General features: G+C 43.6%; 1 protein-coding gene and 1 long non-coding RNA gene across 2 annotated transcripts; both read left to right on the forward strand.

Moving 5' to 3' along the window:
* Nucleotides 1-10,196: 10,196 nt before the first annotated feature.
* LOC136323547 (uncharacterized) lies at nucleotides 10,197-20,517 on the forward strand. The gene is made up of 3 exons (XR_010728985.1): nucleotides 10,197-10,379; nucleotides 19,118-19,218; nucleotides 20,321-20,517. It is a non-coding gene; the product is annotated as an uncharacterized lncRNA (long non-coding RNA).
* Nucleotides 20,518-22,388: 1,871 nt separating this feature from the next.
* On the forward strand, nucleotides 22,389-59,842 carry HEATR6 (HEAT repeat containing 6). Its single transcript, XM_066263385.1, has 20 exons — nucleotides 22,389-22,610; nucleotides 24,779-24,886; nucleotides 27,451-27,591; nucleotides 28,053-28,168; nucleotides 29,330-29,444; nucleotides 31,944-32,045; nucleotides 33,328-33,465; nucleotides 36,268-36,569; nucleotides 38,150-38,327; nucleotides 44,873-45,079; nucleotides 45,445-45,544; nucleotides 47,987-48,339; nucleotides 49,628-49,750; nucleotides 50,072-50,158; nucleotides 50,866-51,000; nucleotides 51,767-51,889; nucleotides 52,625-52,749; nucleotides 53,542-53,638; nucleotides 55,904-56,108; nucleotides 57,776-59,842. Exons 1-20 carry the CDS (start codon nucleotides 22,392-22,394, stop codon nucleotides 58,315-58,317), a joined length of 3,516 nt encoding a protein of 1,171 aa, XP_066119482.1. The 5' UTR covers nucleotides 22,389-22,391; the 3' UTR covers nucleotides 58,318-59,842.
* The last annotated feature ends 10,271 nt before the right edge of the window (nucleotides 59,843-70,113 follow it).

Consider the following 70,113-nt stretch of genomic DNA (forward strand, 5'->3'; position numbering starts at 1 on the left):
TAAACAGGAGGCTGTTTGGAAATGTAAAAGCCCTTAGCTTATTGCACTATTAAAATCTTTTGTCCTAATCACTTGACGCAACCCTTGAGCCAAGAAGGAGGGTTTTTTGTTAGTCAATATAAGGGCATTAGTCAGGGTGCCTGGGATTCCTGGTGCCCAGATGGGACCAGGTGCCCGGAGCTGTACCAGGAGCCGCCACTTGCCACCGCTCCTTGAAGTGTAAATAAGCACAGCATGGGCCCTGCAGGCGCTGAACACTATGGGGGTGGCATTACCCCAGCTGCCACTTTTCCCCTTTTTTTTGCTACTGCCTGCACTTGGCTGCAGCCTGGGCATGCTACCTGCTTGGGGGTAGATGCCCGGTGATAGTATCCTAGACTGCCCCTGCTTTCTTCGGGTCTAGCAAGTCTTGATTTGGCCAGTCTGCTCTAAAAGTTGGCCACTTTAATTCAGAGAGAGTTTTCAATGAACCTTTAGACAATTTTTACATTATAATTATTAGAAAATCTAATTTTGACATTTTTAAGCATATACTTTAGTGGGGTTTGGTTCTTACTTTGCCTGTTTCCTATTGTTACAAACAATATTAGGATAAATGAGCTTCCTAAGATTATCAAAGGGATTGAGAACTAAGGGTTGTGCCTGTTCTATAAAATGTCCCCTGTAAAGCCCTGGCCAGTTGGCTCAGTGGTAGAGCATCAGCCTGGCGTGCAGGAGTCCTGGGTTCGATTCCCGGCCAGGGCACACAGGATAAGTGCACATCTGCTTCTCCACCCCTCCCCCTCTCCTTCCTCTCTGTCTCTCTTCCCCTCCCGCAGCCAAGGCTCCATTGGAGCAAAGTTGGCCCAGGCGCTGAGGATGGCTCTATGGCCTCTGCCTCAGGCACTAGAATGGCTCTGGTTACAACAGAGCGGCACCCCAGATGGGCAGAGCATCACCCCCTGGTGGGCATGCTGGGTGGATCCCGGTCCGGTGCATGCAGGAGTCTGTCTGATTGCCTCCCCGTTTCCAACTTCAGAAAAATACAAAATAAAATAAAATGTCCCCTGTAAAACAGACTTTTAACGGGTCCAAAGAGAGTGTCCCGAACCAAAAGATGTCACAAGAGATTTTCTTGACAAATGAAGAGAACCAACAAAACAGACAATTTACTATGTATATTTATACTTGACTTTTCAACACAGTTTAACTAACAAGGGAAGGGGAGTACCCCGTGAGAAGCCACTCAGGTGCCCATCTGGCCAAGTCCCTCACAGGAGCTTAGGCACCTCTTAGCATTGGTGGGTCAACATAAAGCCCTGACTTGGATCAGAGAGTGTCAGATTCCACCCTAAGCCGTATAAAGATAGCCACGGAACCACAGGTTGGGCCCATTCGGATTCTGTGGTTATTCACTTTGGAGCCACAAACCGGAAACTCAGAGATCCCCATTCATACACCAGTCACTCAAGGGTTTTCAGACAGAACAGCCTTCACAGGTGAGCCTCTGCGCACTCCTCAGGTCACCCTGGCTCCTGCAGCCACACACCGCCACCACTGGCCGGCCCACCCCTGGCGAGTACTCAGCAGTAGGGGGGGCAGTATAGCTCAGACCCCAGCACTCACTACCAATGTCCCTAGCACGCTGCCTGCCTCTAAGCACCTCTTTGTTCTGACTGGCGCAGGAGAGCCTCCGGTGGGCTAGGTAATTTTTTCCCTTTGCTGGTTGCTGCTCCGAGGAAAAATGTTCACTTTAGATTTGGGGCATGATTCAGCCCAGGTATTAGGGTGTCCATCCCTCAAAGTGTCTCCCCGATTGCCTCCGAGACCACACTCTCCCCTGGCATTTTCAGTCCTCCCAGTGCTACCCAGTCCCAGAGCCCCGGTCCGGTGGCTGTGAGCAAGGTTCTTCCTGCGGTCCCTTTAATACAGAGCCTGGGTCTGAGAGTTCTGTCTTCTTCTCTCAGACAGTATTTAGGCTCCTTTCTCAGCCAAATACTGGCTGTTTGCCCCTTCTAGGCTCCAGGGCTCTAGGCTGGGACTCCAGTTCTGGGGTTGAGGATCCACAACCCACAACTCTCTGGGCAATCCTCCCCACCGCGAAAGTCCCTCTGGGCCACTGCTCGCTCCTGGGAGCGGCGCAGTCCTTTCTGCATCTCTGCCTTTCCTACCAGTCTTAGTATGGGTTCTTTGGTGGTCCTTGGCTGTAGAATCCTCTTAGTTTAGTTCAAAGTTGGTCTTTCAAGATGACTGTTCTCAAAATTAAGTTGTAATCCACTTTGGTTCTGGGATGTGGGAGTTGGAATGTCCGCTTACTCCGTGGCTATCTTGTTTCTCGAGATTAGTCTCCCCACACTCTTTTAAACCTTTCCCACAGTTATTAACCTTTCCCACACTCTTATAAACACTTCCTATGCTCTTAAACACTTTCTACACTCTTAAACCTATGTATCATAATTTTAACAACATATAAAATGCTATACGCAGGAGATGGAGGAGATATACTACGGTTGCTGAGCCAATACGCACCCAGGATATAGAAAACAGTGCTTTGGTTGGTTGCCTCCTATCCATCAGCCAATAGCATGATGGGTACAATCTCACGTGGGCAAACTAACTCAAGTGGAAGCCATTGCTGCGTACGTATGAGTCTTTGTCTACTCATCTGCTAAACACTACATATTTTATTGCAATTTAATATTCTTTTTATATGTTTTAATTAATATTTTTATACTTTTATATTTTCAACTTTTTAGGCTAGATAATGCTTATTTTACTGCAAAAATACTTAAAATAATAAATATGTAAAATATCTAAATACCGGAGATTCAAAGATGGCAATGGAGTAGGCAGATGTACTAACTTCCACCTCCCAGAACCAAAGTGGATTACAACTTAACTTTAAAAACCATCATCTGGAAAAACCACCTTTGGACTAAACTAAGAGGACTCTTTAACCAAGGAACACTGAAGAAGCCACACCGAGATTGATAGGAAAAGCAGAAATGCAGAGAGGGCTACCTGGCTCCCGGGAGCGATCGGCAGCTTATAGGGACTCACGCTGCAGGAAGTGAGTTTAGCAGAGAGGGGAGGATCTTAGGTCCCAGGAACAATGCCCCAGCCTGCAGTCCCAGAGCCTAGAAGAGGCATATGGACAGTATTTAGCTGAAAAACAAGCCAGGATACTATTTGTGAGAAAGAGATTTCTCAGACCCAGGATTCTTCTTAAAGAAACTGTGCAGAAAACCTCTTTTGCAACCACTCACCCGGAACTCTAGGGGGCGGGGAGAGATTAGAGGACCAAAGTAGCAGGACCAAAGAGAGTATAATCTAGGAGGCACAGGGAGAAACACTCTGAGGGACAGCCATCCTAACCCCTGGGCTGAATCACTCCCCAAATCTGAAGCGGATATTTTCCCTGGAACCAGCAATACCAGCAAAGGGAAGCAGGACACCACCTAAACAGAACATCTCCTGCTGCACCCAGAGCACAGTCACTTAGAAGGAGGGAGCCATAAGAGATAAAGTATGTATTGCTAGGGTCTGAGCTGCATCGCCCCCATCGACACTGCTGAGGGCTAGCCGGAGGGTGGGCGGCAGCGGGCATAGAACCATGGTCCCATCGGCGGGGGCAGAAGCTGAGCCGGCCACGACTGAGGACCGGCAGGAGCTCAGTCTTGCCCGGCAGGGGTGGAAGGAGTGCACAAAAGTGGTCAGACCCACGGCTGCGGGCCAGAGGAGCAAGAGAAGTCCAGCTAAAGTCCCACCGGCAGGTGCGGGGGAAAGCCAGGGAATGGGTGAATACCCATGGCTAAGCATGGGCATGCAACCCTGTCCTGGTGCCAAGGCTTGCAGCCCCAGAGGGCTGCACAGGTGCAGCACAGTCCACAGGGGTGGGGTGAAGGCCTAGGCCCACCAGGGCTTGTAGCCTGGTCATGTGAACACAGCCCTGCCCACAGAGGAGTGGTGAAAGCCACAGCAACCGCTGCAGTGGGCTGGTACCAGCAACACCCATACCCAAACACCCGAGGCAGTGGTAGAGGGGGTGGCGGGCCTGCAGACAGACCATACCAAGGGAACACAGAGGCCGCACCCATTGGACTCCTGTGGCCACAACCTTCTTATACACAGGCAAAATGGGAAGGCAAAGAAATGCAACCCAATTAAATCAAGAGAAATCCCCAGAAAAGGACTTGAATGAGTTGGATATAACCAAATTACTGGATGCAGAGTTTAAAATAATGATTGTTAGGATGCTCAAAGATCTTAGAACAACAATAGATGGACATAACGAGCCCCTAAATAAAGTGATAGCAAGTATAAAAAATGACATTGAAATAATAAAAATGAATCAGTCAGAAATGACAAATACAATATCAGAAATGAAGACCACAATAGAAGGAATTAACAGCAGAATCGATGAAGCTGAGGATCAAATCAGCGAGTTAGAGGACAAGATGCCCAATAGCAGAGCAACAAAAAGAAAAGAGACTCAAAAAGTCTGAGGAAACTCTAAGAGAGCTCTGTGACAACATGAAGGAAGAGAACTAACATCCGCATCATAGGGGTTCCTGAAGAAAAAAAGAAAGAACAAGGAATAGAGACTTTGTTCCAAGAAATCATAGCTGAAAACTTCCCTAAATTGATACAGGAAAAAGTCACATAGGTTCAAGAAGCACAGAGAATTCCATTAAAGAGAAACCCAAAGAAATCTACACCAAGACACATCATAATTAAAATTCCAAAACTAAGATATAAAGAATACTAAAAGAATACTAAGAGAAAAGCAGTCTATTACCTACAGAGGAGCCCCCATAAGGATGACATCTAACTACTCAACAGAAACACTTGAGGCCAGAAGGGAATGGCAAGAAATATTCAAAGTAAAGCAGAACAAGAGCCTACAATCAAGACTTCTTTATCCAGCAAGGGTATCATTTAAAATTGAAGGAGAAATATAAAGCTTCCCAGACACAAAAAAAACTCAAGGAATTCATTACAACCAAACCAATGCTGCAAGAAATGTAAGGGGCCTGTTGTAAACAGAACAAAGGGGGAAAAGAATATAGCAAAAGAGGAATGTAGCTTTAAAGAATAAAATGGCAATAAACAACTACATATTAATAAACTTAAATGTAAATGGATTAAATGAGCCAATCAAAAGACATAGGGTAGCTGCATGGATAAGAAAACAGGACCCATATATATGCTGTCTACAAGAGATCCACGTCAAAACAAAAGATACACATAGACTGAAAGTAAAAGGTTGGAAAAAATATTCCTTGCAAATTGAAATGAAAAAAGCTGGGGTAGCAATACTTATATCTGACAAAATAGACTTTAAAACAAAGACTCTAGTAAGAGATAAAGAAGGTCACTACATATTGATAAAGGGAGCAATCCAACAGGAAGATATAACCATTATAAATATCTATGCACCTAATATAGGAGCACCTAAATATATAAAGCAGACTTTGATGGATATAAGGGGCAAGATCAACAACAATACTATAATAGTAGGGGATGTCAATACCCCACTAACATCACTAGATAGATCCTCAAGAAAGAAAATTCACAAAGAAATAGACTTAAAGGACACACTAGATCAACTGGATTTAATAGAGATTTTTTAGAACCTTTCACCCTAAAGCAGCAGAATATACATTCTGTTCAAGTGCTCATGGTACATTCTCTAGGATTGACTACCTGTTAGGGCACAGAAGGGGTCTCAACAAATTTAAAAAGATTGAAATCATATCAAGCATCTTCTCTGATCACAATGACATGAAACTAGAAATCAACCACAACAGAAAAACTAAAAAATACTCAAATACTTGGAAACTAAATATTATGTTATTAAATAACAAATGGGTTAACAATGAGATCAAAGAAGAAATTTTAAAATTCCTAGAAACAAATGATAATGAGCATACAACAACTCAGAACCTATGGGACACAGCAAAACCAGCCCAGAGAGGGAAGTTCATAGCATTACAGGCATACCTTAAGAAGCTAGAAAAAGCTCAAATAAACAACTTAACCCTGCATCTAAAAGAACTAGAAAAAGAACAGCAAGTAAAGCCCAGAGGTAGTAAAAGGAAGGAAATGATAAAGATCAGAGTGGAAATAAATGACATAGAGGCTAAAAAAAAAGAATACAGAGGATCAATGAAACCAAGAGCTGGTTCTCTGAAAAGGTAAACTAGATTGATGAACCTTTAACCACACTAACCAAGAAAAAAAGAGGACTCAAATAAATAAAATTAGAAATGAGAATGGAGAAATAACTGACACAACAGAAATACAAAGGATTGTAAGAAAATACTATGAAGAACTGTATGCCGAAACATTAGACAACCTAGGTGAAATAGACAAATTCCTTGAAACATATAACCTTTCAAAAATCAATCTTGGCCCTGGCCAGTTGGCTCAGTGGTAGAGCATCGGCCTGGCATGCAGAAGTCCTGGATTCGATTCCCAGCCAGGGCACACAGGAGAAGCGCCCATCTGCTTCTCCACCCCTCTCCCTCTCCTTCCTCTCTGTCTCTCTCTTCCCCTCCCGCAGCCGAGGCTCCATTGGAGCAAAGATGGCCCGGGCGCTGGGGATGGCTCCTTGGCCTCTGCCCCAGGTGCTAGAGTGGCTGTGGTCGCAACAGAGTGATGCCCCAGAGGGGCAGAGCGTCGCCCCTGGTGGGTGTACCGGGTGGATCCCGGTCGGGCACATGCAGGAGTCTGTTTGACTGTCTCTCCCCATCTCCAGCCTCAGAAAAATACAAAAAAAAAATCAATCTTGAAGAATTAGAAAACCTAAACAGACTGAATACAACAAATGAGGTCGAAACAGTTATCAAAAAACTCCCAACAAACAAAAGCCCTGGGCCAGATTGCTTCACAGGTGAATTCTACCAAATATTCCAAAAACTAATTCCAATCCTTCTGAAGCTATTTCAAAAAACTCAAGAGGAAGGAAGACTTCCAAACTCCTTTTATGAGGCAAGCATAATTCTGATTCCAAAATCAGACAAAGACAACACAAAGAAAGAAAATTATAGTCCAATATCCCTGATGAATATAGATGTTAAAATCGTCAACAAAATATTAGCAAACCAGATCCAGCAATACATGAAAAAAATCATATATCATGATCAAGTGGGATTTATTCTGGGGAGGCAAGGCTGGTACAATATTTGCAAATCAATCAGTGTGATTCATCACATTTAAAAAAGGAGAAAAACCACATAACTTCAATAGATGCAGAAAAAGCATTTGATAAAGTCTAGCACCCATTTATTATCAAAACTCTCAGCAAAGTGGGAATACAGGGAACATGCCTCAACATGATAAAGACCATCTATGACAAACCCACAGCCAATATCATACTTAATGGGCAAAAATTAAAAGCTATTCCCTTAAGATCAGGAACAAGGCAGGGGAGCCCCCTTCTACCACTCTTATTCAACATATTTCTGGAGGTCCTAGCCACAGCAATCAGACAAGAAGAAGAAATAAAAGGCATCCCAATTGGAAAAGAAGAAGTAAAACTATCATTATTCACTGATGGTATGATACTGTACATAGAAAACCCTATGTCTCAGTCAAAAAACTACTGGATCTGATAAATGAATTCAGCAAGGTGGCAGGATATAAAATTAATACTCAGAAATTGGAGGCATTTTTAAACACTAACAAAAAATGGTCAGAAAGAGAAATTAAGGAAACAATCCCCTTTACTATTGCAAAAACAAAAAATTACCTAGAAGTAAATTTAACCAAGGAGATTAAAAACTTGTACTCAGAAAATTATAAAACATTGATAAAAGAAATTGAGAAAGATACAAACAAGTAGAAGCATATATCGTGTTCATGGGTAGGAAGAATAAACACTATTAAAATGTCTATATTACCTAAAGCCATTTATAAAAGCAATACCAATGAAAATACTAATGACATACTTCAAAGATACAGAACACATATTCCAAAAATTTATATGGAACCAAGAAATAACACGAATAGCCTCAGCAATCTTGAAAAAGAATAAGTGGGAGGTATCACACTTCCTGATATCAAGTTATACTACAAGGCCATTGTACTCAAAACAGCTTGGTACTGGCATAAGAACAGGCATATAGATCAATGGAACAGAACCGTGAACCCAGAAATAAACCCACACCTTTATAGACAATTAATTGACAAAGGAGGTAAGAGCATACAATGGAGTAAAGACAGCCTCTTTAACAATGGTGTTGGGAAAATTGGACAGCTACCTGCAAAATACTGAAACTAGACCACCAACTTACACCATTCAAAAAATAAAATGGATAGAAAGACTTAAATGTAAGTCATGAAACCATAAGCATCTTAGAAGAAAACAGGCAGTAAGTTTTCCAACATCTCTTGCAGCAATATATTTACTGATTTATCTCCATGGGGAAGTGAAATAAAAGACAGGATAAACAAATGGGACTATATCATACTAAAAAGCTTTTGCACAGCTAAAGACATTATGAACAGAATAAAAAGACAAACTACACAATGGGATAAGATATTCGACAATGCCTCTGGTAAGGGGTTAATAACCAAAATTTATAAAGAACTTGTAAAACTCAACACCAGGAAGATAAACAATCCAATCAAAAAAATGGGCGAAAGAAATGAATAGACACCTCTCCAAAGAGGACATACAGATGGCCAATAGGCATACGAAAAAAATGTTTAAAATCACTAATCATTAGAGAAATGCAAATTAAAACCACAATGAGATACCACCTTATACCAGTTGGAATGGTGCACATTAACAAAACAACACAGAATAAGTGCTGGCGAGGATGTGGAGAAAAGGGAACCCTCCTGCACTGCTGGTGGGAATGCAGACTGGTGCAGCCACTGTGGAAAACAGTATGGAGATTCCTCAAAAAATTAAAAATCGAATTGCCTTTTGACCCAGCCATCCCACTTTTAAGAATATATCTCAAGAACACCGTATCACTGATTCAAAAGGAGAAATGCACTCCCATGTTTATGGTAGCATTGTTCACAATAGCGAAGATCTAGAAAAAGCCCAAGTGTCTATCAGTGGGTGAGTGGATGAAAAAGCAGTGGTACATATATACAATGGAATACTATGGGGCCATGAAAAAGAAGGAAATCTTAACTTTTGTGACAACATGGATGGACCTGGAAACTATTTATATTATGTTAAGTGAAATAAGCCACGCAGAAAAAGAGGCATATTATATGATTTCACTCATTTGAGGAATCCAATGAACAAAGTGAACTGAGGAACGGAACTGAGACAGAGGAGGGATCAAAGAGACAAGAGGACAGAGGGAAAGGGGATGATAAAATGGGATAAACCTGAAGGGAAGGGGGGAGGGCCCTATGGAGAGGGGGCAAGGGGGATGTTGAGGGGAATACAGGGGGGGATGCATTTGGAGCAACACTAGAATCTATGTAAACACAATAAAAATTTTAAAAAATATCATGGACATGAGCAACAATGTGGTGATTGGTTGGGGGAGGTGGAGGAGGGTATAAGGGGAATAAATGGTGATGGGCAGAAACTTCACTTAGGGTGGTGAACACAGTATTGTGTACAGAAGGTGTGGTGTAGAATCGTGTACCTGAAACCTGCATAATCTTGTTAACCAATGTCACCCCCAATAAATTCTATTAAAAATAAATAAAGATAAATTTAGACAAGCAATATATGAATAAATAAATGTATGCCAGAAGGTGATAAAAGCTAAAAAAAAAAGAAAAGAAAAAGGAAAGAAAGAAAAAAGAATGAAAGTTTACACTTATAAAACAACAACAACAACAAAAAAGAACAGGGAGGAGGAAAAGTGCAAAAGCGGGCTGCACGCTCACTAGCTAGCATCCACTTCCTAGGCTGTGATTTCTATAAGGACATATTTCTCATGCCCAGCCTGTGTCTGGCCCAGAGAAGACATTTAATAATTGTGCTGAAGATGAATGTGTCAATGAAAGCACGTAATAAAAGTCAGTGCCCATCCTCCACTCGCTTTCTCAATCACTTGTGTCTTTTCTGGTTCAGAAATTTTATTTGTCAATCAGAGAAGGGTGTCCTGTTGGCTCTGAGACTTGTTTAGGGAACAGCGTGGCATAATCCAGGGTAGATGTGGTGTGTGTTCTGGAGGAATATCCGTTTCTGGGCAGGGTTTGGCTCCCACAGTTCCTAGTCCCACCCCTTGCCTTGCATTTCAGCCCAGTGGGTGGATGAGCATAAATTTCAACTGTTTTCAGCCCCGCAGCTGCATTCTTACCAAAGACTTCCAACAGCACCATGAAGGCGATGGGCTTCCTCCTCCTTGTGACCCTCATCACCCTCAACCTAGAGGTACAGGAGCATCAGGCTGCAGTGATACCATTCAGTCTCTTAGGTGAGTCCTGGAAAAAGGCAGCCTTGTCCTTCTTGAATAAGGAAGCCAGAAAATAGGACATCAGGGCCCAGTGTGTGCAGGAGGAGGGTGAGAAGAGGAGGATAAGTGTTCTAGTCAAAGAGTCATTGCAGGGAACCACCTTGACTACAGAATCTCTCTTCTTCTGCCTCCTCTTCCTTTCCCTGGGTCACCCCTCTATCAGCTCCTCCACTCCTCTCCTTCCCCTCATCAGCCATCTCCCTTCTTCCCAGCATCTCTACTACTAGTTTCTTTGTTTCTTGCTATAAATAAATTGGATTGTCTAGAGCAGGGGTAGTCAACCTTTTAATACCTACCACCCACTTTTGTATCTCTGTTAGAAGTAAAATTTTCTAACCGCCCACCAGTTCCACAGTAATGGTGATTTATAAAGTAGGGAAGTAACTTTACTTTATAAAATTTATAAAGCAGAGTTACAGCAAGTTAAAGCATATAATAATAATTACTTACCAAGAACTTTATGTCGGATTTTTGCTAAGTTTGGCAGAATAAATCTTTATAAAACAACTTACTATACTTAAATCTATCTTTTTATTTATACTTTGGTTGCTCCTCTACCACCCACCATGAAAGCTGGAACGCCCACTAGTGGGCAGTAGGGACCAGGTTGACTACCACTGCTCTAGAGAAAATATTTTCTTAATTATGTCAAACATTAATCACCCCAATCTCTTCTTTCCTTTCACCATCAACACTCTCAAAGAAGTAATCTTAATTCTGTGCCCTAAATTCTCCATACTTTATCCCTTATCCCTTTGAAAACTGACTATCATCTCCATTGCTGCCCCCATCCCTCTGCTGTAACGTCTCTCCTGGGTCCTGTTGACAAATCTATTGACTCTCCTCAATAGCCAAAGTCTTCAACCTCTGCAGCATCTGATATTTTTTGCCACTCCAGCAGTCCCCAAACTTTCTTCTTTCCTGGATTACCTTCACTCTTTCTTCCCCTAAAGACTGTTGGATTCAATGCTTACCCCTCTTTCTTCTTTGCTCTCCTCCCCCTACATTCAACTGGTTGCCAAATACCACCTGTTCTTTGAAATTGTTTCTTGTTGTGTTCCTTCCTTCCCACTTCCCCCCTATTTCCACACTGTACTTCCAGTCCTGATTACTCCATGCTTGAGCCAGTGCAAGAGCTTCTCAGCAGCTCTCCCTGCCCCCAGCCCCATCCCCCTGAAGTTGGATTGCTTGTTGAATCCTGCTTCCTTCTGTACTCTGACACTGGAATAACCTTCATAAGTAAACAGCAATCATGTCTCTCTCTTGGTCTGCCAGATGAAATCTAAACTCAGATACTCAAGATCTGCTCTCTGTAACTTTGTCCCCTGCCTACTTCTTCTGCTTAACTTTGACCTGTTTCCTAGTATTTACTTATCCAGCCTCCCATTTGCCACTCCTCTCATATTTCTTGTATTTCAGGGTGGAGAGTGAGAGATGAGGCGCCTAAGGCACAAAATTTAAGGAAGTACTCATTCTCAGGATTGTGCAAGTGCCTCCATAAATTTTGTACCCGAGGCACCTCACACACCCTTCCCTAGTCCAAATAGTGTTGCATTTTCTGTTTGTGAATTTCTGCTAGTGATTCTTTTCTCACAACACTCTGCTGTCTCCATCAATTCTGCCTTTAAAAAAAATTCCTGTATTTAAAAAAAAATTCCAGTACTTCAAGACTTACCTTTTCTGATTAATCAAATTGGATGTAATATCTTCTCTCTTCTGAGGCTTGTTAGTCCTTTGGATACACCTCTCAGGACACTTGTCACACTGCTTTTTTTAATTTTTCTTAGCACTTTAAACATGTCTTAGTTCCTTTGTTAGACTCTAAGCTGCTTGAAGGTCTTAATCTTATTTCACATCTTTGTATTTCCTGAATCACCTCTATGCTTTATACAGAGTAAGATATCAACAGATACAATGAGTGACCAAATTACCATAACAGGGACAAGAAGTCTTTAACCCTCTCATCATAAATCAACAACAGCTAATAGAAACACGGAGGGATAATACTGATTTTCCCTGAGATCTGCAAGTACATTGTACACATCCGACCACGCTCCCTTCTTACACAGCTTTGCTAAAGTAGGCCTTGCTTTATTGGGATTATGTGAATGTATTGTTTTTATCTGAAATATATAAGAGGTTAATATTATTCTGCAAGTCATTTAAATTACATTGTTTATTGAACTAAAAGAGAAAAAGTGAAACTGGCTCCTTAAACATGGACTGGCCTTGCTAGCACCTTGTAAAGACAGTTGCCACAGCCACCATCACACCTGCCTGGCCCATGCAGGTTCACATTTGAAACAACGGAGCCAAGAACTGGTGGGCCATCATCTTTATCCTAGCTTGCACCTGGCAGGGAAGAAATACACACAGTGGGAAAACACTTCCCTTTCCATTCTGGGCTCCCAAGCCACTGACTTATCCGAGTTTCCTTGAATCCAAGTTTTGTACCTCACCAGCCTTATTCACCTCTGTTCCCCATCTCCTTCTCTCTGCACAAACTAGCTTCTCCTTCAGCACTCCGCCATCTTGGCTACTTCTCCTCTCTTCCACGTGGCATTTTACCTGTCCTTAGTCTGCTTTCCTTTCTCTACTCTCTCCTCTAATGCAAATCTCAGGAACCGAGACAGAGCAAGCTCCTGGTCTGCCCCATTTTATAGTGTAGAAATTGTTGGAATCCATGGGAGTCCGAAAGACCAGAGTAACAGGCTTTATTGAAAGGAAGAAAGGAACCCTGCCGGGCACTTCTCCTGGGGGAGAAGAGCACCGGTTACAGACTAGGGGCGAATTATATAGTGTTTGGGAGAGCCTAAGGGGATACTGAGGCAAAAGTCCTGGTATGTCCGGAATGCTCTTCCTTGGGGGGCTTCGAGCATGTGGGTGTTGAATCAAAAGTCCTGGTGTGTCCGGAGCCCCTCCTTGGGGCGGGTTGTCAACTTTTTGGAATTCCTCTGTCTCAGGGTCAATAGTCCAGTAAGGGTGAGGTCTGACAGATAAGCGGAACATCAAGAGGGCAGTTTGGAATTCACGTATCTATCATTTCTCGACTCTGTGGTTACATATAAAAGAAAGGCAGTTATTAATTTTATAATATATGGTAAGGGGTGATGAGGAGAAAGAGGAGAAACAATATAAAATTATTTCTTCTTCTGGAGAGAACTCGAGAAGGGAACCTTGTCAAGCCAAGTCCCTCATCCAGTTAAAGAGGTCATCAATTTTCATGCTGTGAGGTCTGAACCAGGCGATGTTTCTGAAAACCTGAGTGAGGAAGTAAAAAAAAATTTTGCGAGGTAATAATTGTTAGTTGCTTGCTGCTAGTGCCGAGTGGACAGAGTGACATGGTGATGCATGGTCTCCTGGATGAGCCTCATGAGACGTGCTGGTCTGGTTCCTCTCAAATGGGAGGAAATGTGGAGATTTTAAGAGACAGGCCACTTGTTGGTGTAAGTTTTTAGAAGGACTGAATATGTGTGGTAAAGAGGAAGAGGGTTTGGAGAACATTCAGGAGGGAACTTCTTGGGCTGAGGGGCGGCTTCTTCCTGCTGTCATCCCTACCTATTTGATATTTCCCTCGTGAAGTTCTCCTTGGGGTACTGGGGAATAGGAGTGTAGGAGCATTTGATTGTAGGTAATCCTAGAGATTTCTCTCATCCCGGCCTGTAGAAACTTAATAAAGAAAGAGGCAGGTATTTGGAGATTAGCAATGCAGAGATAAGGAAGGTTGTATAGGGGTGTGTGTGTGAAAGTTTTTCCATGGTAAAGTTAGAGATAATTTTTCCTGGCAGACCTGGAGAGAGCAGTTAGCTTGAGTTAAAAGAAATGTTTCATGTCCGTTTGTAGGCTCCAAGAAGACCCAGCGGTCTTGTCCTTTTACTATGTGAAGGGTAAAAAGACTGAAACGCATTAAGAAGTGAATGCTATTCATTCTCCTAGTTCTTCAGGGATACAGGAGAGCTTTAGGGTTTGGGGACCTGTAGAGGTTGAAAGATAGAATATAGGAGGTTTGCTGATATAGGGTTTCAGATTTTTCTGTTTCATGAGGGCAGGTTTCAGGGTTGATGTGTAGGGTTAGGTAGATTTTCCAGTGGTCTGATTGGCGAAGGTCTGCATGCAGTTCTGTAAGAAACTAGTAAACAAATGTAAGAGGCAGGGTTTAAAAGTTAGAAAAGTAAATAGGAGAGTGAGTGAACTAATGAAAGGCAATAGTAAGATGCCCAGTTTGTGTGAAACCACTGATTCCATGTTTATGAATTCGCTGGGCTTCAGAGAGAGAGAGAGAGAGTAAATAGGAATAAGACAGGGCAGTGTGGCTAGTCCCCTTGTCCCTAGGTCTACTTTTGTAGAGATTTCTAAAGCAATAAGAAGAGAAATTACCTGTATAGCTTGTTTTGTCCTTACATTGATGGATAGTGTATTAGGAACTGGAAGAGGCTCATAGGGTGGGATTAGGTTGATATTTAGGGTGAGATAGATTAGGGTACAGGTTTTTGTCTAATTAGTATGGAGACGCAGATAGGTGTTGGTCCCACACAAGTAGAAAGTTCCTGATTTGGTGAGGCAGGCTGAGAGGTGAATAGAGAATAGAAGGACAAGAGGTCGGTTTTGTTTCTGTTTCTGAGCTCCAGATGGTCAGGGTGGAGGAAAGAGACATCCTAATAAGTGGGGAGGGTAGAGGATTGTTAGCTAGGGTGACTGATTAAACATTCTTTGAAAACCAGTTTTCTGACTGTACAAATTCTTTTTTTCTCGGTATTTAAAAAATTTTAACCTCTAGTGACAATCAAGTTGACTTTCTTTTTAACCTAGTTTCCCTTTTCCCAAAGCCTGACTAAAAGAGTCCGTAGTTTTTTCATATATTTGCCATACATAGACCAACCAGCTTCAGGTTTGTGATTGGAGTAAGGCATTCCGTTTTTCTATTTTAGCAGCAGTGGGAGTTGTCAGGATCATGGTGTGTGGACCTATCCATGTGAAAGTCAGTCCTTGGGTGATGTAATGCTGGAAGTGCCTCTTGGACAGTGTTTGAACAGTTTGCTGAGTGACCTATAAAACCTGCAGGTACTTAGGGAAAGGGTGTTACATTTCTACACTTTGTAGTTAGAGTTTAAGTCCTAGTGACCACTGCTTCTAGCTGGAATTACCAGCAGGTCCCAGCCTATAATAGGCATGGGGCATTGAGATAAGAGGAACAAAGGAGATACTAAACATTAAATAAAGCAATAAAATCAGACTGTCAATACCCACAGTAGAGATCTTTGAGGGATAAATAAAACTTAAATATTCAAGCAAGGCATAGTAGATGGCCCTTGTGTTTACAAGAAATGAGATCAGTTTATCTGCTACTTGGAAGAAATACCTTAGGCTCGTGAACGATGTCCTTGGGCCTTCAGTGGCAATTCCCAGCACGCTGTGCAAGGTCAGGTCACAGGTAGCTGGAGCAGGGCTAGAAGTGACTGAACCCTCCCTCCATGGAGCAAGGGGGCAGCTTACCTTCTCATGTCCCTCTTTCCACAGCACAGGTGTGTCAACCGGTGGGGCCGGGAAGCCTGGCAGGCTTCAGTTCAGTGACCTTTCTTTCCACTCTGGAGCAGGGCCCTGGTAGAATGCTGTGAAACCCCTTAGGGCGCTGGAGCCAAAAGTTGGTATTTCCTGACTTCTTTTGGGCCTTATTTGCCTTTTCTGTTACTTCCTTGGTCATTATAGACCTTAAAAGCCATGCTCAGAAGATCTCACTGAGGGGCTTGACTAAGAGAGCAAAATTGGGATTTCAGTGTTTAAAGAAGCCTATTAGACTGAGGAAAGAAAATATTTGATTTGTTGTGGTAGGTGGTTGGAGACTGTGGAGGGTCTGAGTTTGATCTAGGGTGAGACTTCAGGTGGTGGGGGTTAAAGTAATGCCTAGATAGTCTAGGGACTGAGAATAAAGTTGAGCCTTAGCAGAGAAGACAGGATAACACTTCATAGTGAGGAAGTTAAGAAGGGTGGTGGTGAGTCTCCTTGAGGCAGGCAGGGAGGGGCTGCAGAGGAGTAGGTTATCTACATATTGTAAGAAAGTACTAGTTTTGAGATTGCATGCTGCTAAATCCTGAGCTAGTGCCTGCCGAAACAGGTGTGGGCTGTTTTTGATTCCCTGGGGTAAGACAATCCAGGTAAATTGCTGGGCTGCATTAGTGTCTGGGTAAAGGCAAACAGAAAGTAAGAGTCAGGGTGTAGAGGAATGGTAAAAGAAGGCATTCTTGAGGTCTAGAACCCTGAAGTGAGTGGTGTTTGAGAAAATGTGTGACAGTAACTTGTAGAGATTAGGGACCACTGGATGGAGGGGAATTACTGCCTCATTGATTAGGTATAAGGCTTGTCAGAGGTGATAAGCTCCTGAAGGTTTTCGAACAGGAAAGATGGGGGTATTGCAGGGAGAGTCCGTGGGGATGAGAAAACCTGGTTTATGAGGTGGGTAATTACTGGTTTAAGGCCTTAGAAACAGACACAGTTACACATTAAACAAAGACTTCACATATTATGAATTAAGAAATTTAAATGAGCGCGCTTTAGTTGTTTCAATTCAAATTATACTAGAGATATTTTCTGACAAACAAAGAGACAAGACAGATTACGTACTCACATAGCTTAATATACAATTCTGTTTTTTAAGTTTTTCGAGATGGCCAGCAAAGGAGCCAGGGAGTTGCCAGCAAAGAGGGGAGGAAGAGAGAAAGCAGACGGATGGACAGTGTGAGCAGCTGGATGGAAAGAAGGAAAGTCAGAATCTGCAGGAGGAGAGAAGGAGGTTAAAGTATTGGTGTGGCGCCACGTGGTCAGAGGAGTCAAAAGGATTTAGAGCTCTGAGGAGAGAGGAGAGGGCAAGGAGGAAAGAGGCACAGTCACAGTTTGTAAGGAAGGAGGAGGGGTCGGAGAGGAGACAGAACTGCAGTTTGTAAGGAGGGAAGAGAGGTCAGAGATGAGACAGGCACTGCAGCCAGAGCCACAGCTTCTAAGGAGGGGGGAGGTGACGAAGAACACAGTGGAGAAGGGAGAGGCCCCTGGCCAGCAGGGGAGGGAAAGAGAGACTGATGAATGAGAAAACAGGATTTAGTGAAGGAAAGAGGCTTTCTGGAGGGAAGAGACTCCAGCAAAAAGATTTGCTGAGGGAGTAGAGAGGGGTCCCGAGAGAGGGGTGCCCCTGGGGTCAGGCAGGAGGAGAGAGTTTGGGAGTCCGCGGAGAAGGAAAGATTAGGAGCAGAGGTGTTAGGTGAGGTTTCTTTGGCCAAAAACGGCCTGCGTGTAGAACAGAAAGTACAGAAATTAAGGACAGGAGAGAAGAGAGAAGAAAGCCTGCACGTAAGGAACTTCTGATGCCCTCCCCGTCCGGTGGCAGAAATTGTCAAGATCTCTTAGGATATTATAATCGAATGTCCTGTTTTCAGGCCAATGGGAGTCATTGTCTAGTCTGTACTGAGGCCATGCCGTGTTAGAGAAGAAGATTAATTTCTTTGGTTTGAGGTCTGAGAGACCGAGTTTGGTGAGGTTTTTTATGAGACATCCTAGAGGTGTCTGGTCGGAAGGCTTAGACTCTGAAGAGCCCAAAGTGGAGACAGGTGAGCAAGAGGGGGTGTCCCCGCCTTTTGTCACTGTCTCAAGAGGAGAGAATCTCCGTGTGGGGGAGTTGTCCCTGATAGAGGTCGTCACCACCTGTCAGGGAGCTCCGAGGACGAGAAGTCCGAGAGAGTGGAGAGGTTTGGCTAGGAGCCTAGTCTTCCGTGCAGTCCACTGAGACTGAGTCAAACCCCTCAAAACGTGAGGCGTATCAGAGAAAACCGTCCGACCAGAAAGGGGTATTTTTAGAGAGAAATTTAGAGGCCAACCGGGGAAGGGGAAGGGAGAAACTCCTTACCTTTCTGGTCCAGCAGGGGTTCAGGACAGGGTTAGACTGCCGGCCAATCAACCCGCAATTACACGTCCAAACAGAATCAGGGAGTAAGCCCGGGACGAGCTGCCGCTGCCCATTGCTTCCCTGGTTGTAAGTTTGGACGGCAAAGAGGGATCGTCCAGGCAGTTAGTACCCTGTCCCGGGTTTCGGCACCAAATGTTGGAATCCATGGGAGTCCGAAAGACCAGAGTAACAGGCTTTATTGAAAGGAAGAAAGGAACCCTGCCGGGCACTTCTCCTGGGGGAGAAGAGCACCGGTTACAGACTAGGGGCGAGTTATATAGTGTTTGGGAGAGCCTGAGGGGATACTGAGGCAAAAGTCCTGGTATGTCCGGAATGCTCTTCCTTGGGGGGCTTCGAGCATGTGGGTATTGAATCAAAAGTCCTGGTGTGTCCGGAGCCCCTCCTTGGGGCGGGTTGTCAACTTTTTGGAATTCCTCTGTCTCAGGGTCAATAGTCCAGTAAGGGTGAGGTCTGACAGATAAGCGGAACATCAAGAGGGCAGTTTGGAATTCACGTATCTATCAGAAATCAATACCTTTAATCCAATATACAAACATGGAAGTCTCTGATACAAAGTCACTTAGGGTGGGAAAGGCTTAGTCATAAAACTAAGCCTTAGGTTCTAACAACCCTGCCTGCTTACAGCCTGTCCCCCACACCTAAAGCAAAGTGTAAGCGAGCAAACCTATATATCATATTTACAAACTTATTTGACCAACACACCTGACTTAAAGCACAATGGTACTCATCCTTGTCTGTTCTAATCTAGGCGCCTGCATTGAACTCTGCAGCGCCGACTGGGACTGTGATGCAGGGGAGCGCTGTGCCAGCAATGGGTGTGGCCACGTCTGTGCTGCAGACTAAGGACAGGTAAAAACAGCAAGACCTTTCTTGCTGCCTCAGACTTGTCCAGCCAGGCAGGCTGGACACTTAGTCTTGATGGGACTTTCCAGAAATGGATGGGACCAAAGGTTGTCTCTTTGTGGTCTCTCCCTCTTCACCCACCATTCCAAAAAGGGGGGCGGGGAGAAGCATCTGTCACAATACAGTGGTTTCAAAACAGCGACCTCAGCATTCCAGGTCAACGCCTTATCCACTGCGCCACCACAGGTCAGGCACAAGATAGTGGTTTCCAAATCTTTAAAATAATTTAAGTACCCAGCATATCCTGGAGAGAAATTAGACTATTTGATCAAAAAAAAGATAAATATCACCCACAATCCCAAAATGATGTCTACTTAATACTTTGGTGAATACTTTAAACACACAAAAAAATATATGATGCTTATATAAAAATAAGATAATCTTTTGATTTCTTGATTATTTCACTTTGCAATAGCTAGTAAACTTTTAGTATCAACATGGATGCTTCTATACCATCAACTTTAATAGCCTTACAGAAATTCATCATACATGTTCATATACCCAGCAACCTCCATTCATACAAATTAAATGTAGTTATTATTTATTTTACTAATATGGCTAAAGTGAGTATTAAATTAGTGCACATGCCTTTATTACTTTTAGTGATAAATTCTAAGAAGTATAATTAATGACCAAAGAATATGCACATCTTAAGCCTTTAATGCTCATTGCTATATTGACTTATAAAAACCCCTTTTCTCTAAAAATATTTCAGGGTCCTCACATAATTGATAGCTTCTTTATTTTCAGTAGCCATTAAATTTTTTAACTTATTAAAAGCTACTGATTTAGTTTTTATTTTAAATTAAGTTGTTGTTTTATTTTAAATTAAATACAACAGAAGATATACTTGAAAAATAACCCACTTGTGTCCAGAATGTACTATTTGTCCAACCCACCCACAATCCTTGGATGTTTTTGTCCTTACCAGTCCTTGCAAGTACTTAATGATTTCCAGAATTGGAAACTATCGCTTCTCAATTGTATTAAGTGCATTCAGATCCCCAAAACAGTAGGTCTCATGCATAATTTTTTGTCCATTTCTCAGATGAAGACTTATCTTAAGGGTCATCCTTCTCATAATTGCTCACCATTTCCTGGAGTTCCTGTCTTCAAAGATATGGCTGTTTGGATCTCCTTGACCAGGAAGATAGATGAAAATGGGGGCCTGTAAATGGAGATTACAAGGGATACGGCGGGGACAAAAAATCTGCTTCTTTAAATAAATCAGCATTGTTAAAAGTACTCACACTGCTTGAGTTATTTGGGCAGGGGTAATAAGGAGGAGCAGAAGGAGAAGGCAGGGGATAGATGACATTTGTTGAGTACTTGCTATACAACAAAGACTTTTTTCACAGTTTCCCCAAGCATTATCTAATTTATACTTAAAACAGCTTTGTCATTATGCTTCTTATCATTACCAATTTTACATATAAGGACACTGAGGTTTGGAGCAATTAAGTAATTTATTCAAAGTCATACAGCAGATAAGTGGCAGGGTCTTAACTATAATCCCAAACAAACTAAGATTAGCCATGCCAAATCAAATCCTTTCCACAGTCTTTCATGCCATCCCCACTATGGTTACAACTAGGCTTCACATTTTTCTAGCCCAATGTGTTGGAATCTCTTATGCACTGTTTCGAATATTCTTCATCGCACACTCCTATTGTAAGTATTGCTACAATCAGTTTATCTGAGGCATCTACTGGCTTAGCACAGGATAAACTTGTACCCTACCACTCCACACCTCTCACTTTTGCCTCGGGGCTTCTTGACTATACAATAAGCGACTCCTGCAGGAACCATCACATACTCATGCATGCTCAACTCAAAAGCACTAGAGAACTCATGCTTGATGGGGCAACACTTGACAATAGAAGTCAAAGACTTACAGATATGTGGTTACCCCTTCCATTCCTCAAGAGGGGCATTCTGAGAGCATTCGAATAGGCTTCTCAGAAAGTCCTAAGGATTGAGCAGTCACTCGCCCCTTGCAATAGCCAACTCAATAGCACATATTTGTATTGATTCTTCTCTCTTACCTGTTCATTCCTGAATAAAAACTCACATGCTGACCTCATCCGTGACTCTGGTTTAGGAGAACTTCAGACTAAAAAAATCAGTGACTGGGTTTCAGCTCCTGATTTTCTTTGGGCAAATGCTTAAATATCACAAATACATACACATACGTAACACAATCATGCACATATCCCCCAAATAAACAATCACCTACAAGCATGATATCTACAAACAAAAAATAAATATTTCTCCCTAAAGAAGCCCAAAGTTTTCAGAGAATTATCTCTTCTAGAGCATATGCCTAATTTTCATTGCTAAACAAAAGTGCTTTCTTCTCAGGATAAAACATATACATCTGGTGATTTTGAGGTTTTCCTTCAGAGCCATGGGTGAGAATTTGCTTTATATTTGCCTAACGCAAAGGTTTTCGGAGGCTGCCCAGATGTAAATTTCAAGGCTTCACCTCTTGGGTGACTGAAAACAGTTCAGTTTTTTAAATGGCAATTTTCTTTTCAAAGCATTTTACTTTTAAGATTTCAAGAAATCTTGGGGGTGTCCGATCTCAACCAGGTCACCACCCTTAAGCAGGTTGTATTTTACATAATTCTGTTTGAACTCCCAAATTACATTTCTTGTTAGTGAGGTGTCTCAAGACCCCCAGAATTCATAGACAGCTGCAAGGAATACTGGAGATTGCAACTTTTATTCAGGTTGCTTTTGTGCCTGGGGAAAAAAAATCAGGGGCTTTAATACGATGTACAGAGGAATGAAGAACTAGTAGTTTCTGCCACAGCCATCCACAACAGTCCCTCCCCAAATCTGGTACTAAACAGGAATGTCCACTCTGCTCAGGAACAAACTTTCTTGGAGGTCAGAGTCTCAGTTAGCCCTCAGGGAGAGATGGGCGAGGAAGAGTCTCCAAGCTAATTTCTGAAGGGTATCTACAGGGCACTAGTCTCAGGAATTGTTCCCCAATATATTGGAACCATATCTGATCGGATTCTGGGCCAAAGACAGTACGTATAGTATTTCCGGAGCAGGAGCGCGGAGTAAGAAATGCCCCGGAAGTATTTCCCTGGTTGCTTTACGTAAGAAAGATGGCGACCGTGCAAGTCGCTAGCTCCCCGCTGGGCGTTCCGCCACGAGAGGCACCCCCGGAGCTACCCCGAGAGCAAGGCACTGGGTTCCGCCGCCTGTCAGCCAAGCTCTGCGCCCTGCGCCCGGACGACAGCAGCTCCTCCCGCAGCGAAATCCACCTGATTTTAGACCAGCTCATCTCCGAGAACTACAGCGAGGTCGGCGGCGTGGCCCCGGAGGTAGGCGGGGTGCCGGGCGGAGACGGCTCCAAAAGCATCTTCTGGTCCCGACCCCACCCCTCAGGGACCCCCACTGGTATCTCCCACCTGCCTCTCCAGGCTTTTCTCAACCCGCTTCAAACTTTTTAATTTCAGGCTGGTTTGCGCCTTCCTGCCATGGCACATTCTCTGCGATCTGTTGAAGATCCTGCAGCACTTGACACACTTGCACCTTTCAAAATCCAACTTGATGACTTCTGCTCTGAGACAAAGGCAGATGTCATCTCAGATTCCACCTTTCCGTTCCCGCTTCTCTGCCGCTCCACCCCCTGCATCCAGAATTGTATATAAAATTCACTGCTGCTATTTATTGAGCACGGGGTACACGGATCGCTTTTCCGTGCATGGTTCCAGGAACTTTAGAGCATGAGTGTTATATTAGGTCGATTTTAGTAATAAAAACACTGAGGCTTATAAAAAGCCAGTGTTATATTGCTGGCAAAGGCAGAGCTAGAATTGGAACCTAAATCTGTCACAAAGTCCCTGCCTTTTTCTATTGAATATTTCTTCAAGCTAGCTCTGTCCTCTGCCACCTCTTTAGAAGTACTTTGAGTTATTCACACACATTGGGCCTGAACTCTTGACTCAATTATAGACTGCCTTCTGGTGCTCACAAGCACCTCAAATGTGACAGTTCCTAAAAATGAGTCGTTATGTCTAGACACACACTGTCCCCAACCTGTCGCACACAGACATGCACAGTCTTCCAAGTCACACAGGCACTAACTGGTTCTTGTACTTTATTTCCTTCCAGATCTTATCCAATCCGAATTCTTTGCAATCTATCTCATAAACATGTCTCCGTCCGTCCCCTCTGTATACCCATTGCTAAGCCCTCAGACCAAGTGACTCTTCCTTGAACTGTTACACTTCTCTGCTCTAATATATTGCCTGACTCCAGTCCAGCCCTTCTTCAAACCATTTCTTGCTCTGCTACCAGAGTTATCTTTTCTTTAGTGGGAAAAACAACAAGAACAACTGATAGGAAAAGTGAAACTTTGATTTGGGAAGATCTTCAATACATATTGGTAAATGGTCAAAGTAAGTTACAGAACAATCCATAGAGTATGAGACCAATAGAAGTTAGGGAGGTTTAAACATTTATATACATTTACAGATACAAAGAGTTTACAACAAAATAAAAGTTTGTATTACTAGGAAGTAGAGTGGAATTAAGGGAATAGTTGGGGACTTTTGTTTTATTTGTATAGTTTGATATTTTGCACCCAAAGTATGTGTGTTTCCAGTTTCCTGTACTATAATTCCTCCCTTGGTGCCCTGATTGCAGTCATTTACAACTTACTGTTCCTCAAGCACCTATTGGTGTTACTTCCACTAGTATTCCTAGTCTTTGCGCCCAATTCCCTTTGCTTGCAGTGTCTTTCCGCGCCTTGTCTGTCTGCAGATATTTACTCATCCTTCCAATCATTCTAGAGTCTACTTAAAAATCACTTCCACAGGACCTCCCTAGTTTCCATTTCCCTAGAGTTTGTATTTAGTTCTTCCAGCACTTAGTTTACTCTAAATATTTGTGAGTATTTCTTCCCCCTCATTAGATTGTGAGCCTCTGGGGTTCAGAAATATGTTTGTTTACCTGTGGAACACAAAGACCTAGCATACTACCTGGCACATAGTAGGTTCTCAGAACCTTTTTATTCAATATACATCAATGGATAAATGAATAGTTCATTTATTTTATTTATTTATTTTTAGAATTCCCTAATTTTACATTAAATTTATACAAGTGTAATTTCTGATTTTCCCAGTGGCATTGAAAATCTGGTTTGCTGCTTTTTGGTATTATCTTCAGTGTGTACTTTTATATCATGGAAGCCTTTCTTTGGTTATTTAGTTATACTGCCTCTGCATATGTAGAGACTCCGGAGTCTATAGCCTGACAAAAACTGTGTTGATTCTTTTTTCTCTTTTGTAGCACATCCTATTTTTGTGCTGTCACTTCCTACTTTCTGCCTCAAATATCATCTGTCCCCATTATGAGTGTTAACATTCACTTTTATTTTCCTATTTACCTGTTTTATTTTAGTTTAGATTTTGGTAGTGGGCCAGGGGAGCGGTCTTCACTTGACTAATCGGTCGTTGTGTTTTTTTTGTTTGTTTGTTTTTGGTAGGATGTCTGTGCTCTTCTTGTCCAAGCTTGCCGAATGGTGCCTCTTAATCAGAACCATCTTATCAGCAAAGTGTCTCAGCTTGTCCACCATTTACTAAACACATTACAGGTAACCATTTTGAAACTTCAGAATTCAGATGATGAACTTTGAGAATAAATAAGTACCTTTGAAATACTGTATCTGTGGAAGGTTTGATAGGCTGATCTTTTGAGAAAGAAAATGCCCACTAAGAATGATGTTAAAACAGTTTTGTTTTGTTTTTGTCAATTATATTTTATACAGTTCTAGAAATTTTTCCATTAGAGGTATTCTGAAGAAACCAATATCATTCAGGTCCCCAGGTTTTAGAATTTTTCTTAGGATATGTATTAGACCAAGATATATCTAAGAGTAAATTTAAATAACCCCCTATCCCTTTCCTACCAATATTTTTTTCTCTTTTGCAAAGCTACCATTTTGGTAGCCTACATTTGGTCTTTTTTTAATTTTTTTGTGTGACAGAGACAGAGAGAGGTGGTACAGATAGGGGCAGACAGACAGGAAGGGAGAGATATGAGAAGCATCAAGTCTTAGATGCAGCACCTTAGTTATTCATTGATTGCTTTCTCATATATGCCTTGACCAGGGATTACAGCAGAGCAAGTGACCCCTTGTTCAAGCCAGCAACCTTGGTCTCAAACCAGCGACCTTTGGCTTTAAGCCAGCAACCTTTGGGTTTTAAGCCAGCAACCTTTGGGCTCAAGTCTATGATCCCACATTCAAGCCAGTGACCCTGCACTCAAGCCAGATGAGCCCATGCTCAAGCGGTGATCTCAGGGTTTCAAAACTGGGTCCTCTGCATCCCAGTCCGACACTCTATCCACTGCGGCACTGCCTGGTCAGGCTACATTTGGTCTTTATAAAACATGGGAAGTAAGTAGCTTTAGGGCAAGGGAACACTAGATAAAAATACCCATTTTATTTCTATTAAGATCTGTACTATAAATAGCTCCCTTCTCTCCAGAACCCTTTCCAACTTGCTAAATAAATTGCTTATCTTTTTAGGAATAAACTATTAAGGCTGTTTCTATAAGATATTGCATGAGTATATGAATGTAGTTCACACAAAACTTGTCAATTACATTATGTCATTTAAGGTGCTGTTCACTGCAAGAAACAGAAAAGCCAACCCAGAGTAGACGGATTTCTTTGTGTGTGTGTGTGTTTTTAATTATGCCCCAAGGGAGGCAGCTCTAAGAGCACTTAAAATGAGGGGATTACTGGCATCTTTCCATTCTGTCACCCATGATATATGGCTTATCCTTAGCCTGCATCTCTCAGTCATAAGATGGCTGCTTCAATTCCAGGCATCCCATGCAAAATAAATAACACCCAGTAAAAGCAAAGGAACTTTGTGTCTTTTGTATTTAAGAATGAGGACATTTGTCCCACAGGCTCTGCAGCAGACCTTCCCTGATATTTGGCTGGGAAGACGTAAGTCATATGAGAACCTCTCTATACCAGTTTGACCAGGGAATAGAGTGACAGTGAGTGGCTTAAATTGGAAGTTTCAGCCTCCACTGCACATTAGAATCACCTGGAGGGCTTAATCTCCTTTGATTACAGTGTGCAGCTCAACCCTACCATCAGGGTTTCTCAACCTCGGCACTGTGAATATTTTTTATTGGATAATTCTTGGTTGTGAGGGGCTGTCCTGTGTATTGTAGAATGTTTAGCAGAATCCTTGGCCTCTTCCCACTAGATGCCAATAGCATTTCTCCAGTTGTGACAATCAAAAATGTCTACAGACATTGCCAAATGTTCCCTGGAGGACGTGATTGCCCCTAGTAGAGAACCACTGCCTTAGACTATTTAGGATTTACCCTCAGGTCTCATGTGGGAGAGGTGAGCACCCAAACAAAATCTACTCTGCCAGCCAAAAAGAAGGAAGTGGTAGGTTACCAACAATGTTTGCTGCATGTGGCTCCATAAATGGAATAAGGCTGTGTTCAAGTTTAGAAATTTTTCAGATTGATGTGATAGCTTCCAAATGTTGACTGTTCTCAGGGATGTCATTTTGTCACACTGGCCGTTAGAATAGTTTCTAATCACCTGTGGCATCTACAGACCTTAACCATCTCTCTAGCATTTGACAGCAGTTTATCTCAGTTGCCTGTGAGTTGATCTTTCGGTTAGCTCACTTAGTCCCAACAAGATTATAAACAAATTTGAGGATAAGGAAATGCCATCTCTTCCTGTTATATTTGACACGTTATGGTGGAGGAGACATAGTAGCCATTTAGTAGACATTTATTCACACTGTATTTGTTGAGCATTTACTATGTATAAGGCAGTTTAGTTGAATTAAGGAATTTGAGTGGATTGAGTCTTACATATCTGTATGTTTACAGCTGCGAATGTCTGATTAGTTCAAGGAAAAGTTGTAAGGACTTTGCCAGGTTCTTCTTTGAGTGGGGAGAGGAAAGGGGAAGAAGTGAACAAGGCCCCGGGGCGAGGAGAGGCCCTGTCTTGCTCAGACTTTCAAGGCCATTTAAAGCTATCTTTTTAATGCAAAAAAGATGGACACACCACTCTTTCTCTTATATAGCTTAATTCAGATGAGCATTCTTGTCTGAAAGTGACAAAAATATTTTTTTCAAAGTTGGATCATATGTGTTCTTTACTTTCTATAGGTGATTGTTGATGAACAGAACCTAGATTTCCTGTTGGCATATACGATTTCTGCTATTCACCAGTGCAGTTCCTGGACACACGTGAAAATTCTTCAAGCCCTGGCAGCTCTGCTTTATGGCAATGGTTCAAAATGTCAAAAGGTAGCTTAAACCGTGTTCTGGTTTGTTTTCTGAAAGGTTAGGAGCACAGATTCTGAACCAATAGGCCTTTGTTCAGGTTTCTGAGTGTTAATTAGAGGTGTCAGAGCAACCCTTACTCAACCACTGAGGCTCATTTCCTCATGGGTGAAATAGTTCCTCTGAGGATGAAGCCAGACAGACTTAGAAAGTGTGTGGCAGTTGGTAAGTAGTAACCGTTATTCTTTATTATCAATACTCAGCTATGCAGCCAAGACTCAATACTTTAGCAGCTACGCAGGCTGGCAGTGATGATCCTTACTGATGTCTCTTGGATATCTTTGCCTGCCCATTTGAAAGACTTTACCGAACACCCAGTCTTGTGGTACTTAACTGCCCTGTAGTTAAGAAAATGAAATCTGTCTGAAGAGTAGTATTTTCCAGAAGCTGTTCTTTGACCAACATTGGCTGTTATTTTGTTTTAGTACCTCCCCGACTTGTTAGGCAAGAATGGACTGTTGGTGAACTTGAGCGGCTTGGGTCAGTCTGACCCTGAAGTAAGGAGAGCTGCAGTGCATTGTATGGCAAACTTATGTCTCAGGTATGTGACTGCAGTGAGATTTGCCAGTTGTCATAGTGTGGGTCCTCTCGTGGGCCTTTCGTAGTGGGTTCAGTCTGTCTGAAGCCAGAGCCAATTTAGAAAAATAACCTACTTTGCATTTCCCATGTTCTTTGCTAATATCATTGTAAATTGTTTCTTTTTAATTTTCATATCGCTTGTAAAGAAATGAAGAGGGCCCTGGCCGGTTGGCTCAGCGGTAGAGCGTCGGCCTAGCGTGCGGAGGACCCGGGTTCGATTCCTGGCCAGGGCACACAGGAGAAGCACCCATTTGCTTCTCCACCCCTCCGCCGTGCTTTCCTCTCTCTCTCTTCCCCTCCTGCAGCCAAGGCTCCATTGGAGCAAAGATGGCCCAGGCGCTGGGGATGGCTCTGTGGCCTCTGCCTCAGGCGCTAGAGTGGCTCTGGTCGCAACATGGCGACACCCAGGATGGGCAGAGCATTGCCCCCTGGTGGGCAGAGCGTCGCCCCATGGTGGGCGTGCCAGGTGGATCCCGGTGGGGCGCATGCGGGAGTCTGACTGTCTCTCCCTGTTTCCAGCTTCAGAAAAATGAAAAAAGGAAAAAAAAAAAAAAAAAAAAAAGAAATGAAGGAAAAATAGGCTAGGACCTTATCCCTAAAATATAGTAAAAGTGATATATGTGCAGTATGTCGAGGTTTCGTTTTCTGCTGGTATAAATTCTAACCTTATTCAGTCTTTTAGGATATATTCATATGAATTTAAGCTTTCGTGAGATTTGTCTGTCAAGGCCAATTTCTTCTAAGAAAATGGAACCAATCCCAGACGCCCCATTCTAGATTCATGCAATAGAGAATGAGCAGCACAAACTTGAACTGATGTGGGATATCTTGTCTTTACGTTGCAGTATCGTCCAGTTACAAGGAAGGCAGGTTCAGCTATGTGATTCTGACTCAGTAAGACAGTCTGCATGATTTCCCTTGCGGAGCTAAATCCTACTCATTTCAGTCTTGTGCCTCCCACAGCAGTAATTAACCAAAGTGCACAGTTCTCCATAACACAGTTTCATTCAAGGGTATATTCCAACTCCATTAGTCTATATTATTGCTGCTTTTAATTCTTATTCTGTTGCAAGCCCCATTTCAAAGTAGACTGAGTTGGAGTTGCTTCCTCTCTGTGTTTTAGTGTGCCAGGACAGCCGTACTTGGAGGAGCCCTATCAGAGTATTTGCTTCCAAGCTTTCTTGACCGCTTTACAGTCTCCAAAATCACCGGATATGGATGATATCACGTTTTGCATGGTAAGTGGAACTACCACTGATCTGTGAATGTTACAGATGTGTCTAGGAGCAGCAGTGGAACAGAGGCCATTGCCAAAGAGTTTGATTTGGTTGCTGTATTAGTTTTGTCTAGAGATATGGGCATTAATGGAACATTGATAACCTAAAAAAGACTGAAATCATATCTTTCATATTTAAATTGTAAGAAACTGTTTTTGTTGTGCAATTCTAGGGTTTTTATTTTCTTCTTCCTCTTCTGTTCCAAATGATAGGACGGGAGATAGACTCCCACATGCACCCTGACTGGGATCCACCCAGCAACCCCCATCTGGGGCCAATGCTAGCAACTAAGCTTTTTTAGTGCCTGAGGCAGAGGCTCTATGGAGCCATCCTCAGCACCTGAGGCTGATGCCCTCGAACCAGTTGAGCTCTGGCTGCGGGACAGAAAGAGAGAGAGAAAGGGAGAGAAGGGAGAAGAAGAGGGGTGGAAAAGCAGATGGTCGCTTCTCTTGTGTGCCCTGAACTGGAATCAAACCCAGGAGATCAACATGCCAAGCTGACATTCTACCACTGAGCCAACTGGCTTGGGAAATTCTAGGTTTTGTTTGTTTGTTTGTTTGTTTATTGATTTTTTTTTTAGAGAGAGAGAGAGAGAAGGGGGAGGAGCAGGAAGCATCAGCTCCCATATGTGCCTTGACCAGGCAAGCCCAAGGTTTCGAACAGGCGACCTCAGTGTTCCAGGTCGACCCTTTATCCCACTGCGCCACCACAGGTCAGGCCTCTAGGTTTTTTTAAAATACTTTTTTCGGCCCTGGCCAGTTAGCTCAGTGGTAGAACGTCGGCCTGGCGTGCGGGAGTCCCGGGTTCGATTCCCGGCCAGGGCACACAGGAGAAGCGCCCATCTGCTTCTCCACTCCTCCCCCTCTCCTTCCTCTCTGTCTCTCTCTTCCCCTCCTGCAGCCAAGGCTCCATTGGAGCAAGGTTGGCCCAGGCACTGAGGATGGCTCTGTGGCCTCTGCCTCAGGCACTAGAATGGCTCTGATTGCGGCAGAGCACACCCCAGATGGTCAGAGCATCACCCCCTGGTGGGCATGCCGGGTGGATCCCTGTCGGGCACATGCAGGAGTCTGTCTAACTGCCTCCCTGTTTCCAACTTAAGAAAAATACAAAAAAAAAAAAATTAAAATATTTTTTTCCTCTTCTGATTGTAAAAGCAATATAATTTCAGACTAGTGACTGTCTTATAGATGGAAAGGAAAAGATTGGATTCCACAATATCTGCAATATTTTATTTCTTTTAAAAAATCTGATGCAAATATGACAATTTGTTAATATATTTTAAATTCTGAATGGCACATTTCAAAAATTACGTATCTAAGATGGTGAAGTTCCTTATAGTCCTCTGCTCAGGTATAACCACTGGGAACATTGTTCTACAGGCCCCCAGATTTTTTTTTATATACACATTTATATTAAATATGTTGTTTTGGCCTGACTTGTGGTGGCGCAGTGGATAAAGTGTCGACCTGGAACACTGAGGTCACCGGTTCAAAACCCTGGGCTTGCCTGGTCAAGGCACGTATGGGAGTTGATGCTTCCTGCTCTTCCCCCCTTCTCTCTCTGTCTCTGTCTCTGTTTCTCTCTCTGTCTCTTTTCTCTAAAATGAATAAATAAATTTAAATAAATAAGTATGTTTTGCCGCTTTCTCTTTTTTAAGCTTATATCTCTTGCACCTCTTTTCAGCACCTATTGCTGTACCTCATGCTTCTTAACTCCATAGTTGGAAAATTACTTAACTTCTTGAGCCTTCATGTTTCTCATCTGTAAAATGAGACTAAGGCTATATAACTACTTTGTAGGGATCTTACAAGGAGTAAATGAAATAAAGCATTTAAAGGGCTTGGCAGAATGCCTGCTCTTACTAGTGTTGAGTTTTACATACAGGAGAGGGTTAGCTTCTTATATAATCATTGTCATAATTGATGGAAATAGAAGTTTTTTTCAGTGTTTCCACTATTTTATGTTCTCTCCATGAGAGGAGTATTTCTTGAGAGCAGGATTCTGGAAATGAGATTACTGAGTCAAAAACTCGATCTTGATCGGCATTGCCCTCCAGAAGTGTGCTCCCAAATACATGTCTTTGCCTTTAAGAGCTGCTGAGATCAGTGCATATCGATTCCCCGCTTCTGATCTCTGCTGCCACCTTCCCGTTCCTATCTTATTCTTCCCGCTGAAGGGCTCTTCTTTTCCTTACTCACCATTTTTATGTGCCAGTTTATAAACATGTACGATAAGACCACTCTTATTCAATAAGAGCACTCTGTTCTTCTTGAAAATGACTAGCAGTTCATCAGCCCTCTTCTCTGGATCTTCATGTTATGTTGTTTTTTTCCCACCCTGTCTAAAGGCTTTTCATCCTCTGAAGACATTTTCTTCTTTATCCTAAGTGGTGCCAGAGAGTTGATTCCTGTGCAATCAAATTTCACTTACCTTTTACCTTGATTTCCTTTTTCCCCCTAGTTGTTACAAAATGCATTAAAAGGTATACAGTCCCTTCTAACTGGTGGGAAGATGAAACTGACACAGACTGAAGAACTTGGAGCTCTCCTAGCTGTGCTGAAGGTAAGGCATTGTCTGTTTAAACCCCACATACTCATTATGGTTAGTGTCTTTGCTATTTAAACCCCAGACTTAAGGACCACTTTACATTGTCACTCCAAGGCTAGCCTTAGAGTATTATATTTTAAGACAGAAAAATAAAATGTCCATATACAAACATACTTAAAATTAAGAGTTGAAAATAATAAACCTTGCTTTAGTAAAAGTATTAAAAATTCTAAAATTTCATCAGTGTATCTTAAACCAGGAAGAGAATAGGTATGATCTGTAGATAATTTACTTTTAGATTATCTTTTTTTTTTTTTAATTTTTCTGAAGCTGGAAACAGGGAGGCAGTCAGACAGACTCCCACATGCGCCCGACCGGATCCACCTGGCACGCCCACCAGGGGGCGATGCTCTGCCCCTCCGGGGTCGTCGCTCTGTTGCGACCAGAGCCACTCTAGCGCCTGGGGCAGAGGCCAAGGAGCCATCCCCAGCGCCCGGGCCATCTTTGCTCCAATGGAGCCTTGGCTGTGGGAGGGGAAGAGAGACAGAGAGGAAGGAGGGGGGAGGGGTGGAGAAGCAGATGGGCGCTTCTCCTGTGTGCCCTGGCCGGGAATCGAACCCGGGACTTCCGCACACCAGGCCAACGCTCTACCACTGAGCCAACCAGCCAGGGCCTAGATTATCTTGAAACTATTTAAAAGAACCTGGGCCTCTCCTTGGCTCTTGCCCCATAAGGTAGGAGGCCAATCATGGTGTGTGTCAGTCAGCTGCTGTCCTTTGAAACCTCTGAGCCTGCTAGTTGGTGGGAAAATCAGGTCAACCTCTCTGGGGGCCCAGCTGTCTTCGATTCAGTCAGAAAATGGTAAGAAACTCTGTGCTGGCCTCAGGTTAAGCTGTGTAAGATCAGTTAGCTTTCTCATGACTAAAATTTTAATTTTTCCCCTGTGCCATCTCTCCTACTCCCAAATAGAGAGGCAGACAGATATATAGGTGTGGACATAGATAACTTAAATTTTAAAATTATATTTAGATAAAATAATTAGATAAAACTGGATAAATTCTAAAAATTAATAAATAAAAAATAATAAAATAAAATAAAGCCAAATCTAACCTGATCTGACCAAATCAGATCTAGATGACATTAAACTCTTCTTCGAGCCTTACGTGCTATCTTCTGTTCCTTTTTTATTTCCTGAATAAGCTTCTAAACGTTAATCTATTTTCTGTGTGATCCAGAACATTATGAACAATTTTTGATTTATTTTTTTTGTGCGTGTTTTCTTAATCATCATCCTTAGAAATCCATGTTTCATGGACTCCCCGGAATAAACATAGAGATGCCCACGGTGTTATACCCCACTCTGCTCCCTCAGTATGATGGGCGGCCGCCCGTCAAGTTGCAGCAGTCAGAATCCAGCGCTTCTCGACCAACTATGGTACATTTATGTCTGTTTAGACTTAAGTTGCAGATTGTTTTTAATTGCTTGCTATGTGTTTTCTAATTTGCATCACTGCTGTGCCAAAGACTCACCTTGAGTTTGATTCAATTTAGGGGTTTTAATACAGTAAATTTAAATTCACCACATTGCTAAAAATACCACTTAGAGCATGCTGTTCTTCTAAGATATCTAGTCCGTGAATGGGCATTCACTCTACTTCCAAAGCCAAGCATCCCCATCCTTCAAATGCTCCAGAGTACAGGTCAACAAATTTTTTCTGTGAAAGGGTAGCAGGTATATTCATGTCTCTATTGCAGTTGACAACTCTGATGTCCTAGTTGCAAAAGCAGCCATAGACACTATGTTAATGAATGGGTGTGGCTGTGTCCCAATAAAACTTTATAGAAACAGGTTGTGCACGAGGCAGAATTTGGCCTTTGGACTGTAATTTGCCAACTCCTCTCTAATGGATTCCATTAGAACCCGTTTACCAATCAGCTCACTGTCTCCACACTCACCCAATTTTCTAGCCTTTCCAGATAGCTGCTATCTCTTTCATATTTCCGCTAGAGAACCTAGACTATACAGCAGTATATTCTAGAAATGTAACACCTGGTAAAAATGCTTATAATTAAGAATTCTCTAACTCAGTGGTCCCCAACCCACGGACCATTACCAGTCCATAGGCCATTTGGTACCAGTCCGCAGAGAAAGAATAAGTAACTTACATTATTTCCGTTTTATTTATATTTAAGTCTGAACGATGTTTTATTTTTTTTAAATAGCCAAATTCCCTCTGTTACATCCGTCTAAGACTCACTCTTGACGCTTGTCTCTGTCACATGATACATTTATCCGTTCCACCCTAAAGGCTGGTCTGTGAAAATATTTTCTGACATTAAACCGGTCTGTGGCCCAAAAAAGGTTGGGGACCACTGCTCTAACTCATTCACTTATTCAGTATTTCCTGTACCTCTGCCATATCCCAGACATTATGCTAAACGTTAAAAATACGACTGTTTTTAGGAGTTTGAGGAGAAGGCAAGGATGAATAAATACAATGCAATTTTGTGATTTCTTTCATCGGCATATTCACAGAATACTTTGGGAACACACTCAGGGTGCCTGATTAAATTGAAGAGTAAGAAGGCTTTTAAAAAGATGTGGCTAAACCAACACTCAAGACTGAGTGGTACTGCTTGACCGGGCGGTGGCGCAGTGGATAGAGCATCAGACTGGGATGTGGTGGACCCAGGTTAAAGACCCCGAGGTTGCCAGTTTGAGTGCTGGCTCATCTGGTTTGAGCAAGGCTCACCGGCTTGAGCCCAAGGTCGCTGGCTCGAGCAAGGTGTCACTCGGTCTGCTGTAGCCCCCCCAGTCAAGGCGCATATGAGAAATCAATCAATGAACAACTAAGGAACTGCAACGAAGAATTGATGTTTCTCATCTCTCTCCCTTCCTGTCTGTTTGTCCCTATCTGTCCCTCTCTCTGACTCTCTCTGTCTCTGCCAAAAAAAAAAAAAAAAAGACTGAGCGGTACTACAGAAAAGGACCTCTTTTTATTTAAGGGAGCAAAGGATGCATAAATATACAAAATGAGCGTGCTTGTAGCCCATTTTTAACCAGTAGGTGTAGAGTGTAAGGTGTAGAAGGGAGGGGCAAGTATATAGCAGAGGCCAAATCATAAGGGTCTTTATATGTTAAGGAATTTGGACTTTTATTATATAGATGGTAAAGATTCATTGGAAAATCTTACATAGTAGAGTGAGAAAAGATTTACATTTTATTTTGTTTATTTTTTTAGCAAGAGAGAGAGAGAGGAAAGGAGAGAGATAAGAAGCATCAATTTGTAGTTGCTTCGCCTTAGTTGTTCATTGATTACCCCTCATATGTGCCTTGACCAGAGGGCTTCAACCGATCCAGTGACCCCTTGCTCAAGCTAGCGACCTTGGGCTTCAAATCAGCGACCTCGGGGTTTTGAAGCTAGAACTTCAGTGTTCCAGGTTGACATTCTATCTGCTGTGCCACCACTAGTCAGGCAAGATTTGCGTTTTAGAAAAATTACTGTGGTAGCAAGTAAAATGGTGAGAGTCTGGAGTCACATGAATAATCTAAGGTAGAAGTGATAAGGACCTTCTTCCCAAGGTCAAGGACTTTAAAAATGCAGAGGAGGGCACAGATTCCAAAGATTTTTGGATGTCAGAAAGAAAGAAGTAGGAGAAAAGAAACTGGCTTTTACTTAATATCTATACCTCCAAAGCCCCAAAACCCGAAAACATGCATTGTATCTAATGGATTAATGTCTCTCCTATGCCTGTAGAGTGGAATTTACTATAACTCTTATTTGGGAGAACTGAGGAAGTAGTCACTCAAGTCATTTTCTATAGACGTTAAATTCTCTTGCAGAACGTTAGTTGAGAACGCTGAATGCTTTCACAACAACCTGCAGAACAGGTGGTTTTAGTCTTAGAGGTGATGATGGTCAAGCTCAGAGAGGCCAAGTGATTTGCCCAGGGTCACATAAATGGACTTTAAACCCAGGTCACAAGTTTTGCTGTCCCTCATTTTTCATATCTTCCTTCTTATAATCCTGTAGAGTGTGTCTAAGCACTTAGCATAGTGACTGATGCATGGGGTGTTAAATAAGTGTCACTTTCTTCACTTTTCTTCTTACTTTCAACTACATGTTGGAGACATACTTGGTAAATAGCAAAAGAGAAAGTGCCACTGATTCCATTACAAGCTGTTTTGAAATCACTATCACATATTATATATGTTTTCATTTGCTTCTACCATCAGAATAAAAAGAAAAAATTAAAAATAAAACCAAAGAAAATCCAGCAAGGAGAGGAGGATGAGGAGGAAGAATCCAGTGGGGAAAGAGAAGCGGCCCCAGTCACTGGCTTGGGCAGACTGAGCCTACGCGGAGGGGGCACGCCACATCCCTCTTCCCCTGGGGCCCAGAGCTTGCCCTTAAACGGGAGTGGGGCCACGAGGAGAGGGCGCGTGTCCTCTGCCTCCTGCTCTCCCAACTGGAAGAGGGCCAGCAGTAGTGACTCGGACTATTCTGACGCTGAAGGAGGCATGCAGAGTAAAATGAGGTAACAGTATTTTGTTATATTTTTATGCCTCTTATTCTAAGTTGCATGTAAGTTTTCATCGCTTCGCTTAAAACTGACTGCTGCATGTGCTTTAACTTGAAGATTCTCATTTATTTGGGACTTTGCATTACTCTGCATTTTGCTTCGTTCTCCTGATCTGCCTTTGTATATGTGGTTTCTCTGCCTGGAATATTCCTTCTTACTTTTTTTTTTTTTTGTATTTTTCTGAAGCCAGAAACGGGGAGGCAGACAGACTCCCGCATGCGCCCGACCGGGATCCACCAGGGGGCAATGCTCTGCCCATCCAGGGGGTCGCTCTGCTGCAACCAGAGCCATTCTAGCACCTGAGGCAGAGGCCACAGAGCCATCCTCAGTGCCCGGGGCCAACTTTGCTCCAATGGAGACTTGACTGCAGGAGGGGAAGAGAGAGACAGAGAGGAAGGAAAGGGGGAGGGGTGGAGAAGCAGATGGGCGCTTCTCCTGTGTGCCCTGGCCGGGAATCAAATCCAGGACTCCTGCATGCCACGCCGATGCTCTACCACTGAGCCAACCAGCCAGGGCCTTACTTTTTTTTTTTTTTTTTTTTTGCTTTTTGCTTTTTTGCCATATTAACCACTAGTTAGCAGTTATATTCTCTGAGAAGCCTTTTCTAAGCCCCCCCCCCTTTCTGGTTTGGGTACCCCTGCTGTGTGACCCTGTTAATTATCTCTGCCTTAGTGTCAATAATGACATGTTGTTATAGTTATCTTTTCAACTCAGTCTGTGCCATTAATAAGCTGGTCAGTGGCAGGGGATGGGTTTGTGTCCGCCAGCCTCAGCACAGTGCCGGGCACACAGGAGAGGACGCTCAGTGCGTGTTGTGGGATGAGTGGGTACTCCACAGTGCCTCAGCTAACACGAGTTTCCTGACATCACAATGCTGCCCTTTTACAGTATTTTTTCTCTATTGTTTTTAACTGTCAGCTATATTATGTTATATAAACAAATTGCTTTAATGTGTGTTAATTGTATTTTGAAAAATAATTTTTTTAATATCATGTTGGCATGTTTAGGACTTACTCAGAATGTTTAATTTCTTTTTTTTTTTTTTTTTTTTTTTTTTTTTTGTATTTTTCTGAAGCTGGAAATGGGGAGGCAGTCAGACTCCTGCATGCGCCTGACTGGGATCCACCCGGCACGCCCACCATCTGGGAGCGATGCTCTGCCCATCTGGGGTGTCACTCTGTTGCAACCAAGGCCATTCTAGCACCTGAGGCAGAGGCCACAGAGCCATCCTCAGTGCCCAGGCCAACCCTGCTCCAATGGAGCCTTGACTGCAGGAGGGGAAGAGAGAGACAGAGAGGAAGGAGAGGGGGAGGGGTGCAGAAGCAGATGGGCGCTTCTCCTGTGTGCCCCGGCTGGGAATCAAACCCGGGACTCCTGCACACCAGGCCGACGCTCTACCACTGAGCCAACCAGCCAGGGCCAGAATGTTTAATTTCTTAATGTAACGTTTGAGTTGGGAGAATAAATAGTATTTCATGCTTATATTTTTAGAAACTATTAAATCCTTTTTTCTTTTTTTCTCTTGGTTGTTCAAGGTCTTACCAAGCCAGAGTTCGCCAAGGAGCATTAGCTTGTTTTCTTTATACTATAAAATCAATAGAAAAAAAAGTTCTTTATGGCTACTGGTCAGCCTTTGTGTCTGATACACCCGAGCTCGGAAGCCCACAGTCTGTTTCCTTGATGACTCTTACATTAAAAGATCCTTCCCCAAAGGTAAGAACATTTAGATTCTAAAGTCATCCTAAAAGGAAAAAATTTACAAGTCTTTGTTACAGTTTCCTGTGTCCTATCCAGGCTCCGCTGAACACAGTTCTTACCAATACCAACTTAGGTCCTAACTTGAGAACCACTAGATGTGCAGGAGAATAGGAAGTGGGCTAATGTGAATAACAGGTGGAAGGAGAGCCTCCAAGGTCACTTCCTGCCCCAGGGCCTGCTGGAAGCCAAGCACGAGAACTGCATCAGTGACCCCTTTATGCTGTGCTGAGCAGCTTTGCTTTCTCTTTTAGGAAAATGTTGATTGCCATAGTAATTATAATAGGAAGAAATTAAAAATGGCTTAAATACTCAGTGGAATACCATACTTATTGTCAAGTACATAATGGTTATGAAGGATGAGTGAGGTATAGAAAAATGCTTATGTTTTATGAAAGTACAGAATGTAGCAATATATGATTCCCAACAATGTTTTTTTCTTTCACCATTTCCATATTTTTCAAATCACATATAATAAATATTCACATAGTTTAATGAGAAAACCTTTTTTAAATTTTTTTTTTAAGTGAGAAGAGGGGAGATAGTGAGATAGACTCCCGCATGAACCCTGACCAAGGTATACCTGGCAACCCCCATTTAGGGCCAATGCTCGAATAAAATGAATTATTTTTAGTGCCTGAGGCTGCTGCTCAGACCAACTGAGTTTTCCTCAGCACCTGAGGCCGATGCTCGAACCAATCGAGCCACTGGCTGCAGGAGGGGAAGAGGGAGAGAAGGGGGAGAGGGTGGAGGAGAAAAGCAAATGGTCACTTCCCCTGTGTGCCCTTATGGGATATCAAACTTGGGGTGTCCATATGCAGGCTAATGCTCTAACCACTGAGAAACCAGCCAGGGCCTGTTTTTCAAAAAGTAGCCCTAACTGGGTACTCAGTTGGCTAGAGCATTGTCCCAATATGCCAAAGTTGTGAGTTCAATCCCTGATCAGGGCTTGTACAAGAATCAACCAAAGAATGCATGAATAAGTGGAACAACAAATCATTCTCTCTCTCTCTATCTCTCTCTCTCTCTCTCTCTTTCTCTTTCCCTTCTAAAAGATCAATAAAAAATATTTTTTAATTAAGAAAAAATAACTTGGCAGTGATAGGTAACTACATCAGGGTAGCTATGGCTGATCACATATTTTCCTATTCTTAGATATGTTAACTCCTCTCCAAAAGTTATAGCCTCTTACCCAAGTAAGGAAAATAGTCTATTTGATTCCCCTTACAATAATGAATATTAAAAGTCACGCTGAGTGGTATCTGGGTGTCCTCAGGTTGCTAACTGCCCTCTCAAAGTGAGTTGCTTTAATTACCTTAAAAATAAGAAGGGCTAGCCTGACCAGGCGGTGGCGCAGTGGACAGAGTGTCAGACTGGGATGCCGAGGACCCAGGTTCGAGACCGAGCTCACCAGCTTGAGCACGGGCTCATCTGGTTTGAGCAAAGCTCACCAGCTTGGACCCAAGGTCGCTGGCTTGAGCAAGGGGTTACTCGGTCTGCTGAAGGCCCGCAGTCAAGGCACATATGAGAAAGCAATCAATGAACAACTAAGGTGTCGCAATGTGCAACAAAAAGCTAATGATTGATGCTTCTCATCTCTCCGTTCCTGTCTGCCTGTCCCTGTCTATCCCTCTCTCTGACTCTGTCTCTGTAAAAAAAAAAAAAAAAAAAAAAAGAAGGGCTAGCAATTCACAATACACTTGAACTACCTGTGATCACCTCCTTAAATAACTAATTACCGCCTAAGAAAACTTCTAAGTGACCCTTTAAAAACTTTTTACAGGTGAAGAAAAATAAACTAGCTTAAGTTATACACACAAAAAATGCCTCATTACCCAAGCCATGTAAAGCACCTGCACTATAGCTAAGGGGATGTGGGACATGTGAGTTTGGGATATGAATACAGAGAAGTTATAAGGTCATATCTGATGAAATTAGGTTGAAATAATTTTCATGATGTTTATAGCTTTCTATTTTTAAATTGTTTACATTTGACTTAGAGTGCCATGAGAAAGTTTATGTATTACAAAATGGCACTTTTAGATACGTTCTTGCTGTTTAACTTCAGTGAATACAAGAAATGTGATAAATAAAATACAGAACTTCCTTCTGAAAGATGCCCTAGGCCCAGTATAAAAGCCACATGACGGTCCTGGAGAAATGGAAAACCATTCATCATTCTTTCTTTTTTTTTCTTCTTTTTCTAAGTGAGAGGAGGGGAGATAGAGAGACAGACTCCCATATGCTCTCCGACCTAGATCCACCTGTCAGCCCCCATCTGGGGCTGATGCTCTGCCCATCTAGGGCCATGCTCTCAACTGAGCTATTTTTAGCACCTGAGGTGGAGGCTCCTCGGAGCCATCCACAGCATCCGGGGCTGATGTGCTTGAGCCAGTCAAGCCATGGCTACAGGAGGGGAAGAGAGAAAGAAGGGGGAGGGGTGGAGAAGCCGATGGTTGCTTTTCATGTGTGCCCTGACTGGGAATCGAACCTGGAATATCCACACACCAGGGCAATGCTTTACCACTGAGCCAACCAACCAGGGCCTCAGTCATCATTCTTAAAGAGCATTTTAAAAACATCAAAATAATGATTAAAAATTGTCAGTTTAATGTGATGATAAGTGACATGATTATACTCAATAGACTTTTAGTGATATTAAATTTAGATGGGTGTAAATGTTTCGATTATTGTACAGATGAGGCTTGGAGCACAACTCTGCGAACTCCACAGTGTAATTTATTGTGCACCAGGACACGAGCTAGAAGCAAGTGCTTTGGTAGATGATGCCAATGTGAGGGGCTTTTCATATAGACTTCTAGAAAGTAATGTGCAAAAACTTAAAAGTACTCATTCATATCATTGAAATGGGACAGCATTCTGGATTGATCAGAGCTGGATTAAAAGGCACAGCCATATGTAGAGGCCTCTGAGTGGTCCTTTTCGTGGGTGCTCATTTGAGTCTAGAGTTGGATAACTGAAGCTTCTCTTAGCTGGGATGAAACGTGACAAGACAATGATAGTGTATGATATCTTGTGTTGAAGTGCACAATGATGATAATTTGAGTTCAGGGCAGCTCTGATACAGGCTATGGTAGATTCAACAGGAAGCACAATTTTCACTGATATACTGAGAAATTTTCCAAAGGGCAATGGACAGAAGGAAAAATGACTCTCCCATTCAGGACCCCAACAATGACAGAATGCTTTCAGGAAATTGGAATATGAAATTCTCGGATAGTTCACTGGAAAGAAGAAAACTTAGAAATTTCCTTTAGGATTTGGCAGTATGGGAAATTGTCACATTTACATGTTGGAAGTGTGCTTCAGGAAGGACATCCGAGGTTTCCAGGCAGGACACAGCCATCAGTAAAATAACACAGCTAATGTAAGAATTTCTTCCAAAGGATTTCCTCGGGTGTTACAGAGGGAGATTATGTAGCTGTATCAACAAGACTTGATCTAAGGAACAAACTGTAGGGCAGGCCTTCCCTTTGGTACCTTGAGAATTATACTGATTTTCAAGTTCCGTGATGATTATTTCTCTTTTAGAGAGTTATGAAATGTGAAAACAAATCAAAATCTAGATGATAGGTAGCATCAATAGGAAAGAATAGAGTTGAAATTTTTAGCTGTCATGGAATGGTAGGCAATCAGGCTTTCTCTTATGGGCAGCCAAGAGCAGGTGACCTTTGCTTGGATGTCTCCAAATCTAGAGACCTGGACATAGTCTTCAAGTGCCTCCACCTAAAAGGCAACCAGCTTTGGGAGTGTCAGCCAGTGGAATTAACCCTGAACATGTGTGAAGAGTAGTCAGTACTCGGACAAAGCCGAGGAAGAGAACAGCCAGGTGCCCTACACTGAAACCTCTGTGATACCCACTCCCGGCAGGGAGTGCATCACCCTCCCAGAATTATCCTGAGACTGAACATACATAAAAAAAGGAAAACATAAGAATAGACTAAGCTACCTTAGCAGACATTTCTGCCACGTTCTTAAGTAGCAGAAAAGGAAAGAGGCTTTTCTATTTCATTACCTTTGAAACCCCTTCATGTCCAAGGCACTGAAACTATCCTCTGGTGAAACTGAGCACACTGGTGTTTGTAAGTTTGAAAAGTCTTTCATCCATCACTGTGAATGTCCAGACAATACAGACAGCATCATGAGCTCTCTAGAGAGCCACACCTCCACTGGTTTACTTGCACATCAGTAATGTCTGCTGAAAGGGCTTATTAGAACTGGCAAACAGTATATTAAATATTGATATAAGAATAAATGAACAGAACTTGAACCGGATTCACTGTCATAAATAGCAGTTTTATAACAAAAGATATATTAAACAGGGTTTAAAAGAGATTAAATCAAAACTATGAGAAGTATAATTCGATATAGTGTCACATTAATATATAGATTTTATACCTCAGTGGTGGAAAATAACCAATTTCAGTGACATTCCTTTTGTTTTCATCTGTGACGGTCATGGATGCTTTTTCCTTCTGAGGGTACCAAAGTTCAAGTTAATTGGATTGAAAATGTTTGATTTTCAAGCATCAGTTTCTTTCTTTCTACAAGTTGGTTTTAAATTTTATTGGTTTGTGAGCTGTTGGAATTGTGATTTTTTTTAATTGCCTTCTGAAGAAATGGAGGTTTAGCATAATGTATGTACCTTTTTCAGTTCCAACCATTCAGTCATCTAATCAAGGGGTTGGCACACTAGCCTGTGGGGCAGATATGGCCCGTTAACTGTTTTCTATGATACCTGAGCTAAGAGTGGTTTTCATGCTTTTAAATGGTTTTTTAAAAATCAAAGAAGAATAATAGTTCATGGCCTATGAGAGTTATACGAAGTTCTCATTCCATTGTCCATAAGTAATATTTCATTGGAACACTCACATTTTTTTCCTTTATATAGAATCTGTGCAACCTTGCAGAGTTGAGTGGCTGCTCCAGAGACTCTGTGGTCTACAAAGTCTTAAATACAAAACATGTACTACTGGCCCTCTACTGGAGAAGGTTGCCAGCCTCCAATCTTTTTTTTTTTTTTTTTTTTATTTTATTCATTTTTAGAGAGGAGAGAGACAGGAGAGAGAGACAGAGAGAGAGAGAAGGGGGGAGGAGCTGGAAGCATCAACTCCCATATGTGCCTTGACCAGGCAAGCCCAGGGTTTCGAACCGGCGACCTCAGCATTTCCAGGTCGACACTTTATCCACTGCGCCACCACAGGTCAGGCCAACCAGCCTCCAATCTAAGTTCTTGTATCAACGGACTTGAGCACAAACCCACTAGCTAGCTCTCTCGCTCTCTCTCTCTCTCGCTCTCTCTTGCTCTCTCTCTCCCTCTCTCTCTCTCCTTCTTTCACACACACATACACAACCCTTCCTAATACATCATCAACTTCCTAATTTGTGATTATGCTTAATTCCAAAGGATCACACTCTTATACTACATATTTGTTCTCAAAGTAGTAGTTTATGATTCCACTCTACAAAAGGCGTGGAGGAGTTATTCTTTGGTTACTTGGAGATAATCTAGTTGAAAGTTTCCTGGAAAATCTTTTTCACATGAAATTCAGATATACTTCATGTTGAGTAAATATTTAAGATTAGATACTAAAATTATAATGTTTCCCTGCTTTAAAAATATCTGTCAAGGTTTAATTGCCATTTTGGAGTGAGCTGGCTAAGGAGTGTACACTATTATTTCATAAAACTAGTCTTGCACTTATCACTTAACATTCATTTTGGTTAAATGGACTTTCTTTTGATTTTTTTCTTTTCTGACTTGTAATACTGCAAAGTCATCACAGTATCAATTAAGTGATCTAATCTTATAAAGAAAACGCACTGATGCAGTGACACTTCCTGGCAGATTCAGCAGTCCTTTAACAAAGGTGCACGTGTTTGCTCTCCGCCCATAAGGTCATACGCAGTGGTCCTCTTTTCTTTGATTATCAAGGACTCTCACTGCAGGCATCGTTATCCTGCACCTAAAATTTCCATCACAAGTGGGGCCTGCCACGTTGAGGTTGTAGTTTCTAATACCCTATCTAATTGACATCGAGCGCTCATAGAGGTGCTTCCAGATAGACTATAAACCAGAATGTCCTCAGGAACTTGGATGTGAAACAGACTCTAGACGTGTGGTTTTTTTCTACATCATGGGCTGGTCTCTCTTTTCAGTTGGTCTTATGCTTGAGTAAACTAGGCTCTATCTAACCTTTGTTATTCTCATGCTCATGATTTCAGGGTTTTGTACTCTATGTAGCTTAGACTTCTTACCATAAGAAAACCTAACAGCTGTATGGTTCAAGATTTTTGTTTTACCTGTGGGGTGCAAGTGGCCCAGTTCATGGCTACTTTTAGGACCTGATAGATAATCCCATTGCCTTTATTCTAATTTAAATGATCCTAAAAAACTTTGAAAATTGAAAATGTGTGTAGGAAGAAGGGGATCTGACTTTCTGATTTTTAGTAAACTGATGTGAATCATCCTGAAATTTCAGACGCGTGCCTGTGCTTTGCAAGTGTTATCTGCCATCTTGGAAGGCTCAAAGCAGTTTCTTTCTGTTGCTGAAGATACCAGTGACCACAGAAGGGCTTTTACGCCCTTCTCGGTAATGATTGCTTCCAGCATCAGAGAGTTGCACAGATGTCTTTTGTTGGCTTTGGTGGCTGAGTCAGACTCACAGACCCTTATTCAGATAATTAAGGTAAATGTGCCAAGTTCTCTGTTTCAATTTTGTATAAAGTTGTACATTGCTGAAAAGTAACTTGACTTAATATAATAACTAAGTAGTAATTTTATTTAAAGATATCCTATTTGTACCTACTTGTTTGATCTTACCTCCCATTTCTGTATATCCAAATCCATTTCAAAAAAAAGTACTCCTTTACTTTTAGTTTTAAGTTGTACCAATGAGAAAACTACTGCTATCCCACCCCCCAAAAGACAGAAAAGAAAAAGTGATTTTCAAATAAGTAGTGTGAAGGCCTTCCTTTTAAAATTAAACACTAAAATTTTGTCTTTGTTATGGCTTAATCAGGCCCGTTGATGAGCTGTTCTTGTCCTTTGCAGTGCCTTGCAAATTTGGTGTCAAACTCACCTTATAACCGCCTGAAACTCAGCCTGCTGACCAAGGTCTGGAACCAAATAAAGCCTTATATCCTCCACAAAGGTGAGTGGTAGTTTAAAACTATCTGCTTCTGTATGTCAGTCAAATCTAGATTATTAGTTTAAAAATATTCAAAGCAATTGGATAGCTCTACTTTCTGCAAGTTTTCAGGAGACTCATACATTGCTAGAACTCCACTTTTGATCCCTGAAGCACCAATGGCAGGAAGTGAGCTGGAAAATTAATTGTAAAGTTTAATGCCTCTTTGATATGTTAGTGCAATAAACAGCGTATCCCTTAGATTGAGTCAAGTGCAAGGGATCCCCTCTAGTACACAATAGTTATATCCTTGAGTCACAAGTAGAGTATGAATGGACAGTCAGATAGACAGACTTCCTTTCTGGAAAGAAAAACTGGAATATAAAATCTAACTTCTTTGCCTGACTGATGGTGGAACATGGTTAAAGCAATTGACCTGGATCGCTGAGGACCCAGATTCGAAACCCCAAAGTCATGGGCTTGAGTGTGGGCTCATCAGGTTTGAGTGCGAGATCATTGACATGATGACCCCAGGGATGCTGGTTTGAAGCCCAAGGTTGCTGGTTGAGCCCAAGGTCACTGGCTTGAAAAAGGAATACTGGCTCAATTTGAGCCCCCTCCCCATCAAGACTTGTAGGAGAAGCAATTAGTGAACTAAAATGACACAGCTACACCTTGATGCTTCTCATCTCTCTCCCTTCCTCCCTCTCTCTCTTTCTCTGAAGGAAAAAAGGATTATACCAACCTCATAAGACTTGGATGAGTCTTAACTGAGATAATGCCCTGTAAACTGGGTTTAATTCACTCCTTATACCAATGTGTAAAATGGGACCCCGAAAGATAAATCGTGCTTTAAGGTGTCTCATCACATTAGTGACGAGTAAGACTAACACATCCTGGCTCCGTCCGCTGCTTGTCCCACCCACCAGCTTTGCTTTGTGAGCCGAGGGTCGTGTGCCCCGTCTCTGAGGGCCCTGTCAAGTGTCTGGCTCTGTCCTCCATCAACTTTTCACTGTCAAAATGTTCAAACCCACAGAAAATTTGGAAGAATAGTACATTGAACATCTGCATACCTCTTCTTAGACTTAACAGTTATTAATATTTGTCATATTTGCTTTCTGTATCTCTTCCTTCCTGCAGTGTGTATCTGTGTGTGTATATGTGTATTTTTGTTTGTGTATATATATTTCTATAGACTTTTTCTCCTTGAACCATTTGAAAGTAAATTATAGATATGATATTTCACCCTAAATACCTTAGCATGTATATACTAAGAATAAAGATGACCTAGAAAACACAAAACTATTTTTGTACCTGAGAAATTTACAGCAATTTCTTAAGATTGTCTAATATCTTGTCCACATTCCGATTTCTCCATATGTCCCAAAAAGTGTTTTATAGCTTTTCCTTAACCTACATTCATTCAAGGTTCATGTATTGCATTTAGTTTTTATGCCACATTAGCTTTTTTTTTTTTTTTTTTTTTTTTTTTTTTTTTACAGGGACAGAGAGAGTCAGAGAGAGGGACAGACAGATAGGAACGGAGAGAGATGAGAAGCATCAATCATCACTTTTTCATTGCAACACCTTAGTTCATTGATTGCTTTCTCATATGTGCTCTGACCACGGGCCTTCAGCAGACTGAGGAACCTCTTGCTGGAGCCAGCAACCTTGGGTCCAAGCTGGTGAGCTTTGCTCAAGCCAAATGAGCCCGCACTCAAGCTGGCGACCTCGGAGTCTCGAACCTGGGTCCTTCTGCATCCCAGTCCGATGCTCTATCCACTGCGCCACCACCTGGTCAGGCCCACATTAGCCTTTTTAAATCTAGAATAGTCTCTACCCTTTCTTTTCCTTTCATGATACTGAGTTTTGGAAAAGTTCAAGCCAATTGTCTTATCGAATGTCTCACATTCTCAGTTTGTCTGATAGTTTCTTCATAGTGTTAACTTGTATTGTTGTCCTGTGTATTTCCTATAAACTAGAACATGGATGTAATTACATTCAGATTAAACAAGGATGTCATAATTCTTAATTACCTGCAGGAATAACTGTGATCCTTATAACAGCTCTTCCCATGGTGATAGGTTCTTTTTTTTTTTTTTTTACAAGGACAGAGAGAGTCAGAGAGAGGGATAGATAGGGACAGATAGACAGAAACGGAGAGAGATGAGAAGCATCAATCATCAGTTTTTCGTTGCGACACCTTAGTTGTTCATTGATTGCTTTCTCATATGTGCCCTGACTGCGGGCCTTCAGCAGACTGAGTAACCCCTTGCTCGAGCCAGTGACCTTGGATCCAAGCTGGTGAGCTTTTTTTTTTTTTTTGCTCAAGCCAGGTGAGCCCGCGCTCAAGCTGGCGACCTCGGGGTCTCAAACCTGGGTCCTTCTGCATCCCAGTCCGATGCTCTACCCACTGCGCCACCGCCTGGTCAGGTGGTGATAGGTTTTTACTGCTTGCTTTGACAGATGTTAATGTTCGTGTGTCAAGTCTCACACTCTTGGGAGCCATAGTGTCCACTCACGCACCTTTACCTGAAGTCCAGCTACTTCTGCAGCAGCCCTGTTCTTCTGGACTCAGCAATAGCAATTCAGGAACTCCTCACCTCAACCCCCTGGACTGGTGGAAGAAAGCCCCCGTGGGACCCTTTCTGGAAGAAGCATCAGTTGGTTCACCAAAGGGGCCTTCAGAGCCCTGCTGGCTCATTCGCCTTTGCATTTCCACTGTCGCGCTGCCCAGGGAGGATTCCTTTCTGGGTGTCGATGCTGGCTGTGCGGCAGGGAGCTACGTACCATGCCCCATGCGCCTGGAGGCCTTGCAGGTAGGAGGTTTCATTTCCTCATCTCTGAAATGGAAGTTAGTTATTCTTCCTTCCTAGGAAGTTGGTGAGGAGTGTGGAAATAATGTAAAACTGAGCCACATGTCAGCCGCGTCAGTGGGAGGTGTACTGAAGGTGTGAGTGCCTTTTTTGTTGTTGCTGTTTTCTCTGTGTGGTGGGGCCTTTGGCTCTGAAATGTCAGGGTCATTCCTTTTCGTTGTAAGCCATTGTAGTCACCTCAGGTAGTATATTAATAGGTGGATATAATAATTATATAGTAATTCTGGAAGACATTGTTGTTAATCTGTGATTTCTGCAACATAAAGTTAAATAAATGTTTAATTCTCTATAAACTTTTCTCTGGTCTTATATCTGCTTAGAGACAACAAAATGTAATTGCTCCTTCAAAAGAAGAAAACACCCCTAGATTAAAGTATTTGCTTGTTATGTACCCAAGTGTGATCTAAGACATGGGTTTGGTCCTGGGGTCTGCTGCCAAAGTATCTGCTTAATATTAAACATACCCTTTAACCTCTTTAACCTTTAATTTTTTTTTTTTTTGCATTTTTTTTTTTTTTTGCATTTTTCTGAAGCTGGAAACAGGGAGAGACAGTCAGACAGACTCCCGCATGCGCCCGACCGGGATCCACCTGGCACGCCCACCAGGGGCGACGCTCTGCCCACCAGGGGGCGATGCTCTGCCCATCCTGGGCGTCGCCATGTTGCGACCAGAGCCACTCTAGCGCCTGAGGCAGAGGCCACAGAGCCATCCCCAGCGCCCGGGCCATCTTTGCTCCAGTGGAGCCTTGGCTGCGGGAGGGGAAGAGAGAGGCAGAGAGGAAGGCGCGGCGGAGGGGTGGAGAAGAAAAATGGGCGCTTCTCCTGTGTGCCCTGGCCGGGAATCGAACCCGGGTCCTCCGCACACTAGGCCGATGCTCTACCGCTGAGCCAACCGGCCAGGGCCCCTTTAAATTTTTTTAACATTAGCTTCTTCAGCTGAAACAGTCGATTAAGACCCACCTCAAAAAATTATACCTAGGCTTAATTAAATGAAGTAATATTGATAATCTTAATGAAAACTGTTTCATAAATTACAAAGCACCATAAATTTATATGATACAGTCCATTGATTTGAGCCCTAAGGTAAAGGTTATGGTTGTCCTTCACTTAGTTCAATGCCATGTTTCAGCCCCGAGTTAAGTGCGAGTGATTTCTGAAATACTGAACCACTTTTCCGGATATTGCAGCCCTGCATTCAGGTCGCGTGGTTCATGCTCTGTTCTCTTTGCAGGTGTTGGCTCACCTTGCGAGGGGCTACTTTTTAGTGGCCCAGGCCTACCTGATGGAGCTGGGAGAGGTGATCTGCAGGTGCATGGGAGAGTCTGATCCGTCTGTTCAGCTCCATGGAGCAAAGGTCATTTTCGTTCCGAACCACGTGCCCTTTTTCTTCTGTTCCGTTTATGTCATATGTTCAACAGTGCTGAGGTTTTTTAAGAGGTTTCAGCTCTATATATAAACCCAAAGAATTGATTTGGTAAGAAATGAACAATACTGTATATGGCAGGTGATTTTTGCTCCTGGAAAGAATGCGTCTTACATAGAAGTGACATAGAAAAGAAAGAAAATCAGTTGGAAGTTATTTTTCCCCTTGATTTGATATAATCTCCAAACTGAAGTAGTCTTTTACCTCCAGAGTTCTAAGAGTCTGCTCAGATATCTATTTTTATCTTCACAGCTTTTGGAAGAACTGGGCACAGGCCTAATACAGCAGTACAAGCCAGATTCTACCGTAGCCCCTGAGCAGAGAGTGCCGGTCACCGTGGTGAGTGAATGTCAGTTCACGGGTGTCTCTCTCCTTAGTGCTTCATTCAGTTCATTTTGAGGCTGAGTGATCAGGTTTAGTGACTTGCCCAAGGTTGCAGAGACAGGAATCCATAGCTGAAGGTCTCAGCCCCAGCCCTGCCTCGGGCACAGGGTCTGAGGCCACCCTGATACCCTGAGCTCTGTGCCCATGAGGAATCAGATTGAAAGAGCCCTCGCTGGGTGTCTGGTCTGGATTTTAGTCCAGCTCTGCTGCCCACCAGCAAGGTACATTATTTCTTTGTGCCTCACTTTCCTTGTATGAATATGGAGATAATGACAAATACTTCACTTAGTTGTGCTAAGGATTAAAATGAGCTGATATATGTAAAGCACTCAGAACAATGCCTGGAGCATCAAACACTCAGAAAAACATGAGCTGGTATTGCTGCTATAGTCACTGTCATCATCATCTTCATCCTCCTCCTCCTCGTTATTATCTCTGTCTGTGAATGCTAGCAGACTGTAGTTTCCTAATCAGTAAAATGGAAGGATTCAATTAGTTGTTTTTAGAGGTCTTTTCATTGTTGTGGAAGACTAGAGAGCAAGTATAAACAGCTGCGGTTGGAAGGAAAAATGTATCATTGCTGCAGTCACGGGGGTGGTCTTAGTGTTGAGCTGGGGCCACTGCTGCTCGTGGGCTGCAGTTGTAACCATGCCCTGTTCCAGGTGGTGCTGTTCTGGACTATGATGCTGAATGGTCCTTTACCCAGAGCCCTGCAGAACGCAGACGACCCGATTCTGCAGGCGAGCGCCTGTGATGCCCTGTCTTCCATCTTGCCAGAAGCCTTCGGCAGTCTGCCGGTAACTTCAAGTGTGTTTTCTTACCCTTAAATGGTGCCTCTGAGCATCACAGCTCGAGCCTGATTTTGATCCTTTTTCCTTTTGAACCAGTGTTTATCATCTCTGAGGAAAACAGGCTTATTCTGCTTGAGTGTGGGTGAGGGCGATGGGAAAACTTAAAAATCTTCATGTCTCGGAAGAGCTTTTCCTCCCATGCTCAGAAGGCAGGGGCTAGTAGAGGCTTTGAAGTCAGAGAAATTTCAGAAAGATTTCAAAGCCAAAACTTAGAAAGATACAGGTTTAAATCTCAGCTCTCCTGCTTTCTGGCTCTTTGATGATCTTAACTTCTCTAAAACTGCATTTTGTCATCTATAAAATGGGAATGGTGTGAGTCATAACATGAAGGATGTGCAGATACTTAGCTGGTACCCAACACGTATGGCATTCAAACTGTTCTTTCCTTTAGTTCCCAGTGGCATTTACCTGTGTTTGTACTTATGTGAATTAGCTTTTATAAAGAAGGCAGCTTTAATGAAGTGGGAGAGTAAAGTGGCCTAATTCACACAGATGTGAAGGTTAAGTGATCCTAGGGGCTGTGTGTGGCCCGCACCAAGGGGTGCTCAGATAACAGCTGGATCGGAAGTGAACCTTTGCTCTCTACCAAGGTGTCAGTTGTATTCAAGTCCTGACTGTGCTCAAACACAGACATGTCACAGTCACTTGTCAAAGTCATGCACTCCCTAGGGTTTTCACCTCGCCTCCCCTTTGCCACCCTTCCTTACTGCAGAGTGACTGGCAGATCCTGTGCATCACGGTGCTGCTTGGGCTGAATGACAGCAAGAATCGTCTGGTGAAAGCTACCGCCTCTCGGGCCCTCGGAGTCTACGTGGTTTTTCCCTGTCTTAGACAGGTCAGAGCGAGCCTGTGTGGCTCTTCTGGGCCCCTTTTGGTCCAGATCAACCCTTTTCTTGGTGGATTAGAGCTCTTGAGTTGAACAGTAAAGGAAGTTAAATTGCTTTGCAATCTGGTTTCCTTAATTGCTACTAAAATATGGTAATACCTATGGTTCATTTATTTTTAATTACAGTACTTAGCGCACTGCACATATAAATAGCTAGGTGCCCAGTAAATGTTTAATGAATGATTGAAAAACAAATAAGATGAGGCATTACCATGCAATAGTAATAATTTAGAAGGTAGATAGATTTTTACTAAGAAGGAAATAAATTTCTCCTTCACTCTTACTTGTGACATTTAGCTCGCTGAGAAGTGTGTAAGTAAATAGGAGGTGTTTTGGAAATGCATTCATTGGCAACATCGTTTCTCAAGGTGGAGATAAATCCAAGCACAGAATTCATAGGTAACTGTCACAGGCCAGGGAATCAGATGCTTACAAGAGCAAGTCTGTAGACTCCTCAGGTGTGTGTATAGCAAATACCAAAATCATGGGAGACCTTCCCCTGGGATTTTAATGGGTGTTCAAATTGTAGTGTACAAGAAAAACAGTAAATTGAGTAAATGAATTTTGATTTCCAAATAGAAATTTGTGGTAAAGGCTTATCACTTTAAAATGAACTGAGAATTTCCAAGGAAGCAGTATGAACTTCTAAAGTAACTTTATCATTTTGTTTTGTTTATCTTATAGGATGTCATATTTGTTGCAGACACAGCAAATGCAATATTGATGTCACTTCAAGACAAGTCTCTGAATGTCCGGGCCAAAGCAGCCTGGTCCCTGGGCAATCTGACAGACACTATGATTGTCAACATGTAGGTGACTCAGCTCGTTTCCATGGGGTGACTCCGAGGGTGGGCTCTCTACAGTAGAAGAATTGGTATAATGCCCCCACATGTGGCCAGTCTTCCTGCTTTGCTTTGTTTTATCTTCCTTCAAGTAAGAAGATTAGTAAGCTGTTCTTAATATCTCTGTGCAAAAATACTGTACGTTGATATAAGAACTATGTCCACATTTTACAGAAAATGTGGAAACCCAAAACCTTCTTAATGGTTGCTCTCCTTAAATATCACATTTTTATGTTTTTAAAGTAATATACTCACAGGTTAAAAAATATCAAACAGTACAAAGAGGTATTCAGTGTAAAGCCTTTTTCTTACCTTAATCTCCTAGTGTCCCTCCCCACAGGCAACTGTCCTTACTCATACATAAGTGCCCTGCTTTTTGTCACTTAACTCTAACATACAGCATATATAAGCGTTCTCCTGACTTCTATCAATACTAACTTTTTATAAACCATTGTTTGTTATTATGCAGTCATCACCATTTCCCTATTATTGGACACATATATTGTTTTAGATTTTTATACACATTGAACATTTTTTGTACAGGAAATCTCCATTTGAGTTATTTCTGTTGGTTACATTCCTAAATGTAGACCTATGAGGTCAAACAGTATAAAATGTAAGTTCTTGGTATAAGCTGAACAGATGTGTCAAGCTGTTTTCCTAAAGTTTCTATAGTTATACTAAGTGACTATATTTGTATGTATATACCTTTCAGTGGGTTTTACCTTTAACCGTGTCTTGCCTGCCTTGGTTGGACAGGGAATCGCCAGAGCCCAGTTTCCAGGAGGAGTTCTCCGATCTCCTGCTCTTGAAGATGCTGCGATCAGCGATAGAAGCATCCAGGGATAAAGACAAGGTAAAACCAAGACAGAGCCTGGTATTTGTCAGGGAGATACTTAGTGTGTTATTGTTTTATTCCTTCTGATTTATCCCTGTTCAGAGGAGAGGGAGAGTGTACTCAGGGTGTAAAGTGGCCTACTCCATAGTTGTACAATTTGTTTCTTACCTCCTAGCTCATAAAAAACATCAGCGTCATTTGTAATACTACACGATATATCCATGTTTATTTTATTATTAATCTGGTTTTTTCAAAAGAATATTTTAAGTAGAATCGACAAGTCAGAAAAGTGACCAGATCTTGGTTTTGAATAATTTTTAAAAGCATAATCCTGGCCTGACCAGGCGGTGGCACAATGGATAGAGCATCAGACTAGGATGTGGAGGACTGAGGTTCGAGACCCCGAGGTCGCCAGTTTGAGCACGGGCTCATCTGGTTTGAGCAAAAGCTCACCAGCTTGGACCCAAGGTCACTGGCTTGATTGAGCAAGGGGTTACTCGGTCTGCTGTAGCCCCACAGTCAAGGCACATATGAGAAAGCAATCAATGAACAACTAAGATGTCGCAACAAAAAACTAATGATTGATGCTTCTCATCTCTCTCCGTTCCTGTCTGTCTGTCCCTATCTATCCCTCTCTCTGACTCTCTCTGTCTCTGTAAAAAAAAAACAAAAAAAAACAAACAAAAAAAAGACAAAACAAAACAAAAAACAAATAAAAGCATAATCCTGGCTTTAGAGCCAGTTAGACATGGTTCAAATCCTGGCTTGCCCTTTAGTGGTGGGTGACCTGTGATGCATTTGACTTCTCGGGAGGTCAGTTTTGTAATTTCTAACGTGGCAGTTGTTACATATTGGGCTCTGAGATATCTCATCTTAAAGCACCTAACAGAGTACCTGACCCATATCAAGTACTCAATTTTAGTACGGTGATTCTGAAAACCTGGGAAGCCCTATCTCAGACTAATTCAATCAGAATTCCTGAGCATAGGCTCTGGGAATTGTCTTTAAAAAAGAAAGCTCGCCCTGGCCGGTTGGCTCAGCGGTAGAGCATCGGCCTAGCGTGCGGAGGACCCAGGTTCGATTCCCGGCCAGGGCACACAGGAGAAGCGCCCATTTGCTTCTCCACCCCTCCACCGCGCTTTCCTCTCTGTCTCTCTCTTCCCCTCCCGCAGCCAAGGCTCCATTGGAGCAAAGATGGCCCGGGCGCTGGGGATGGCTCTGTGGCCTCTGCCTCAGGCGCTAGAGTGGCTCTGGTCGCAACATGGCGACGCCCAGGATGGGCAGAGCATCGCCCCCTGGTGGGCAGAGCGTCGCCCCATGGTGGGCGTGCCGGGTGGATCCCGGTCGGGCGCATGCGGGAGTCTGTCTGACTGTCTCTCCCTGTTTCCAGCTTCAGAAAAATGAAAAAAATAAAAAATAAATAAATAAAAAATAAAAAAAAAGAAAGCTCCCCAGATGATTCTAGTATACCACAAAGAAAAAAAATGCTTTTCTCTAAAAGAAGAGTATTAGACAGTAACTATGAGACGTAGCTCCTCCTCCCAGCTCTGCTGCAAACCGGCAGTGTCCCCTGGCTCCTGGGGTTGGCATGCCACCTTTGTAACTCGAGGAAGATGGAGATCTCTGAAGCCCCATCTATTACTAAAAATACCAGGGCAAGGAGCTCTGCAGAACTTCACCTTTCTGATGGCTCAACTGTTAACCCTGCAAGACTTTGCAGTGTTATGAGGACTTGCACTTTTACAGGCTGCATTTTTCATTGACAGTCTTGCTTTAAGATATCTAGGACCTCCTGGAGTTTTTTAAGCTGAAATTATACTTTCTGACACATCTTTGGCAAAACAGATTCCTAATGCTTTTACTTTTTTTTTCCTCTCTCTCTTTTTTATTCAGTGAGAGAAGGTTTAGGCAAAGACAGAGTCCTGCATGCACCCCGACCAGGATCCACCCGGCAAGCCCACTAGGGGGCGATGCTATGCCCATCTGGGGCACTACTCTGTTGCTTAGCAGCCGAGCACCTGAGGTTACTAGCTCTTCCTAGCACCTGAGACAGAGGCCATGGGGCCATCCTCAGTGCCTGGGACCAGAGAGCTCCAATCGAACCTTGGCTGCAGCAGGTGGAGAGAGAGAAAGTGAAAGAAGCAAGAGAAGGAGGGATGGAGAAGTAGATGGTTGCTTCTCCTGTGTGCACTGATCTGGAATCAAACCTAGGACATCCACACACTGGGCTGACTACCACTGAGCAAACCGGCCTGGACCTAATGCATTTACATTTTATTCTAGGTAAAAAGTAACGCAGTCCGGGCCCTTGGAAATTTGCTACATTTTCTACAGCCATCTCATATAGAAAAACCCCGATTTGCTGAAATCATCGAGGAGTCGATCCAAGCCTTAATTTCTACTGTTCTGATTGAGGCTGGCATGAAAGTTCGATGGAATGCTTGTTATGCAATGGGAAATGTATTTAAAAATCCTGCTCTTCCATTAGGTAAGAAAGTTTTCCTCTGCTCTGTGTGGAGGGCCTCTTTGGACAGCACACACCAGTCTGTGTTGTTACTAAAGATGTTCATGACAGTATTATTTATCACAGTATTAGGAAAAAATGGAAACAGACTGAACACCCAAGTTTAGAGAAATGGTTTGAGATAAATTATGGTATAGATATGTTCAATGGGATATTTTGTTGTCACTTAAAGTTATGTTTACAAATGATTTTTGATAATATGAAAATAATTCTGATGTTAAGCAAGTTAAACCAGGATATGAAATTGTTTCTGCAGTATGATCTCGATAAATGGGTAGGAAAAGACTGAAAAGGAAATTAGCCTCATTATCAACAGCAGTTGCCTCTGGATGGGATAGTGAGTAGGATTATTTTCTGCTTCATTTTCTAAATTGTATTCAGTCAGCATATACTGTTCTAACAAGCAGGGAAAAAATAAAGGGAAAAGCTGTGATGGAGGAAAGAGAGCCCTTGGTGCTGAAGTGGAATGCTTCACGTAGGAGGGCATCTGTCTCTAACGAACGACGTGCCGTGCACATCAATGTATCATCAGTGGCTGCTAGCAGCTTGGGCATGTGGAGCCTAGCCTCAAATCCCATTCGCTTTGGTTGCCAGCATTTGCCTTATACATTTGTCTGTGTGACAAGATTTGAAACATAAGGCGTGCCTGGAGAGGGAAAGCCATTCTGGACCAGCAGAGCATGCGTCAAGTTAGGGGAATCTGGCTCTCCTCCCCATTATGCCAAGAGCATCCCAGGAGACCAGTCAGCCGGAAGCTGGTAGAGCAGTACCTTGCGGCTTTTCCCACTGAGGAAAGAGCCCAATGTGACTTTTAGGGTGGGTGTCTGCTTGGCTGCCTTTGGAGGCAACAAAGAAGCCGGAAGGGCCGGGAGAGTTTAGGAAAGCTGCAGTCTACTCCGCTGTCCATCCTGAGGAAAAAAGCCCCCCAAAATGGAATCGGGAGTGGGAGCCCTGACGAGGAGGAAAGCAAGCTGATATTCTGGCACCAGCAGGAAAGGAACGAAGACACAAATCTGGGCATCATCTTCTCAAAATTAGAAAATTGAGCTTTCGGTTAATCTGAGTACTCTGTTCCCCAGGCACTGCCTAGACAAAATTTTCTTTCACTTGGCAGAACAGTGAGTGACCTGCTATGTCCAGAGCAGTGTCTGGATGCTAAGCTGGGTGACAGAACAGTCCTTTCCCAGCCTGAGCAGGCCTGGGCATACAGTTGTACAGTTTCTGTGCTGCTGGAAGTGGCCCACTGAGAGGACGAGTGCGGCTACAGTTCCGTCCGTGCTTCTCCCACCGAGCCATACCCCCTCGGCCAGCACCCCCCTTTCAGAGTCACCAGAGTCCCCATTTGGGTAGCAGAGGCCCTGAGCATGCGCAGGCTTGTCTACAGAGAGAGGGAGGTTTGGGAGTCAGTACTCGGTCACTTACCTGGTCACTCACCACTCAGGTTCTATAGGATTTTGTGACAGCTAAAATATAAACTAACTTTTTTAAATGTAGTAAAAGCCCATTAAAACCTGTGTTTGAGTACAAAACTAACTTGAGCTCTGATGTATGTTTCCTTCTGCCTGCCCCTCTCCCTTTCACCGTATTTATTTCTAAGCCTTCATTTGTTTTAATGACTGGGTTCTTTCTAGGAACAGCCCCATGGACCTCCCAGGCCTACAACGCTCTGACATCAGTTGTGACATCATGCAAGAACTTCAAAGTGCGCATCAGATCTGCCACGGCCCTTTCCATCCCGGGCAAGAGAGAGCACTACGGAGCTGTTGGCCAGTACGCCCAGATCTGGAATGCACTGGTGACTGCCTTGCAGAAGAGTGAAGACACCGCAGACTTTCTGGAATTCAAATACTGTGCCAGCTTACGGACCCAAATCTGCCAGGCGCTGATTCACCTCTTGAGCTTGGCCACTGCTTCAGACCTGCCTTGCATCAAAGAAACCCTTGAATTGAATGGTGACATGGTCCAGTCCTATATCCTACAGTTTTTAAAATCAGGAGCAGAGGGAGATGACACTGGAGCACCCCACAGCCCACAGGAAAGAGACCAGATGGTCAAAAGGGCCCTGGAGCACATTAGCAGTGTCCAGGCACTGGCTGGCGACACAGCCAAAAGGGCCATCGTGGACTTTTTAGAAAATACCCTGGCTGTTTATTTTGACACATCCGGATCTTAAGTAGCACTCCTAAGATGAACAAATTGGTGACTATTTCATCATACTTTTCAGGAGTCAAATGGTAACAAAAAAACCCGACCTTGAGCATCAGATATCCTAGGGGGCAGCACTGGCCAAATAGCTCAGTTGGTCAGAGCATTCTCCCAATACACCAAGGTTATGGGTTGGATCTCTAGTCAGGGCACAGACAAGAATCAACCAGTGACTTCATAAATAAATGGAACAACAAAATAATGTTTCTCTCTTTCTCCTTGACTCTCTAAAATCAGCCAGTTAATTTTTAAAAATCTTAGGGACAGAAGTAATCCATTTATTAGAATGAGTTAGCAACTATTTAAATTTTTCTAAAGGGCTCAACCCCTTTAGAACGTGGTTCTGCTGCACTGGCGTGGTCCGGGTTGTGGGAACCTCTAACCTGTGCAGCCAGGAGGGAGGGAGCATGGTGGCCGTGTGGGCTGAGCAGACTAGGGGTGTGAAGGGTGTTTAGTTTCAGAGGATTGACCCTGGCCGGTTGGCTCAGCAGTAGAGCGTTGGCCTGGCGTGCGGGGACCCGGGTTCGATTCCCGGCCAGGGCACATAGAAGAGGCGCCCATTTGCTTCTCCACCACCCCCTCCTTCCTCTGTCTCTCTCTTCCCCTCACGCAGCCAAGGCTCCATTGGAGCAAAGATGGCCCGGGCGCTGGGGATAGCTCCTTGGCCTCTGCCCCAGGCGCTGGAGTGGCTCTGGTTGCGGCAGAGCAATGCCCTGGAGGGACAGAGCATCGCCCCTGGTGGGCGTGCCGGGTGGATCCCGGGTCAGGCGCATGCGGGAGTCTGTCTGACTCTCTCTCCCCGTTTCCAGCTTCAGGGGAAAAAAAAAAGTTCCAGAGGATTTAGGAAAGGGGGGCGACAGCAAAAGGATTTAGGTATTTTGTCTGTGGGAATTGTTTTTCTTTTGTAATAAACCAGTGAAAAAGAGTGTGCCCATAATCCCGTGCTTTTATCAAGTTGCACTTACAGCAAGCTGCAGGCCGCGCCAGTTTGTGCGGGCACAACTGCGTTACTTGAAAGCGTTCCTCATAGGCTGGAAAACACCTACCGCACTGAACTCCCCAAGTGCCCGCTCTGAAGCCCTCTCCGTGCCTCTGGAAGGAAGCGGCTTGTTTTCTTGTCATTTTCATAAAAGTAAAATTGTGCCATACAGTGGTCCCTCGTCTCGTCTATCGCGGGGGTTAGGTTCCGGAACCCCCCACAGTAGGCAAAAATCCGCAAAGTGGCAACCTTGTATTTATTTTATTATTTATATATATTTTAAGGCTTTATAAACCCTCCCCACACTCTTATAAGCATTTCCTATGCTCTTAAACACTTTCTACACTCTTGAAAATGCTTATTTTGCCACAAAAATAATTAAAATAGTAAATATATAAAAATACCTATATACTACAAAATCCCGCGATACAGTGAGTCCGCAAAAAGTGAACCGTGATACGCAAGGGACGACTGTATAGCTTATTTTCGTTTCTTTGCGCTTTCACTGGTGGGCTTCTTGATAAAATGTGAAATGATGGGATGATTTCATTTGGTGAATCACTTATCCTTTGTTTATCTTGAATAAAATCTAATTTTTTTGTTTGTAAGCCTTTTGCTTCTGTGAAGGTTTCCAGGTCACTGAAAACAGATGTCCATTTGCAGGGAAAGACCAAGGATAAGCACTTTTAGAAATCCCAGTAGAAATTCCATGAGTCAGGGGTAGGGCTTCTGTCCTGGTGGATTGTTTAGTATGTTCTCACTGGCGTCCCGTGTGCACCAGGGGCAGGAGCGTTCCGCAGCCTAGGCAATGAACGCTGCCATTGTGAAAAGAAGCCACGCAGAGAATAAAGAGGACAGATTTGATGAGAAACAGTAAAAAGTCTGGCTGTGATTCAGATTCCTAATTTAGAATGCCAAATTCTGAACTTTCTTTTGATATTGAAAAGAAAAAAAATGGGAGGTTGAGGTCATCCTGGCAAAGATCTCTAGACCCTTTGTTTTAAACTGACAACATTAAGAAACATTACTTACCTTCCTGTTAGTACCTTTCCTGTGACCACTGAAAGAAACACTAGTTTATGACCACCTTTAGAATTTGAGGAACACACGTTGTAACCTCTTTCATGGTAGTAGTAAAGCAGGTGTCTCATGATTTTTATGCAGTCAGAAACCTATAAAACACCTGGGCATGACTTCCTTGATTTTAGTATTTGTACATGAATCCAGACCTGGAGCAGAACCTCACCATCTTTCCAACAAAAGAGCTGAGTGATCCTGACCTGTGGTGGCGCAGTGGAAAAAGGGTCGACCTGGAATGTTTACATTGATGGTGCAAAGCCCTGGGCTTGCCTGGCCAAGGCTTGTACCACAAGCAATCAGTAAACAACTAAAGTAAAGCGACTAGGAGTTGATACTTCTTGCTCCCTCTCTCTCCTCTCTCTGTAAAAACAATAAAGTCTTTTTCTTGTTTAATGTTAAAAAAGCTGAGTTGTAGTTACTCTGGTTCACTTGGCCCTAAGTTCATTAATACAGTGTACTGGTTAAGAGCCTAGGCTTAAATCCTGGCTCTACTGTTCTATGTGAATATTACTTAACCTCTCTTGTGTCTTAGTTTTCTGATCTGTGAAGTGGGAATAATAGTAGTTGCCTCATTAGGATATTGTAACAATTAAATTTGATAATACATGAAAAATCCTTAGGACAGCTTCTGGCACTCCATAAATGATAGGTATTTATTTTCCTTGAATTTGCAGAACACCAGGCAGAAACACTGTCAACATACTATACTTTGGTGATGACAAGCAGTAGGATTCCCCCATTCACTTCTTTTTTTATTCATTTTTTTCTTTTTCTTTCTTTTTTTTTTTTTTTTTTTTTTTTCATTTTTCCGAAGCTGGAAACAGGGAGGCAGTCAGACAGACTCCCTCATGCACCCGACCGGGATCCACCCGGCATGCCCACCAGGGGGCGATGCTTTGCCCCTCTGGGGCGTCGCTCTGTTGCGTCCAGAGCCATTCTAGCGCCTGAGGTAGAGGCCACAGAGCCATCCCCAGCGCCCGGGCCATCTTTGCTCCAATGGAGCCTCGCTGCGGGAGGGGAAGAGAAAGAGAGGAAGGAGAGGGGAAGAGGTGGAGAAGCAGATGGGCGCTTCTCCTGTGTGCCCTGGCCAGAATCGAACCCGGGACTCCTGCACGCCAGGCCGACGCTCTACCGCTGAGCCAACCGGCCAGGGCCTATTCATTTTTAAAGAGGAGAGAGAGAGGGAGAGAGAGAAAGAGAGAGAGGGAAGGGGGGAGGAGCTGGAAGCATCAACTCCCATATGTGCCTTGGCCAGGCAAGCCCAGGGTTTCGAACCGGCAACCTCAGCATTTCCAGGTCGACGCTTTATCCACTGCGCCACTACAGGTCAGGCCCCCCATTCACTTTTAAATGAGACGTGAGCTCAGATGCCTCAAGAACCTGGATCCAGCAGTGTGGGAACGGCACTACCACAGGACCGCTTAGCCTGACAGAAACAGGCGAGAGAAAGGACTAGAAATGGGAGAGGCCACATGCTCAACAGGATAGTAACCTTTCCTAGATCTGCCCCATGACCCATCCCTGAGGGCCAGTCTACAGATCCAGTTTACACATGCTTTACCCCTGGTTTCTAAAGGACAACTCTGCTACTTAGTAACTATGTTCTTGGGCAAGTTCTTTGACCTCATCTGTGAAATGGGGATAAGAACCTCATCAAGTTTCAGGAGGTCACACATTCTGTGTGAAGCGTGTGGCTCAGAGCTGGTGCGGAGCAGGTGCTCAATAACAAATGGTGCCCTTGTTATACTTTTCTTCAGTGTCCTCCCTGGGCTAGAATGTCTGTCTCCTCATAGGGTAGGATCATTGGAATGGGATCTTGGGGAAGGAACATCTGTCTGCTCCCGGTAAAGGAATCCGTAGCTCCAGCAGACAAGGACACTATGTTAGAATTAGGGCAAAAGTCTCAGATACTGAGCATTTGTTTGCCTTTTCTGGAAGGAGATGGGGAGTGGTTCAACCTGTCTGGGGACATAATTCAAAACAGAAGCAGCTTGTGTCATTTGTAATAGCCCTTCCTTGAGGATTCTCTACAGTCTATTCCATAATTAACCAGGATTTACTGTAGGAATGCAGGCATTTTTCAAATGAGCTGTTCTATTATAAAATGTCACATTAATAGGTCAAATAAGAAAAGCCAAATGCTCACTTCTATGAATGCAGAAAGAGCATTTAACAAAACTCAATCTCCTCTTTGGATCAAAGTTATTTTAAAAAAGAAATTTGAAAAGGTACTTTGTTAACATCAAAATATATCTATCTTAATAGTGATTTTTCTAAAAAAAATGTCAAGACAGTTGAGCCAGTCATTACTATTATGTAGCATTGAATAAGCTCTGATGGCCAATGTGATGAAATAAACCAAAAGTATAGTTTTTCAAAAAAATTTTTCAAAGAGAGCTTTCAAATTATCATTATTTGTAGAACACCAGTCTGAGCAACTTAATTCACAAATCATTATTCTCAGAAAATCAACTTGAAAATTAACAAAATTTCTGTAAGGCAGCTAGTTACAAAGTAAATGTGCCAAATCAGTAATTATTCTATTTATCAGCAATAACCAATCTGGCCAGCCCCGCACCTGGGCCAGGGAAAGTTGGCCCCCTGAGGGCATCCAGGGACACTTCTGAGCTGGGAAATCACCCTCAGGCACCCGTTCCAGGATTTGATGTGTTTAGCATTTAAATTCTTGTTCCTGCCTGACCAGGCCGTGGTGCAGTGAATAGAGCAGTCAGACTGGGATATGGAGGACCCAGGTTCGAGACCCTGAGGTCGCCAGCTTGAGTGTGAGCTCAGCTGGTTTGAGCAAGGCTCACCAGCTTGAGCCCAAGGTTGCTGGCTCGAGCAAGGGGTCACTCGGTCTGCTGTAGCCCCCCAGTCAAGGCACATATAAGAAATCAATCAATGAACAACTAAGGAACCGCAACAAAGAATTAATGTTTCTCATCTCTCTCCCTTCCTGTCTGTCTGTCCCTATCTGTCCCTCTCTCTGACTCTCTCTGTCTCTCCCAAAAGAAAAAAAAAAATCTTGTTCCCACTAGGTATTATTTGGGAGTACGAAGAAGCTTTGAGAAGAAAAGTACTTAGGTAAGGGAAAAGAAAAATTAACGACCTTGTCAGAACTTTATTCTTAGATAGCAATAGACATGAATGAAATGGAATAGCATTTTCTATTAACACTGAGTGTACAATTTCTTCTTGTTTTTGTGTTCCTATGTTGTCAAGTACTGTACCTTAATCCACGGGTTACATAGAGACACCAAGTCCAAATGAATTTTTGAGGAATTTATTAATTAGCCGCTAGCTACAGGGGGCACAATCCCAAATCATGCAGAAAGTCCCTACAATTCTGTGGCTGATTTTATAGACCAAATCACATACCGGTTGGGGTGGGTAAGGAGAGGCTCATGATCCCTTTGTCTAGAGCAGTGGTAGTCAACCTGGTCCCTACCGCCCACTAGTGGGCATTCCAGCTTTCATGGTAGGTGGTAGTGGAGCAACCAACGTATAAATAAAAAGATAGATTTAACTATAGTAAGTTGTTTTATAAAGAGTTATTCTGCCAAACTTAGTGAAAATCCAACATAAAGTACTTGGTAAGTAATTATTATATGCTTTAACTTGCTATAACTCTGCTTTATAAATTTTATAAAGTAAAGTTACTTCCCTACTTTATAAATCACCATTACTGTGGAACCAGTGGGCGGTTAGAAAATTTTACTACTGACAGAGATACAAAAATGGGCGGTAGGTAAAAAAGGTTGACTATGGCCTGACCAGGTGGTGGCGCAGTGGATAGAGCGTCGGACTGGGATGCGGAAGGACCCAGGTTCGAGACCCCGAGGTCGCCAGCTTGAGCGCGGGCTCATCTGGCTTGAGCAAAGAGCTCACCAGCTTGGACCCAAGGTCGCTGGCTCCAGCAGGGGGTTACTCGGTCTGCTGAAGGCCCGCGGTCAAGGCACATGTGAGAAAGCAATCAATGAACAACTAAGAAGTCGCAATGCGCAACGAGAAACTGATGATTGATGCTTCTCATCTCTCTCCATTCCTGTCTGTCTGTCCCTGTCTATCTCTGCCTCTGTTAAAAAATAATAATAATAATAAAATAAAATTAAAAATTAAAAAAATTAAAAAAAAATAAAAAGGTTGACTACCCCTGGTTTAGAGGTATACGTTACTCTCATGACTTTAGGGTGAGTCCAAGTATAGGAATTCTTGATTAAGGTACATAAACATTCTTTTCTAAAGGCTTTTAAGATAAGAGAAGTGAAGGGATTCTCAGATAAGTTCTATCTTCCTTGCTCTGCAGTTAAATTATAACTTATCTGACCCAGTTGCCCTTACAAGCCAGGAAGCTCCTGCATTCTTCTCTTCTCTTTCTCCACAGAAAGGAGGGGGTAAGAAGCCTGACTTTTCCTCCTTAAAATGGTGTTGCCGGCCCTGGCCGGTTGGCTCAGTGGTAGAGTGTCGGCCTGGCGTGCAGGAGTCCCAGGTTCAATTCCCGGCCAGGGCACACAGGAGAAGCACCCATCTGCTTCTCCACCCCTCCCCCTCTCCTTCCTCTCTGTCTCTCTCTTCCCCTCCCGTAGCCAAGGCTCCATTGGAGCAAAGTTGGCCCGGATGCTGAGGATGGCTCTGTGGCCTCTGCTTCAGGCACTAGAATGGCTCTGGTTGCGACAGAGTGAGGCCCCAGATGGGCAGAACATCGCCCCCTGGTGGGCGTGCCAGGAAGATCCCGGTCGGGCACATGCAGGAGTCTGTCTGACTGCCTCCCCATTTCCAACTTCAGAAAAATACAAAAAAAAAAATAGCATTGTTGATACTAAGTTTTATAGTCCTTTGGCATCTTATCACACGTATTAGTGGTTCTGAGGGTACACATGAATTAGTACAGTATTTGCCTCAGTTGTAAATGGAAGCTGAGGACGTTTTTGCAGTTTTACATAAATCACACTACACATTACTCTTAAATTTGTCTCTCTGTCTAGACTTTAGACATAACATGATACTGCTGTCCTGTTTCAGAGGCGAGAATGGCTATCAGTAACAAAACTTTTCCTTGCCTCCTTTTTGCTCCAGCTGGTGGAAGTATCTCCCAGACTTCTTTGGTGACTAATGATACTGAGATGTGTGGCCTTCATGGGGAGGTGACAGGTGGTCAGGTCGGATTCCATAGATGGTTAACCTCACAATGATTCTACTAGGCCCGTGATGGTGAACCTTTTTTTTTTTTTTTTTATATTTTTTTATTTTTTATTTATTCATTTTAGAGAGGAGAGGGAGAGAGAGAGAGAGAGAGAGGGAGGGAGAGAGAGAGAAGGGGGGAGGAGCTGGAAGCATCAACTCCCATATGTGCCTTGACCAGGCAAGCCCAGGGTTTTGAACCGGCGACCTCAGCATTTCCAGGTCGACGCTTTATCCACTGCGCCACCACAGGTCAGGCCGATGGTGAACCTTTTTATAAAAACCACCCACTTTTGCAGTGCTGGTCAACCTGGTCCTTCCCGCCCACTAGTGGGCGGTCCAGCTTTCATGGTGGGCAGTAGTGAAGCAACCGAACCAATGGCCCACCATGAAAGCTGGACCGCCCACTAGTGGGCGGGAGGGACCAGGTTGACCAGCACTGCAAAAGTGGGTGGTTTTTATAAAAAAAAAGGTTCACCATCACGGTAGGCAGTTCTCTTCTGGTTGCAAGTGCCAAAAACCTAATGCAAACTTGTTTTCATAACAAAGGACATTTACTGAATGCAGGATTTCAGTAAAGGCAAAAGTGTGTTTAGAAAAGGTGGATTCTGCATCTCGAAGGCTGTCTGGCCTCTCTCTGCTCTCTCCTCAAGGAGGCTGACCCTCAAACGGGCTACATCCACACGACTCCTAACTGCTGGCCTCCCACCTCGCGCCAGCTGCTCCACTTAGTTTCAGTTCCGACTAGATTGTCACCTGGAGGGCAGAGCCCCGTGACTGGCAACCCCACTGAAACCCCCTGGGGAGTGGGGCTCCCGCAAAGGTGGTACCGTTCCCAGAAGGGGAGGGAGGTGGGCAGACAGAACCACCAGCGCTCTCTACCCTGTCCCAGCGGTTTTCATCACAGTTGTCACCTATCCTCCCAGGCCCACCTGCCATTTCCGCCTGAAGCTGCAATAGGTGTGAAGACACAGCCAATCTGCATGGTTAAGACCAGAGTATTTCCAGGAGAGTGATGAGGTCATAGGACAGGGGTTCCAGAAGGCGGGGGAAGTTGGGGTGTAGCCCAGCACTCCCACCTCCTTTCGAAGGTGGAGAGCTGTGAGCTGGGTGGGGCTGGAGTATATATAGTTCATGAGAAAGTGGAGGCTGCTACCCAAACAGCTTTGTTTTACAGACTCTCACAGCAATCCCTGGGCCGGCTGGGACCTGGGGTCCGAGAGGGATAGGAGCGAGGTAAATTTCACAAGGGGAGGTAGGAACGCACCTGCCAGGACCACTGTCTTCCCCAAGGGGGCCCCAAGAGTGGACGCCATTGCTTCCTAGGGCTCAGTGACACCAGTCTCTGAAGAACCTACTGGGCAGGGGCAGGGGCAGGTTGCGTGAGATATACTGAAAAAAGACTTGTTTGTCTGAGATTCTAATGTCACTGGCCATCCTATAATTTTATTTGCTAAAGCTGGCAACTCCAGGGTGGGAGAGAGAAACAAAAGAGTGGTTGCAAGCTCAGGATGGAGCGTCCATGCAAGCTATGGGTGTCTTAGAAGACAGAACAAAAGACTTGTGAGAGGCCCTGGCCGGTTGGCTCAGCGGTAGAGCGTCGGCCTGGCGTGCGGGGTACCCAGGTTCGATTCCCGGCCAGGGCACATAGGAGAAGCGCCCATTTGCTTCTCCACCCCCCCCCCTCCTTCCTCTCTGTCTCTCTCTTCCCCTCCCGCAGCCGAGGCTCCATTGGAGCAAAGATGGTCCGGGCGCTGGGGATGGCTCCTTGGCCTCTGCCCCAGGCGCTAGAGTGGCTCTGGTCGCGGCAGAGCGACGCCCCAGAGGGTCAGAGTATCGCCCCCTGGTGGGCAGAGCGTCGCCCCCTGGTGGGTGTGCTGGGTGGAGATCCCGGTCGGGCGCATGCGAGAGTCTGTCTGACTGTCTCTCCCCGTTTCCAGCTTCAGAAAAATACAAAACAAACAAACAAAAAAAAGACCTGTGAGAAGACAAAGCCATCAGAGCAGCCACCTTGTCCAAGCAGAAGCTGCTTCATGCCTGACTCACGAACCTGGTAGATGGAGAAGCCGAGCCTTTGCCCTCAGAATCATGCGCGCACGCACACACCCCACTAGTAACAGAAATAGCCCCATTCTTTGTTCCCAGGGCATTAACTGTTTTGAAGAATATAGGCCAGTTATTTTGGAACTTCCCTCTGTTTGGCTTTGTCTGACGTTTCCTCAGGATTAGGTACAGGTTATGCCATCCCTAGCCAGAATACTACAAAATAAGCGAGAAGAGACGAAAACAGCCAGGTGGGGGGCAGTGGTTGAGCGAAGACATGTGGCTGCCGTCTCCAGATTCCTTAGACTCTTGGCGAAAACCAGCAGGAAGTCTGAAACCCTAAGAACCGCAAGCCCTCAGCTGCACCTTCCGCCCTCCAAGCATAGCAAGGATGTTATTCCTCTCCTAAGTCAGCTGCCCCATTGCCATAAATCTGGCCGGTCTCATCAACCACTGCAGCTGCCAGGATGGGTTTGTGGTCTACTCCTGAGCAAGTGAGTGCATTTCCTTACACCCCACCCCCCACCGCCCTCATTTCTCCTCTCCTGGTTGTGCACTAAGTGGCCATCTTTCTTGTATTTCATCTTTGAAAGCCAAGTTAAAAAAGTAGCCCCTTAGCCCTGGCCGGTTGGCTCAGCGGTAGAGCGTCGGCCTAGCGTGTGGAGGACCCGGGCTCGATTCCCGGCCAGGGCACACAGGAGAGGCGCCCATTTGCTTCTCCACCCCTCCGCCGCGCTTTCCTCTCTGTCTCTCTCTTCCCCTCCCGCAGCCAAGGCTCCATTGGAGCAGGGATGGCCTGGGCGCTGGGGATGGCTCCGTGGCCTCTGCCCCAGGCGCTAGAGTGGCTCTGGTCGCAACATGGCGATGCCCAGGATGGGCAGAGCGTCGCCCCCTGGTGGGCAGAGCGTCGCCCCTGGTGGGCGTGCCAGGTGGATCCCAATCGGGCGCATGCGGGAGTCTGACTGTCTCTCCCTGTTTCCAGCTTCAGAAAAATGAAAAAAAAAAAAAAAAAGTAGCCCTCTCCAAGAAACCTTCCCCACTATTTCATATACATTGAACAATTATTAACTGAGCACTTATTATGTATCAGGAACTATTTTAGGTGCTGGGAATTTAAACAAAGCCCTTCCCTCATAGTGTGCACATTCTGGGGAAGAGACAAGCAAATAACAAACACAAAAATGCATAAAGCACTTACTGATGACGATAAGTGCTATGCAGAAGAATAAAGCAGGGGGTGTGATAAGTAATATGATACTGTTCTAGAAGGGGGAAGTCAAGGAAGGCCTTTCTTAGGAGGTGACATTGAGCAGTGCTGAATGAGCATTCCAGGCAGAGGGAACAGCCAGTACAAAGACACTTTAAGGATATCTCCCTTTTGCACAAAATTTGTGCACACACTTTTTGCTTTGTTTTTTTTTTGTTGTTGTTGTTGTTGTTTTATATCTTCATTCTTGTACTATAGGCCCTTCGAGGGAACATCTGCATTTGACCCAGCTAAATGTCCCTCGCTGGGCTTGGCCTCTGTTGTCACACAGTAGGTGATTATATATATTTGGATGTATGCATATGGGCATATGGTGGATGTGTGTGTGTGTGTGTGTGTGTGAGAGAGAGAGAGACAGACAGACAGACAGGAAGGGAGAGACATGAGAAGCATTCTTAGTTGTTCATTGATTGCTTTCTCATATGTGCCTTGATGGGGATAGAGGGGTCTATAGCAGAGCTAGTGAACCCTTGCTCAAGCCAGCAACCTTGGGCTCAAGCCAGCAGCAACCTTGGGGCTCAAGCCAGCGACCTCAAGGTTTTGAACCTGGGTCCTTCTTGTGCTCAGAGTCCCAGTCCGATGCTCTATCCACTGCACCACCGCCTGGTCAGGCACACAGTAGGTGATTATTAAGTGCCAGAAGCACGGGATGGACAAGAGAATGGTTAAACCGATGGGTGGGTGGAGAACCCAAGGATGAGAGAAACGAGGGGTTGGTTCTAGCCCACTAACCCCATCTGGCTTCCTAGGCCTGTTTCTTTCTCTTTTCCCCAGAGTTGGCCTTGACCACTATGAGTCCAGTCCCTCTGGGTTTGGTCTGGGGATGCCTACAATTTCCTCTTCATTCATTCCCTGGGCTAAGCGGAGACCTGGTGACTCGTCTGGTAAATAAATTTAAAGTATTTCATGATTGCACAAATACAACATTCTGAAGTAGGCTTTTGGCGGGAATTCACCCTTTCTAATGAAAAACTGTAAAGTCCTTGCTGTGCTGGTCGAGTTTCGAGCTGAGATACTGGGAAAGGTGGAAGGGGCCTGGAACTTGGTAGCATTCTGGGGTTTATACGAGGATCTCCAGGTGGGAATTCTAGTGCAAGGAGTCTCCCGTGACTCTCGGGGTCTGGCAGCATAGGGCGTGGTTCCTGGCACAGCGCCTTAGCAACTTCAGGACTCTCGAGAACCAAGCCTTCAGTTTCACATTTCTGGGGGCTCGT

Source organism: Saccopteryx bilineata, chromosome 2 (assembly GCF_036850765.1).
Source record: "Saccopteryx bilineata isolate mSacBil1 chromosome 2, mSacBil1_pri_phased_curated, whole genome shotgun sequence".
NCBI classification, from domain to species: domain Eukaryota; kingdom Metazoa; phylum Chordata; class Mammalia; order Chiroptera; family Emballonuridae; genus Saccopteryx; species Saccopteryx bilineata.

Bases quoted from the DNA above. Each gene is read 5' to 3' on its own strand.
- HEATR6 (XM_066263385.1), top strand. From the start codon at position 22,392: ATGGCGACCGTGCAAGTCGCTAGCTCCCCGCTGGGCGTTCCGCCACGA. The intron at 24,887-27,450 runs GTAACCATTTTG...TACTTTCTATAG, and splicing joins ATTTACTAAACACATTACAG to GTGATTGTTGATGAACAGAA. The intron at 33,466-36,267 runs GTACATTTATGT...TTCTACCATCAG, and splicing joins GCGCTTCTCGACCAACTATG to AATAAAAAGAAAAAATTAAA.